At 44.0% G+C, this 67,255-nt stretch overlaps 2 protein-coding genes across 3 annotated transcripts; one reads left to right on the forward strand and one right to left on the reverse strand.

Moving 5' to 3' along the window:
- Window positions 1-50,501: 50,501 nt before the first annotated feature.
- LOC124688982 (protein LYK5-like) lies at window positions 50,502-52,198 on the forward strand. The gene has a single exon (XM_047222593.1). The coding sequence runs from the start codon at window positions 50,502-50,504 to the stop codon at window positions 51,726-51,728; it is 1,227 nt and encodes a 408-aa protein (XP_047078549.1). The 3' UTR covers window positions 51,729-52,198.
- A 2,857-nt stretch (window positions 52,199-55,055) lies between these two features.
- Window positions 55,056-60,313, reverse strand: LOC124693583 (serine/threonine-protein phosphatase PP1). 2 transcript variants are annotated; one of them, XM_047227065.1, is made up of 5 exons: window positions 60,067-60,313; window positions 59,676-59,885; window positions 58,126-58,685; window positions 57,844-58,038; window positions 55,056-55,407 (listed from the first exon to the last, which is right to left on the reverse strand). In XM_047227065.1, exons 2-5 carry the CDS (start codon window positions 59,863-59,865, stop codon window positions 55,390-55,392), a joined length of 963 nt encoding a protein of 320 aa, XP_047083021.1. In that variant the 5' UTR covers window positions 59,866-59,885; window positions 60,067-60,313; the 3' UTR covers window positions 55,056-55,389. The 2 variants fall into 2 exon arrangements, with proteins under 2 accessions (XP_047083021.1, XP_047083020.1); XM_047227064.1 differs by having other exon boundaries at window positions 59,676-59,882; window positions 60,063-60,313.
- Between the last annotated feature and the right edge of the window lie 6,942 nt (window positions 60,314-67,255).

A 67,255-nucleotide genomic window follows, 5' to 3' on the forward strand; every position in this document is an offset into this window, starting at 1 on the left:
GCCGCGAAGTCAACGAGCTTCGGCGGGACGTACGCGGCGCCGGCGTACCTGCGAGCCGAACGCCGGCTCCCGGCGGCGGATCTCTTGCATTGGCGCCGCCACGCATCCTCCACGTTGTCCGGCGAGCGGGATCGCTTCGATTCGCTCGCCGGCGAGGCGGTACTGCGGCGGCGGGCGTCCATGCCGGATCTGGGGTGGAATGCGGGGCGGGGGAGCGACTAATTGCTTGCCGGAGCAGGAGGAGGAGGCGGCGGCGCACGGCGGAGCTAGGTTTGCGACGCACCTGCGCCCACTATATGTACGGGGCGACGGGGCCGATTTCCTGGGTCCCGTATTCCGCCGAAACGGGGCGGCCCGAATACGGGGCCTGCTAGACGGCCCAAACCGCGCCTGCCCCGTATGTCGCCGGAATTTTACGGGGTGGGCGGGTTATAAGGGGCCTGTTAGACATGCTCTAACGACTTTGACCTCGAAGTCAGTCAATCAGTCAACATGTAATCCCATATATATATCGTACATTTGTGAGGGGGAGGGGGGAGACTTGTCTACGATCGCCAATAACCAAGGAAATGGCCTTACTTTTATGAAGGAACAAAAACTGAGGTCTCAACACTGGAATATATCATGACCTGGGAATGCGATCAACCGAAACAATACAACTAGGGGAGAACCTTGTACGAATCAGTCTTCTTTTCCAACGAATAGTTGTGTACGAAAAAAAAAAACATGTCGGACTCAGGATTGCCACAACCTAACCAGCTTCATCCATGCATATATACCTGGCGGAAACGCTCCGGCCTTGCCGTTGATCATGGACGCGATCGACTCACAACGGTATTAACCGCTCATTCTCCCGTCAGTCCAACTAAGGAACTGGACCACCCTTTGTGAATTTGGTTTTCTTGTCTCCTCGTTCTATTCGTATGTCTTCTTCCGGTGACAGTAGGTACACTAGTACAGAACAAGCATTCACATACGTTTAAAATTAGGGCTATCAAAAAAGTTCGGCCTTGTCAAACCGTTCGAGCTTGACTCGCTAAACGTTAGGCTAGTCTTGGCTCAAAGACATAACAGGCAGAGCTCAAACCTGGATTGAAGCTCGCAAGCTCTTAATTTCGAGCTTGAACAGTTTGTCAGAACTCAGAAACTCCGCACAAGGGCGCACATAGTGACATCATAGCATGGAGTCTAGCTAACGCGTTAGCAAGCATGGAACATGCTAAGCCCAACTAGCTTAAGGGGACAAAAGGACCACGACATGTCATGCATTGGGCACATCAGGCGGCCCATCACAGCTAGCATTCTGGCAGAGCACAACTAACCCTTTCAGTACTTCTAAAAAAAAAAAAAACTAACCCTTTCAGTACCATCTCAGTGCATAATAAGAGATAACAATACCGCACGGGAAATCTAATTCAGCTAATATGAACCTATTAGGTAAAAACACATTTTAAAATATCAAAACACATTTTACTTAACAAGAGATAAGCCCACCGTACCTCCGCCTTTCCTAGATTTCACCAGACACACGACATAACCTAGCTGGAGACGCCACCGGTGCGAATGATGACGATGAGTCATGACAACCGGCATAATACCATGGCGGCCACCGTCGGGCCTGTTACCCATGACAACTCTCTAGCATCTCTATAGCCCCACAAATTAGTATTAGTCTTTTATGTGCACTTTGTCCTCATCATGTGTACAAGGGATCGACTTTCTGGTCGCTTACCCATCCTCAAATTGCTCTATGTATTTGGAGATGAGATTCAGGAAAAAGATTGCAACTTATTGGTATGAGCATTCTATTAACCATATTCAGCCCTTGCCCACGATGTCTCAACCAGCCAGACGGTTATCACCCACTAGATTAGAGGTCATACGGGCAGGATGGCCCTACGATAAAATCGCAACATGCCTTCTTAAGGATATAAATATGTGCACTAGCACATGAAACAAGTACTACAGTTCAAGAAGTACATCACTTACAGGCTTATAGACAGTACTATCGTCCTTCAATATTAGGGCAACCCGGTAAGGGAGATTTGTAGATATCTCCTCCGACACAGCCTTATCTATGAAGGCCCTTTTCACAGAAAGATGATTCACAACTCCTATCATAAATGTGGGTTAGTGGCACGCGATATATTTGATTGTTCCGCTCTTTGGCGGTATTCAGCATGTCAACGCCTATAATAAGAGGCCAAAATTTACATCTTGGAAAATTAAATTCTTGGGAGACCTGCAAACAATTTGTTACCATCTCAAGCCATCCAAAGTTGAGAATCTGAAAGCTTGGATAACTTCCGTAGTCTAGTTCTTTTTCTCCAACTATTGGTTTTTCTTTTGGTTGTTGTTTCGGCTTAGGTTGATTCTCTCAACCTTTTCATGTAATTATGGCCTTGTAAGACTCTGGCACTCTTTTTCTTTAATTAATTAAAAAATTACCGTGGGGGCGTCCCCTACGGTTTGCTGGTAAAAAAAACAGCTGATGACATTAAGAGATCCTAATAAAGAAGTCGACGGTCTAGTATTCGGACTTGTGAAGAAGCTTCCACTTTTAACATAAATGACCAGACACAAAAATATATCCGTGATATCAAAAATCTATGTGATCAGATAGATATTTCCGTTAACCATTTCAGATTCATATTAATTATTAAACCTTTCATACAAAAGAAAATCTCACAATTAAACTAAAGGGCTGATACGTCTCCGACGTATCGATAATTTCTTGTGTTCCATGCCACATTATTGATGATTTCTACATGTTATATGCACACTTTATGTCATATTCGTGCATTTTCTGGAACTAACCTATTAACAAGATGCCGAAGTGTCAGTTCCTGTTTTCTGCTGTTTTTGGTTTCAGAAATCCTAGTAAGGAAATATTCTCGGAATCGGACGAAATCAACGCCAAAGATCTTAGAATCCCCGGAAGCATCCGGAACACCCGAGAGTCGCGCAGGGGGGCCACAGGGCCCCTGGATGATAGGGTGGCGCAGCCCACCCCCTGGCCGCGCGGCCCTATGGTGTCGTCGCCCCTTCGACCTTCTCACGCCGCCTCTTCGCCTATATAAAGGTCCCAGACCTAAAACCTCGATACGAAAGAGCCACGGTACGAGAAACCTTCCAGAGCCACCGCCATCGCGAAGCCAAGATCTGGGGGACAGGAGTCTCTGTTCCGGCACGCCGCCGGGACGGGGAAGTGCCCCCGGAAGGCTCCTCCATCAACACCACCGCCATCTCCATCAACGCTGCTGTCTCCCATGAGGAGGGAGTAGTTCTCCATCGAGGCTCGGGGCTGTACCGGTAGCTATGTGGTTAATCTCTCTCCTATGTACTTCAATACAACGAACTCATGAGCTGCTTTACATGATTAAGATCCATATGATGAGCTTTGTATCGCTACTAGTTGTGTGCTACTCATATGATGTTATTAAAGTAGTCTATTCCTCCTGCATGGTGTAAAGGTGACTAGTGTGTGCACCGTGTGGTTCTTGTCGTAGGCTATGATCATGATCTCTTGTAGATTGTGGAGTTAATTATCATTATGATAGTATTGATGTGATCTATTCCTCCTTCATAGTGTAATGTGGACAGTGTGTGCGCTATGTTAGTTCTTGGTTTATTTTGCAATGATCTATTATGCTCTAAGGTTATTTAAATATGAACATCGAATGTTGTGGAGCTTGTTAACTCCGGCATTGAGGTGCTCTTGTAGCCCTACACAACGACCGGTGTTTGTCATCCAACAAAAGAGTGTATGTAGCATATATGAGAAAGAGTTATTTATTATGCGATCAATGTTGAGAGTGTCCACTAGTGAAAGTGTAATCCCTAGGCCTTGTTCCTAAATATTGCTATCGCTGCTTGTTTACTCGTTTCTATCGCGTTACTACCGCTGCGTTACTACCGCTTGTTTACTCGTCCCGGGCAAAGCACTTTTCCGGTGCCGTTGCCACTGCTCATACTTATTTATACCACCCGTATTTCACTATCTCTTCGCCGAAATAGTGCACCTATTAGGTGTGTTGGGGACACAAGAGACTTCTTGCTTTGTGGTTGCGGTGGTTGCATGAGAGGGATATCTTTGACCTCTTCCTCCCCGAGTTCGATAAACCTTGGGTGATCCACTTAAGGGAAACTTGCTGCTGTTCTACAAACCTCTCGCTCTTGGAGGCCCAACACCGTCTACAAGAATAGAAGCTCCCGTAGACATCAAGCTATTTTCTGGCGCCGTTGCCGGGGAGGAAAGGTAAAAGGTACTCACACTCCGGATCTCGGCTACTAAGCTATTTTCGCTGTTGTAAGTACTCGAAGCTATTTCCTTTAGATCCTGCAATTGCATCTTTTTGTTTCTTGTTTACACTAGTTTGGCATAATGGACGACAATGAGCTTCTTATTCTATTTCCTGATTTAAAACATGGATGGTTTGATGCGAAAATTAAAAACCTATGAAATCTTATTTGCATGCTGGTAGTAATATTAGTATGAACGCTTTGAACACCATTGTTGATAATGATATAGAAAATTCTAAGCTTGGGGAAGCTGGTTTTCATGATCTTTTTAGTCCCCCAAGCATGGAGGAGAAAATTTACTTTGATGATACTTTACCTCCTATTTATGATGATTATAATGATAGTAGTCTTTTGTTACCGCCTGTTATGGAGGATAAATTTGATTATGATTACAATATGCCTCCTATATTTGATAGCTACTTTGTTGAATTTGCTCCCACTACTACTAATAAAATTGATTATGCCTATGTGGAGAGTAATAATTTTATGCATGAGACTCATGATAAGAATGTTTTATGTGATAGTTATATTGTTGAGTTTGCTCATGATGCTACTGAAAGTTATTATGAGAGAGGAAAATATGGTTGTAGAAATTTTCATGTTACTAAAATGCCTCTCTATGTGCTGAAATTTTTGAAGCTACACTTGTTTTATCTTCCTATGCTTGTTACTTTGCTCTTCATGAACTTGTTTATTTACAAGATTCCTATGCATAGGAAGCATGTTAGGCTTAAATGTGTTTTGAATTTGCCTCTTGATGCTCTCTTTTGCTTCAACTACTATTTCTTGCGAGTGCATCATTAAAACTGCTGAGCCCATCTTAATGGCTATAAAGAAAGAACTTCTTGGGAGATAACCCATGTGTTTATTTTGCTACAGTAATTTTATTTTATATTTGAGTCTTGGAAGTTTTTACTACTGTACCAACCTCTCCTTATCTTAGTTTTGTTGCATTGTTGTGCCAAGTAAAGTCTTTGATAGTAAACTTCATACTAGATTTGGATTACTGCGCAGTTTCAGATTTCTTTGTTGTCACGAATTTCGACCTGCCTCTCTGTAGGTAGCTCAGAAAATTAAGCCAATTTACGTGCGTGATCCTCAGATATGTACGCAACTTTCATTCAATTTGGGCATTTTCATTTGAGCAAGTCTGGTGCCTCAATAAAATCCATCTTTACGGACTGTTCTGTTTTGACAGATTCTGCCTTTTATTTCGCATTGCCTCTTTTGCTATGTTGGATGAATTTCTTTGATCCATTAATGTCCAGTAGCTTTATGCAATGTCCAGAAGTGTTAAGAATGATTGTGTCACCTCTGAAGATGTTAATTTTTATTGTGCACTAACCCTCTAATGAGTTGTTTCGAGTTTGGTGTGGAGGAAGTTTTCAAGGGTCAAGAGAGGAGGATGATATACTATGATCAAGAAGAGTGAAGAGTCTAAGCTTGGGGATGCCCCCGTGGTTCATCCCCGCATATTTCAAGAAGACTCAAGCATCTAAGCTTGGGGATGCCCAAGGCATCCCCTTCTTCATCGACAACTTATCGGGTTTCGTCTCTTGAAACTATATTTTTATTCAGTCACATCTTATGTACTTTGCTTGGAGCGTCTGTTTGTTTTTGTTTTTGTTTTTGTTTGAATAAATGCTTGTGTGGGAGAGAGACACGCTCCGCTGGTTCATATGAACACATGTGTTCTTAGCTTTTATTTTTCATGGCGAAGGTTGAATCTTCTTCGTTAAATTGTTATATGGTTGGAATTGGGAAATGCTACATGTAGTAATTCTAAAATGTCTTGAATAATTTGATACTTGGCAATTTTTGTGCTCATGTTTAAGCTCTTGCATCATATACTTTGCACCTATTAATGAAGAAACACCTAGAGCTTGCTAAAATTTGGTTTGCATATTTGGTCTCTCTAAAGTCTAGATAATTTCTAGTATTGAGTTTTGAACAACAAGGAAGACGGTGTAGAGTCTTATAATGTTTACAATATGTCTTTTATGTGAGCTTTGCTGCACCGGTTCATCCTTGTGTTTGTTTCAAATAACCTTGCTAGCCTAAACCTTGTATCGAGAGGGAATACTTCTCATGCATCCAAAATCCTTGAGCCAACCACTATGCCATTTGTGTCCACCATACCTACCTACTACATGGTATTTCTCCGCCATTCCAAAGTAAATTGCTTGAGTGCTACCTTTAAATAATTCAAAATTTATCACCTCTTATTTGTGTCAATGTTTTATAGCTCATGAGGAAGTATGTGGTGTTTTATCTTTCGATCTTGTCATTTACTTTTGACAGACTTTCACAATGGACTAGTGGCACATCCGCTTATCCAATAATTTTGCAAAAAGAGCCGGCAATGGGGTTCCCAGCCCTGATTAATTAACTTGCATTAATAATTCTCTTCACATGTTTTGCTCGATTCATCGGTAAGTAACTTAATTTTGCAAATAGACACTCCTTCATGGTATGTGATTGTTGGAAGGCACCCGAGGATTCGGTTAGCCATGGCTTGTGTAAGCAAAAGGTTGGGAGGAGTGTCATCCATAAATAAAGAAAAACAAAACTAAAGTACATGTGTAAACAAAAGAGAAGAGGGATGATCTACCTTGCTGGTAAAGATAACGTCCTTCATGGGAGCCGCTCTTGAAAGTCTGGTTGATAAGGTAGTTAGAGTGCCCACTACCATTCGTTGACAACAACAAACACCTCTCAAAATTTTACTTTTATGCTCTCTTTATGTTTTCAAAACCAAAGCTCTAGCACAAATATAGCAATCGATGCTTTCCTCTGCGAAGGACCTTTCTTTTACTTTTATGTTGAGTCAGTTCACCTATTTCTCTCCATCCCAAGAAGCAAACACTTGTGTGAACTGTGCATTGATTCTTACATACTTGCTTATTGCACTTGTTATATTGCTTTGCATTGACAATTATCCATGAGATATACATGTTACAAGTTGAAAGCAACCGCTGAAACTTAATCTTCCATTGTGTTGCCTCAATGTCTTTACTTTAAATTATTGCTTTATGAGTTAACTCTTATGCAAGACTTATTGATGCCTGTCTTGAAAGTGATATTCATGAAAAGTCATTGCTTTATGATTCAGTTGTTTACTCATGTCATTACCATTGTTTTGATCGCTGCATTCATTACATATGTTTACAATATGATCAAGGTTATGATGGCATGTCACTCCAGAAATTATCTTTGTTATCGTTTACCTGCTCGGGACGAGCAGAAACTAGGCTTGGGGATGCTGATACGTCTCCGACGTATTGATAATTTCTTGTGTTCCATGGCACATTATTGATGATTTCTACATGTTATACGCACACTTTATGTCATATTCGTGCATTTTCTGGAACTAACCTATTAACAAGATGCCGAAGTGCCAGTTGCTGTTTTCTGCTGTTTTTGGTTTCAGAAATCCTAGTAAGGAAATATTCTCGGAATCGGACGAAATCAACGCCAAAGATCTTAGAATCCCCGGAAGCATCCAGAACACCCGAGAGTCGCGCAGGGGGGCCACAGGGCCCCCAGATGATAGGGTGGCGCGGCCCACCCCCTGGCCGCGCGCCCCTATGGTGTCGTCGCCCCTTCGACCTTCTGACGCCGCCTCTTCGCCTATATAAAGGTCCCAGACCTAAAACCTCTATACGAAAGAGCCACGGTACGAGAAACCTTCCAGAGCCGCCGCCATCGCGAAGCCAAGATCCGGGGGACAGGAGTCTCCGTTCCGGCACGCCGCCGGACGGGGAAGTGCCCCCGGAAGGCTCCTCCATCGACACCACCGCCATCTCCATCAACGCTGCTGTCTCCCATGAGGAGGGAGTAGTTCTCCATCGAGGCTCGGGGCTGTACCGGTAGCTATGTGGTTAATCTCTCTCCTATGTACTTCAATACAACGATCTCATGAGCTGCTTTACATGATTGAGATCCATATGATGAGCTTTGTATCGCTACTAGTTGTGTGCTACTCATATGATGCTATTAAAGTAGTCTATTCCTCCTGGATGGTATAAAGGTGACTAGTGTGTGCACCGTGTGGTTCTTGTCGTAGGCTATGATCATGATCTCTTGTAGATTGTGGAGTTAATTATCATTATGATAGTATTGATGTGATCTATTCCTCCTTCATAGTGTAATGTGGACGAGTGTGTGCGCTATGTTAGTTCTTGGTTTATTTTGCAATGATCTATTATGCTCTAAGGTTATTTAAATATGAACATCGAATGTTGTGGAGCTTGTTAACTCCGGCATTGAGGTGCTCTTGTAGCCCTACACAACGACGGGTGTTTGTCATCCAACAAAAGAGTGTATGTAGCATATATGAGAAAGAGTTATTTATTATGCGATCAATGTTGAGAGTGTCCACTAGTGAAAGTGTAATCCCTAGGCCTTGTTCCTAAATATCGCTATCGCTGCTTGTTTACTCGTTTCTATCGCGTTACTACTGCTGCGTTACTACTGCTTGTTTACTCGTCCCGGGCAAAACACTTTTCCGGTGCCGTTGCCACTGCTCATACTTATTTATACCACCTGTATTTCACTATCTCTTCGCCGAACTAGTGCACCTATTAGGTGTGTTGGGGACACAAGAGACTTCTTGCTTTGTGGTTGCGGGGTTGCATGAGAGGGATATCTTTGACCTCTTCCTCCCTGAGTTCGATAAACCTTGGGTGATCCACTTAAGGGAAACTTGTTGTTGTTCTACAAACCTCTGCTCTTGGAGGCCCAACACTGTCTACAAGAATAGAAGCTCCCGTAGACATCAAGGGCATCGTCTGTGAACAAAAAAAAAACGACTTTGTGAGCGACGCATGCCTAAAGAATGTGCACCAGGGACAATGTGGAGCCACTAGGTATGTTGGATGGGCTATGGCATACCCTCGGTCCACCATCGTCCCTCCTTAGTTGCATCTTCCACTTTTTCCTCGCCATCCTCGATAGGAGTCACTATAGTACGCTTGTCATGGGACCAGGACCCGCCTCACTAGATGTTTATCCTCTATGTGGGAGCCTTTGGCCCCGCATCATGTCCTAAGTCTTGAAGACTCGCCCTCACACAAGGATACAATTTCATTCCCAACCGACTACCGGGACAAGGTTAAGCCTCATCTTTATTCTTCGTATGAACTTAGAGGCGAGGGAGATCACATCGAAATGGATGTTGTTAGCAACACCACTCGGATGGGAAAACACATTGTCTTTCCTACCGATGACCCACAAGTATAGGGGATCGCAACGGTCTTCGAGGGAAGTATTACCCAATTTATTGATTCGACACAAGGGGAGACAAAGAATACTTGAAAGCCTTAACAACGGAGTTGTCAATTCGATTGCACCTGAAAACGGACTTGCTCGCAAGAGTTTATCGAGTAGTAACAGCTTTATAGCGATTGCGGTAGTGAAATAACGATAGCGAGTAACGTAGACAGCAGTAGTAATTTTAGTAAACAGCAGGATTAAAATATCGTAGGCACGGGGACGGATTAACGGGCGTTGCATGGATGAGAGAAACTCATGTAACAATCATAGCGAGGGCATTTGCGAGATAATAATAAAACGGTGTCCAAGTACTAATCAATCAATAGGCATGTGTTCCAATTATAGTCGTACGTGCTCGCAATGAGAAACTTGCACAACATCTTTTGTCCTACCAGCCGGTGGCAGCCGGGCCTCAAGGGAAACTATCGGATATTAAGGTACTCCTTTTAATAGAGTACCGGAGCAAAGCATTAACACTCCGTGAACACATGTGATCCTCACATCACTACCATCCCCTCCGGTTGTCCCGATTTCGTCACTTCGGGGCCATTGGTTCCGGACAGCGACATGTGTATACAACTTGCGGGTAAGATCATAAACAACGAATATCTTCATGAATCAATAACATGTTCAGATCTGAGATCATGGCACTCGGGCCCTAGTGACAAGCATTAAGCATAACAAGTTGCAACAATATCATAAAAGTACCATCTACGGACACTAGGCACTATGCCCTAACAATCTTATGCTATTACATGACCAATCTCATCCAATCCCTACCATCCCCTTCGGCCTACAGCGGGGGAATTACTCACACATGGATGGGGGAAACATTGCTGGTTGATGTAGAGGCGTTGGCGGTGATGGCGGTGATGATCTCCTCCAATTCCCCGTCCCGGCGGAGTGCCAGAACGGAGACTTCTGGCTCCCGCGACGGAGTTTCGCGATGTGGCGGCGTTCTGGAGGGTTTCTGGCGACTTCGACTTCCCTCCGTGCGTTTTTAGGTCGAGGCGAATAAGTAGTCCGAAGGGGGCGTCGGAGGCCGGCCGAGGGGCCACACCACCTGGCCGCGCGGGCCCCCCCGGGCCGCGCCGCCGGGTGGTGTGGGGCCCTCGGGCCTCCACTTCAATTGCCCTTCCGGCTCCGTTAGTTTCCTCGGGAAAATAGGGCCTTCGCATAAATTCCGAGGTTTTTCCCGAAAGTTGGATTTCTGCACAAAAACGAGACACCAGAGCAGTTCTGCTGAAAATAGCGTTAGTCCGTGTTAGTTGCATCCAAAATACACAAATTAGAGGCCAAACAATAGAAAAAGTGTTCGGGAAAGTAGATACGTTTTGGACGTATCAACTCCCCCCAAGCTTAGCTTATTGCTTGTCCTCAAGCAATTCAGTTAACAACTGAGCGATAAAAGAACTTTCACGAACACATTTGCTCATATGATGTATATATTCTCATGATATGGCTAATACTTGAGCGAGTTCATAATGAGACACATGCAAATAAGATCATCTAACAGCTATGTCAATCATGGAGAGGTACCAACAATTAATAATAAGCATCATGAATCATGTATATAAGCAGGATTGCAATGTTCATAAGAGAGCATGATAAAGTGGTATCTCGCTTGCCTGTAACCTATTAACAAGATGCCGAAGTGCCAGTTGCTGTTTTCTGCTGTTTTTGGTTTCAGAAATCCTAGTAAGGAAATATTCTCGGAATCGGACGAAATCAACGCCAAAGATCTTAGAATCCCGGAAGCATCCAGAACACCCGAGAGCCGCCGGAGGGGGCCACGGGGCCCCGGATGATAGGGTGGCGCGGCCCACCCCCTGGCCGCGCGGCCCTATGGTGTCGTCGCCCCTTCGACCTTCTGACGCCGCCTCTTCGCCTATATAAAGGTCCCAGACCTAAAACCTCTATACGAAAGAGCCACGGTACGAGAAACCTTCCAGAGCCGCCGCCATCGCGAAGCCAAGATCCGGGGGACAGGAGTCTCCGTTCCGGCACGCCGCCGGGACGGGGAAGTGCCCCGAAGGCTCCTCCATCGACACCACCGCCATCTCCATCAACGCTGCTCGTCTCCCATGAGGAGGGAGTAGTTCTCCATCGAGGCTCGGGGCTGTACCGGTAGCTATGTGGTTAATCTCTCTCCTATGTACTTCAATACAACGATCTCATGAGCTGCTTTACATGATTGAGATCCATATGATGAGCTTTGTATCGCTACTAGTTGTGTGCTACTCATATGATGCTATTAAAGTAGTCTATTCCTCCCGGATGGTATAAAGGTGACTAGTGTGTGCACCGTGTGGTTCTTGTCGTAGGCTATGATCATGATCTCTTGTAGATTGTGGAGTTAATTATCATTATGATAGTATTGATGTGATCTATTCCTCCTTCATAGTGTAATGTGGACGGTGTGTGCGCTATGTTAGTTCTTGGTTTATTTTGCAATGATCTATTATGCTCTAAGGTTATTTAAATATGAACATCGAATGTTGTGGAGCTTGTTAACTCCGGCATTGAGGTGCTCTTGTAGCCCTACACAACGACCGGTGTTTGTCATCCAACAAAAGAGTGTATGTAGCATATATGAGAAAGAGTTATTTATTATGCGATCAATGTTGAGAGTGTCCACTAGTGAAAGTGTAATCCCTAGGCCTTGTTCCTAAATATCGCTATCGTCTGCTTGTTTACTCGTTTCTATTGCGTTACTACTCGCTGCGTTACTCACCGCTTGTTTACTTGTCCTGGGCAAAACACTTTTTCCGGTGCCGTTGCCACTCGCTCATACTTATTTATACCACCCGTATTTCACTATCTCTTCGCCGAACTAGTGCACCTATTAGGTGTGTTGGGGACACAAGAGACTTCTTGCTTTGTGGTTGCAGGGTTGCATGAGAGGGATATCTTTGACCTCTTCCTCCCTGAGTTCGATAAACCTTGGGTGATCCACTTAAGGGAAACTTGCTGTTGTTCTACAAACCTCTGCTCTTGGAGGCCCAACACTGTCTACAAGAATAGAAGCTCCCGTAGACATCAAGGGCATCGTCTGTGAACAAAAAAAAAACGACTTTGTGAGCGACGCATGCCTAAAGAATGTGCACCAGGGACAATGTGGAGCCACTAGGTATGTTGGATGGGCTATGGCATACCCTCGGTCCACCATCGTCCCTCCTTAGTTGCATCTTCCACTTTTTCCTCGCCATCCTCGATAGGAGTCACTATAGTACGCTTGTCATGGGACCAGGACCCGCCTCACTAGATGTTTATCCTCTATGTGGGAGCCTTTGGCCCCGCATCATGTCCTAAGTCTTGAAGACTCGCCCTCACACAAGGATACAATTTCATTCCCAACCGACTACCAGGACAAGGTTAAGCCTCATCTTTATTCTTCGTATGAACTTAGAGGCGAGGGAGATCACATCGAAATGGATGTTGTTAGCAACACCACTCAGATGGGAAAACACATTGTCTTTCCTACTGATGACCCACAAGTATAGGGGATCGCAACAGTCTTCGAGGGAAGTATTACCCAATTTATTGATTCGACACAAGGGGAGACAAAGAATACTTGAAAGCCTTAACAACGGAGTTGTCAATTCAGCTTGCACTCGAAAACGGACTTGCTCGCAAGAGTTTATCGATAGTAACAGTTTTATAGCGATAGCGAGTAGTGAAATAACAATGAGCGAGTAACGAGAGACAGCGAGTAGTAATTTTAGTAAACAAGCAGGATTAAAATACCGTAGGCACGGGGACGGATTAACGGGCGTTGCATGGATGAGAGAAACTCATGTAACAATCATAGCGGGGCATTTGCAGATAATAATAAAACGGTGTCCAAGTACTAATCAATCAATAGGCATGTGTTCCAATTATAGTCGTACGTGCTCGCAATGAGAAACTTGCACAACATCTTTTGTCCTACCAGCCGGTGGCAGCCGGGCCTCAAGGGAAACTACTTGGATATTAAGGTACTCCTTTTAATAGAGTACCGGAGCAAAGCATTAACACTCCATGAACACATGTGATCCTCACATCACTACCATCCCCTCCGGTTGTCCCGATTTCGTCACTTCGGGGCCATTGGTTCCGGACAGCGACATGTGTATACAACTTGCGGGTAAGATCATAAACAACGAATATCTTCATGAATCAATAACATGTTCAGATCTGAGATCATGGCACTCGGGCCCTAGTGACAAGCATTAAGCATAACAAGTTGCAACAATATCATAAAAGTACCATCTACGGACACTAGGCACTATGCCCTAACAATCTTATGCTATTACATGACCAATCTCATCCAATCCCTACCATCCCCTTCGGCCTACAGCGGGGGAATTACTCACACATGGATGGGGGAAACATTGCTGGTTGATGTAGAGGCGTTGGCGGTGATGGCGGTGATGATCTCCTCCAATTCCCCGTCCCGGCGGAGTGCCAGAACGGAGACTTCTGGCTCCCGCGACGGAGTTTCGCGATGTGGCGGCGTTCCGGAGGGTTTCGGCGACTTCGACTTCCCTCCGTGCGTTTTTAGGTCGAGGCGAATAAGTAGTCCGAAGGGGGCGTCGGAGGCCGGCCGAGGGGGCCACACCACCTGGCCGCGCGGGCCCCCCCTGGGCCGCGCCGCCGGGTGGTGTGGGGCCCTCGGGCCTCCACTTCAATTGCCCTTCTGGCTCCGTTAGTTTCCTGGGAAAATAGGGCCTTCTGCATAAATTCCGAGGTTTTTCCCGAAAGTTGGATTTCTGCACAAAAACGAGACACCAGAGCAGCTTCTGCTGAAAACAGCGTTAGTCCGTGTTAGTTGCATCCAAAATACACAAATTAGAGGCCAAACAATAGAAAAAGTGTTCGGGAAAGTAGATACGTTTTGGACGTATCAACTCCCCCAAGCTTAGCTTATTGCTTGTCCTCAAGCAATTCGATTAACAACTGAGCGATAAAAGAACTTTCACGAACACATTTGCTCATATGATGTATATATTCTCATGATATGGCTAATACTTGAGCAGTTCATAATGAGACACATGCAAATAAGATCATCTAACAGCTATGTCAATCATGGAGAGGTACCAACAATTAATAATAAGCATCATGAATCATGTATATAAGCAGGATTGCAATGTTCATAAGAGAGCATGATAAAGTGGTATCTCGCTTGCTCGTATTTGATTGGCAAAACATAAATGCCCGGGCACCTTTGAAGTTCATAGAAAGACTAGAAGTAGTGATTGTCAAAAGATAAATGCATCAAAGTTATACCACAATCAATCATATTTTGAGACAAGCATATTGTACTAAGAATGACAATTGTGCTCTCAAGAAAGTGCTCAAAGAAATAATGGAGACACAACATAAAAGTAAAAGATTGACCCTTCGCAGAGGGAAGTAGGGATTAACATGCGCTAGAGCTTTTCATTTTTATAAATCAGGAGTAAAATTATTTTGAGAGGTGTTTGTTGTTGTCAACGAATGGTAATGGGTACACTAACTACCTCGCCAACCGGACTTTCAAGAGCGGCTCCCATGAATTATTGCATATTTATGTGGCACTCCTTCCAACCTTTCTTACACAAACCATGGCTAACCGAATCCTCGGGTGCCCGCCAACAATCTCATACCATGAAGGAGTGCCTTTTTATTTTAGTTTTATTATGATGATGACACTCCCCCCAACCTTTGCTTACACAAGCCATGGCTAACCGAATCCTTCGGGTGCCGTCCAACAATCACAAACCATGGAGGAGTGTCTATTTAAGTTTAATTAATTCGGGACTGGGAATCCCATTGCCAGCTCTTTTTGCAAAATTATTGGATAAGCGGATGTGCCACTATTCCATATGAGAGTCCGTCAAAAGTAAATGACAAGGTTGAAAGCTAAACACCACATACTTCCTAGTGAGCTATGAAACATTAACACAAATTAAGAAGCATTTTGAAGGTTTTAAAGGTAGCGCATGAGAATTTACTTGGAATGGTTTGAAATGCCATGCATAGGTATTTATGGTGGACACTCTGGAATAACTTGGTTTTCATGTGTTTGGATGCACGAGCAGCGTTCCCGCTCAGTACAAGTGAAGGCTAGCAAAAAGACTAGGGAGCGACAAATCAAGAGAGCAAGAATCGTCATAATCATGCTTGCGGCAAAATAAATTAACCGAGGCATAAAAGTGATACAAGAACTCTGAAGCAATGTAAATCATTGAGGCTTAATTGACTCTTGTTCAGTCATATGCATGCGTGAGCATGTGCCAAGTCGATATAAATGAATTATTCAGAGGAGGATACCACAATGCCATACTTACTTATGAATAAAACAATGCAAGCAAACATTCATGACATGCTACTCATATTAATAAATTGGAGCTAATCATGAGAGATCATGAACTACTAGACTTTCTTAAATGACATATACCTCACATGAACCAACTAAGCATGCTCACATGGATGAGTATATGTACAAAAATGAAAACAAATAGAGTTCATACCAGCCTCTCACCACAATCGGATTGTCGTAGATCGTCATTATTGCCTTTTCACTTGTGTAGCTTGGATAATATGAAATGAAAACCACACTCCAGCCACCGAAGACCATTGAACTCATAAAGAATTTTACAAACCAAAGAAGAACAACAAATATTTTTGGTGTTTTCAAATTGCAAATAAGAACAAGAGGAAACAAGCAAACAAAGCAAAATCTTTTTGGGTTTTCTTATAGCAAACTAGCAATAGCAAATAAAGCGAAACAAATGCAAGAAACCAAAGCAAACAAATGGTGAAGAGAAACAACAGAAATATTTTTGGTCTTTTTGTGTTTTGGAAAGGAACAAAGCAAAAACAAGAAATAGCAAACTAAAAGAAACACAGAAAAGCGAGATGGTAGAAATCTGCCAAAACTTGACAGCAGTACAGAAATCGATTTTTATAAAAATCTTACGTTACTCAGTTCGAAAAGTGTTCAACTAATGAAAGTTAGATAACAACCTGGGGAACATGCACAAAAAATTTCAACTTAAAATAACGTTCTGGCTGTGCACACGAATTTTTACGGTAACAGCCCAGAATCTGTTTTCAGGCAGCACTTCCCCAAATATCATCTTCCTCTCATTAGAAAACCACTCAAAGAGACTAAACAAGTATATACAAGTATCCAGCAATCATAATATGCAAAGAATGAGTGATGCCGGTATACCTCCCCCAAGCTTAGGCTCTTGGCCTAAGTGGAGTTCAATCCCATCGATCCCATGAAGTAGTATCTCCGTAATATGAAGATGGGTCGTATTCCGGGTATGTGCTAGAAGAAGCACCCGGATATGTGACGGTGTGGTCGTAGGAGGTCCCGACGTCCTCGGAGTCATGTTGCTGGTGGAACTCTTGTATCTTCATATGTTCATCCACCTCCTCCTTAGTGCACGACCATGATTGCCTGTCAATACTTAACAAACCAGGTTGGGGAAGAGGGATTTCCTTCTCCTCCCCGTCAGAAAACAACATTCTATATACCATATTATCTAAAGTAGAGTCAGTTGTAAAAAAATGATGACTCTTCATAGCAGTAATATCGAGTCTCCTAGGGGCCAATGGCACATCATTAGGATCAATAGGAAGATTAAGAAATGTTAAAACACGCAGTGCAATGGTTCCTCCAAAAATAGGCCCCACGGTAGACAGAGCGGCGAGCAATAAGAGCACCAAGATGATAGGATGTTTGTCCAAGTAAGTGCAATGTTCAAGAAAGCAAGATGGTAGCTAGAGATATTACTAGTGTTCTCCCTACCAAGAATGCTAGTAGCAATGTAGTATGCAAAATATTTAATGGCGGGGAGTTGAATGTTCCTTATCTTGCCCCGCCGAATGGTGCGACAATCATCATCGGTAATCCCTCGGTAGAGCTCCAGCAAGTCCCGGGGTTGTCATCAATCCTACTTGCTGTACCTACGAGGGCGATATCCAAGGCACAACAAAAATCCTTCAATGGCATAGTCACAGTATTACCATAGATCCTGAACGCAACCGTTGGCTCATATTGTTTGTTGTTGAACTGGAAACTCTCGACGAAAGTCTTGGTGAGCAAGTAGTATTGCTCCCTTTCATCGCCCATATAGGTGGTTAACCCTGCCCTGTTGACAAGTGTTAAGAAGTCCTCCAATATTCCTGCATTCCTTAGAAAATCAAAGCATGAAAAAGTAGAAGCATTAGGAGGCCCGTTGTCCTCTTCGGGCGCGAAGCTAGGCGCGAGGATGTCCTCGTTGTACGACCGCCTAATTTGGGTGGAGGACCTAGAAGGCCTCCCGGTGCTGGTTGTTCCCTTCTTGAACAATTCTCCAAATTTGAACTTCTTCATTTTCTGAAATTTTTAACAAACAATATAAAACTTGATTTGGTGACATATAATTGAGGGAAACTACCATAGGAACTTGCTAGAGTACTAATCATGCATCAAAACTAATTTCTACCAATTAGAACAAGCATGCAAGCTCACCAAACATGTTACCTACAGCAGCAAAATATTCAAGATATACTCAACCAAACAAAATTCTACTTGGATGGGTGGAGGAGTCACATACCGAAGAGCAAATGTGCCAAATTTCGGACGAAATGCGGGCTGAGCAAAGAGATCGAGAAATCTGGAGCTCTGGAGCAAAAACGCGAGAGAGATGAACTTGGTACGAGTTTTTTTGGGAGAGAGAAGGTGCTTGGGAGAAAGAGATGGCAAAGTGGGGCAAGGAGGGGCCCACACCACATGGTGGCGCGGCCACCTCCTTGGCCGCACCGGCTCGTGGTTTGGCGCCCTCCGGTTCCCCACAGGTCATCCTCTGGTGCTCTCAGGTGCCTCGTCGAAAAATAGGACCAACGGTATAATTTTCGCGAATTTTTGAAAACTTTGAAAAATGCACATTTTCTGGGTATTAAGTTTATTATTACTGGCCAGGAAAATTTTTGAAATCTCTAATCAACTAAGAAACTTTGCAAATTAAAAGAGCTACAGCAACTAAAGCAAGTGGAGAAAGAAAGAGATGTTGTTTACCTCCTCTATGCATATAAAAGGTATTTGTTAACAAGGTTGATCAAGTCTTGCCACCAAATAAATTTTACATAGCACATGAAGAAATAAACCTCAAATCAATCATGTTACCTTGAATTGTATTGATATGGATCCAATAAAAAGAGTTTGATATTCTTCTTTAGGCTCATATATAGGACAATCGATGGTTCCCACTTTGATAGTTCTCACATTAGAAATAGTATTAACTCCACACGCTTTCTCAATCCTCTTGGGGAAATAGACGGTGTGTTCCTTATCATCAACATTGAAAGTAACTTTTCCTTTGTTGCAATCAATAACAGCCCCTGCGGTGTTAAGAAAAGGTCTCCCAAGAATAATAGACATATTATCATCTTCAGGCATTTCCAATACAACAAAATCAGTTAATATCAAGCGGTTAGTAGTAACTTGAACAGGAACATTCTCACATATACCAACAGGAATAGCAAGTAGATTTATCAGCCATTTGCAAAGATATATCAGTAGGTATCAACTTATCTAAGTAAAGTCTCTTATAAAGAGAAAAAGGCATAACACTAACACCGGCTCCCAAGTCACATAGAGCAGTTTTAACATAATTATTCTTAATAGAACAAGGAATAGTAGGTATACCGGGTCGCCCAACTTCTTTGGAATTTTGCCATTGAAAGAGTAATTAGCAAGCATAGTGGAAATTTCCTCATTGGGGATTTTCCTTTTGTTAGTAACAATATCTTTCATATACTTTGAATAAGGAGGCAATTTAATAGCATCGATCAAAGGGATTTGCAAGAATAAAGGTTTCATCCAATCACAGAATTTATTATAGTGTTCCTCTTCCTTTGATTTTAGTTTCTTAGCAGGAAAAGGCATTGGCTTTTGCACCCAAGGTTCTCTTTCATTACCATGTTTCTCAGTAATAAAATCTTCTTTAGTATACTTTTTATTTTTAGCATGCTTTTCGGGTTCTTCTTCAACCTCTTCTTTATCAGGAGTATCAATCTTATCATTATCTTTATCATTATCATGTTCATTACCACTTTCGGTTTCAGCATCGAAATAGAAATACTATTAGGATCATTAACGAGGTTCGAGAGGATTCTACAACATTTTTATGTTTCTTTTTCTTTTTCTTAGAATGAGCTCTAGGTTCAATGCGTTGAGAATCTTGTTCAATTCTTTTGGGATGCCCTTCGGGATATAGAGGATCCTGGGTAGAGACACCACCTCTAGTTGTTACTTCATAAGCATGTTTCTCTTTAGAATTATTCCCTAACAAGTCATTTTGCACTTTAGTGAGTTGATCAATTTGAGTCTGAATCATTTGAAAATGTTTGACAAGCATCTTAACATCATTGGAGGTTCTCTCCACAATATCATGCAATTGACTAATAGCTTGAGAATTTTCCATTAGATGATTCTCTACTCTCATATTAAAATTTTCTTGCTTAACAATATAATTATCAAACTCATCTAAGCATTGTGCAGGAGGTTTCGAATACGGAATATCTTCCCTAGTAAAGCGTTGAAGGGAATTTACCTCAATCATGGATGAAGGGGGAATTATCTCACATATATCTTCTATAGGAGGTAGATTCTTCACATCTTCAGATTTAATACCTTTCTCCTTGAGAGACTTCTTGGCTTCCCTCATATCTTCATCATTCAATTTAATTAAACCCCTCTTCTTCACTATTGGCGTTGGAGTTGGTTCAGGTGTATTCCAATCATCATAATTCCGGCCTATTTTAGCCAATAATTCTTCGGCGTCGTCCGGAGTTCTTTTCCGAAAACACAACCAGCACAACTATCCGGGTATGCCCTAGACTCAATGGTTAGTCCACTATAAAATATATCAAGTAAATCATGCTTTTCTAAATCATGGTCGAGCAAAGCTCTAATAAGAGAGCAAAATCTCGCCCAAGCCTCAGGCAATTTCTCCTCATCTCCCTGATCAAAATTATAAACTCTCTGCAAAGCAGCATGTTGAGCACTAGCAGGAAAGTATTTGCGGAAGAAAACATCAAGCAATTCTTTTGGACTTTTAATAGAGCTAGGTGGCAAACTATTATACCAAATTTTAGCGTCATCCTTTAATGAGAATGGAAAGATTTTAGCAACAAAGTAAGTACGCTTCTTAACATCATCGAGAAAACAAGCTACTCAAAGTAGATAACTCAGTCATGTGTTCAACGAGCACTTTCTTTTTCAGTACCACAAAATGGTGTTTTCTCAACAATAGCTATATGAGATAGATCAAGAGAAAAATCATAATCTTTATCCCTAATGTTTATAGGAGATGTGGCAAATTTAGGATCGAGAGACAGTTTATATCTAACGAGTATGTTACGCAAGCAACTTTTTAATTTTTCTTGCATCAGTAGTAGCATTGCATTTTTCAATAAAATCATCATCAAGTTCCACATAATCTTCATCAAGATCATCACTAGAGTATTCAAGTTCGGGTGAATTAACGAGTGTAGTAGCATCGGGAATTTCAGCATTTTCGGTTTGTCTAGACTTAGCAATGGAAGCATCTAGAAAAGTTCCCAATGAACCACTATCATCAAGCACGAGCAGAAACATTATCAATATTATGAGAGTGTTCAGATTCAGCAGATGTACCCGCATGCGAAGCATGTGGCGGTGAAACAAGTTTATCAATCACGGATGGTGAATCAAGTGTAGCGGAGGTACTCAGAATTGTACCTTTTCTTGTAGTGGATGGTAATATGGCGATCTTAGTATCGCGAGGTTTACCCATGATGGAGAATTTGCAGCGAACAATATTAATCCAAGTGAACTTCCAAATAAAGCTATGCGCCCCGGCAACGGCGCCGGAAAATAGTCTTGATGACCCACAAGTATAGGGGATCGCAACAGTCTTCGAGGGAAGTATTACCCAATTTATTGATTCGACACAAGGGGAGACAAAGAATACTTGAAAGCCTTAACAACGGAGTTGTCAATTCGGTTGCACTGGAAACGGACTTGCTCGCAAGAGTTTATCGATAGTAACGAGTTTTATAGCGATAGCGAGTAGTGAAATAACGAGTAGCAGAGTAACGAGAGACAGCAGTAGTAATTTTAGTAAACAGCAGGATTAAAATACGTAGGCACGGGGACGGATTAACGGGCGTTGCATGGATGAGAGAAACTCATGTAACAATCATAGCGAGGGCATTTGCGAGATAATAATAAAACGGTGTCCAAGTACTAATCAATCAATAGGCATGTGTTCCAATTATAGTCGTACGTGCTCGCAATGAGAAACTTGCACAACATCTTTTGTCCTACCAGCCGGTGGCAGCCGGGCCTCAAGGGAAACTACTTGGATATTAAGGTACTCCTTTTAATAGAGTACCGGAGCAAAGCATTAACACTCCGTGAACACATGTGATCCTCACATCACTACCATCCCCTCCGGTTGTCCCGATTTCGTCACTTCGGGGCCATTGGTTCCGGACAGCGACATGTGTATACAACTTGCGGGTAAGATCATAAACAACGAATATCTTCATGAATCAATAACATGTTCAGATCTGAGATCATGGCACTCGGGCCCTAGTGACAAGCATTAAGCATAACAAGTTGCAACAATATCATAAAAGTACCATCTACGGACACTAGGCACTATGCCCTAACAATCTTATGCTATTACATGACCAATCTCATCCAATCCCTACCATCCCCTTCGGCCTACAGCGGGGGAATTACTCACACATGGATGGGGGAAACATTGCTGGTTGATGTAGAGGCGTTGGCGGTGATGGCGGTGATGATCTCCTCCAATTCCCCGTCCCGGCGGAGTGCCAGAACGGAGACTTCGGCTCCCGCGACGGAGTTTCGCGATGTGGCGGCGTTCGGAGGGTTTACGGCGACTTCGACTTCCCTCCGTGCGTTTTTAGGTCGAGGCGAATAAGTAGTCCGAAGGGGGCGTCGGAGGCCGGCCGAGGGGGCCACACCACCTGGCCGCGCGGGCCCCCCGGGCCGCGCCGCCAGGTGGTGTGGGGCCCTCGGGCCTCCACTTCAATTGCCCTTCTGGCTCCGTTAGTTTCCTGGGAAAATAGGGCCTTCTGCATAAATTCCGAGGTTTTTCCCGAAAGTTGGATTTCTGCACAAAAACGACACCAGAGCAGTTCTGCTGAAAACAGCGTTAGTCCGTGTTAGTTGCATCCAAAATACACAAATTAGAGGCCAAACAATAGCAAAAGTGTTCGGGAAAGTAGATACGTTTTGGACGTATCAACTCCTACCTATAGAGGACAGGTACGAGATGAAGCTAACGACCACATCTAGTGGATGGTGGAATGTCCATTCTCCGGTATGCTGATGATATGGTTCTCTTCATGGAACACGACTTGGAGAAGGCTGTGATCATGAAATTGATTCTACATATCTTTGAGTAACAATAAGCCATCAAAATATATTTTCAAAAGAGCGAGATCTTATATTTTGGACAAGCAAAAGAGATGGATAACAAAAATAAGAAAATCTTTGGATACAAAGCTGGAGCTCTGCTTTTTCGGTACCTAGGGGTACCTACACAGTACAGAAGAGTACTAAACAAAGAATGGAATCAGCGTTAAATAGCTTTTTCAGAAAATTTGGGGTATTGGCAAACCAAGTTGCACGATATTAATTATGTTCCTTACTGGTGTTCATGTTCTTTTCTAGAAATACCAAAATGGGTAAGGAAAAGACTAGACTTTTAGTGGACTCTTTTTTTTTTGCAAAATGATGAGCACGAAAGAAAAAAATAGATTGATGAGATGGGATACCATTTGTTGACCAAAGACAAGGGGGGGGGGGAGGTTGAAGTAATTGATAGAAAAAACAAATATATGCTTAGAAAATGGATTTTCAACTTTTTAAATGAAGATGGGATATGTCAATATTTGTTGCATAATAAATACCTCTATCATAAAACGTTGTCAAAAGTGACCGCAAAACTAACCAAGTCACAATTCTGGAAAGGACTAATGAGAGTTAAAGAAGATTTCTTCATCGGATGATCTATCCAAGTATATATCGTACATGAAGACAACTCGCTTTTGGGAAGATAATTGATTAGGAGATTGCCACTTGCAAGACATTATCCATCTCTATATAACTTCATGCGATGAAAAAATGTTTTAGTTCCTAAGGTACTTTCAGAATCTCATCTAAGTATTGAATTTAGGATAACTCCCACCAGAAAATAAATGGGAGACTTGGCTGCAACTAGTCTACAGCCTTATGAAAGTCAAATTATTGAATATGATGATAAATTTGTGTGGAACCACACAATCTCTGGCATCTTCACAATTAAGTCTATGTACGGTGATATGATGAACGGACACATAATTTTTTAGAGAAAATATATATGGAAATTAAAAGTACCACTCAAGATAAATATCTATATATGAGGTTTCTTCATAAGGAAGTTCCTTCCGAAAAGAAAAAAAAACCACACATAAAGATAACCTCGTACAGTGAAATTACAATAGTTGTAAAAGGTGCATCTTTTGTGACTCGGGGGATTCTAATAACCATTTATTTTTCACTTGTCTCTTTGCTCATCTAGTTTGGAGAGTAGTATTCATTCGACATTCCTCCACCTATTAATGTCATGAATATGATCGGAAATTGGCTAAATGGTGTTGAGAAACACACTAAAGCTCAAATTCGTCTAGATGATATGTGATTTAGTTTGGGCCCATTAAAACTGTAGAAATGATACTATTTTTAATAAAATTTGATCTGCTCACCTTTTTACGGGTTATCTGTATGGTTACCCACTGAACCTGAGTGGTCCTATCTTCTCTCAGAGGCACAACGAGTGCATATGGATACTCGATGCATCCGTCTGGAGATTGTTTCCCATGCCATCTATAAAACCTTGGTGGTTGGAGGCATTCTGGAAGACTACATGATGCTTAAGTGCACTTTCTTTAAATTCCACTCGGTGATCATTATGTTTACAATGTGTGATCCATGATCTATAAAAATGAATTTATAAACTTATGAGTAATGCAATAAATTGATGTGTGTGTCATTTCGATTCATAGGTCGGGGCGTTGCTCCCCATTTCGAAAAAATGAGATGATATGTCTAACTGCCACGCTTCGCTAGGCTTAAGAAGGGTAGCATAAAGAATTTTCATAGATGTTTGGCTCCTGCAATATTCTAAAAGAAATTGTCCATCTATTAAAAAGAAACTATTTCCATCGGTCAAATTTCGTCTTGTTGTTCTTGTTTTCTTTACTATTGCAAATTATGAGCCTTTTCGAGAGAAATAGGAGTGACGTGACTTCTGTATCGAAACATTGCATAAGGTTTTAATTTATTTCATTTATTGAACAAATACTAGTAATAAGCCTTATACCAATCATACAAACCGAAGCAAAGAAACAAGGTAACACACACCACCAACTACCATAATGATAGAGGACAAACATAACCTAGTTCTCCGGACAAAACCACTGTAAGCTAGGAAAGCTATCTGTCACGCCCAATCAAAAGTATTTTCTTGTTTTGGCTAACAAATATCATGTCAATTAAACCAAATATTCCATGTTTTCCTTAGCAGATATCATGACAATCACGGATGGTCGCCCTTCTCTTTCCTCCGTAAAAAAAAACCGGCGAGATTGGAAGCCTTCGCACATCGTTCGATCTCTACCAAAAACTGGATCAGAGCGGCCCACAAAAAATTAGATCATGTGTTCGTACGCGAGTAAAAGTCGAGTGTCGTTTCGCTGAACGAAATGCTTTGTGGGCTTCGCCCGTTTAGCTCGCTTGTACGCCTCGCTCCGTGATGCTGGTTGGCTGCCCACGATTCTTCGTTCGTGTACGTCGTGTGAATGTGTGATCGGAGATGCGAAACTGCCGGAGACCCTGTGCATGCATGATATCTGCTGTGCTGTGCTATGGAGCCCATTCGGGATGTATTTTTCTCTCACTCTTTCGTTTTACTTCACTAGTATAAATGTCCGTGCGTTGCTACGGGACTCAAATTTTATTTCTAAATACACATACATAAGAGATTTTTTTTTACTGGAAGAAACATTCCTTCTATCAAAGAACTTCAATGGAATCATCTTTCTCCACACTATGGTTCAACTATATTCACCTACTCATTGTAGGTACATGTGTTCATAAATAAATTGAGCATCCAACGATAAAGCGAAAATATTATTATATTGTTTAACCAAGTAGTCACATAAATCTCGTTATGTGCACAAATCTATCAATTAAAAAGCAACACTAACAACACACATGTACTAAACAGCTAGACCTTTAATTTAGGCTGCGAGGTCTATACTTCAGCTTCATTTTGTCTTGCAATGAATGCCCACTTGTTTCTTACCACTTCACGCAGCACCAAGTACCCACTTGATTCTCTCCCTTGTTGTGCAGCACATCTCTTTCCACACCACCACACTGCTTTCTTCATCCTATCAATGTTCTACACCATTATCTTGCAAACTGCTTTTGGGAGATTAGAATAATTTAATCTCATCATGATTATTAATCAAGAAAAATTCATTACCTTTTTCCAATTACATTCCAAGTATTAAGAAATATATCATAGCTCATACAGGCTTGAAATATACTACTCGGTGAAATTATATAAGTATATCATACTATATAGTAGCCTTAAAAAACCCATTGAGATTCCCTAACACACCAAACTGATTACTTCACAATGTGACTCGCTCCATAGTACATATTAGATTCAAATAAACAAAAACTTATATGAGGAAAACAAAAAAGAATAAACAAAATTTATCTGAAATACAAATTGTAATCAAAGGAGAGATAAGTTCAGGTGTGTTTTTCTTTCTGTCTTATGTTATATCGTCAGTAGCTAAAAAGGCACATATTGTGTCAGCTTCATGAAATCTATTTGGCCATGATACTTTGATGGGATTGCAGAAAACCAAGCGAACCAAAAAAAAACTGCCAGTTGATGTTATGCCATTCCAGTTGGCTCGTCTCTTCAATCCCATTACTTTCTTTATCAGCTTCTTAAATGCTTGAAAGAATCAGTGACTCAATAATTCACATCTGATAATCATTACATATCACAGGTTACAACAATAAGTTACAATATATTGATCGATTGCAAAATATGAAAGAATACAGAACAACATGCCTTATAAGCTTCGGTCATTATGCACATAATGTATCATAGTAGTGGAAAATGTTTAATAACAGAACAGTGAGGTGGCTACACTATAAGATGGAGCATGTGCGCATCGCTTTTGTTTAAATGAAATGCGATGGCCGCATGGGAGGGGAGCTCCAGCGGCGGAGCGCCGCGAGCTGCCGATGAGGAAGAGGAGGCGCCGGGGGAGGACCCCCTCTTCTTGGAGGCGGTGGCCGCGTCCAAGAAGGAGGCCACCGACAAGGCTCGAACGGAGGCGGAGGAGGCGGCGGCGGCCATCGCCGCTGTCGAGGAGATGAAGGCGCGGGAGGTCGCCGCCACTGCCAAGATCGTCATCCTCGACGACTAGGTGGCATTGTAGAAGTCGCGATCCAGTAGAATCGCGCAATTTTGTAAATCCCTATCTATGATCAATGTGATGAATTATGTACGAATTCTCCCGGGTTTTGCAAATCTTAAAAATACGGGGTGAAGTAAGGGGTCTGTTAGACGGAATGGTTCGTGCGTGATGAACTATGATTAATTTTTTTGATATAGGCCCTGTACTCGCTCGATTATACAGGGCAAGCAAATCATTTTTCACTCACTCATATCATCATGTACGACCTCTAATGCATACTATTCCTGGCATATAAATGATTGATATTGCAGTTTCATGTTGAGAAAATGACTTCCTAAAGAGTGGCAAAACCAGCGGTTTCACACATTTACAAATAGAAACGAGTGTCAAATAACATAATCATCATTGTTTACACCATGAGGACATAAGTTGGTAAACAGCTAATTTCCCCCAAAAAAAAGTTGGTAAACAGCTAAGCATGCTGCTATCAGGAAGATTGTTCTTGTTATTTTTTTTTCCCATAAAACCTTCTTCCATACGATTACTTTTAGATAGCAGGGACAGTGCTCGTTTCCCGTTCTCTCTTAACCATTGAGGCGCACGAGCTCAGAACCCAGTGCATCGACATGTAGAATATGACAACTACAAACACCACAATTGCGTAAGTTGCTCTTCTGACGCTGACGAACGAGCCGGTTATGTAACTAGTCCCCAAGCTCACAAAGCAAATTCCTACAAGGACTATGAACAACCTGTCTCTGACGCCGGTGTTTTTTGCCAGCATTCCAATGACCATCAAGGACGAGAAGAAGGCTGTGGTGTTGCTGTAGTGGAAGAGCGTATACCTGACGGGAAACTTGTCACTCATAACTGCGGTACCAGCAACATACCCGTTTACCTTGTCATCAGCGGCCCAGAAACCACCGGGTGGGGCGAGGCCGGCGGTGTAGGTGATGGTGGCAACCAACGATGTCAGGAGCAACAACCAAGAACGGAAATCAGCATGCTGTTTATTTCCAGCAGGCGATCCATTGTCGTCTTGACCCGTGCGCTCCATATTATGAAGGCCGTCACTGCCGCAAGCAAGCCGCTTGTCGCTGGAGGGAAAGAAGAATACAGTATGTGGTAAATATGTTCGTAACTTCAGTTTCATCCTTCTAGCACTACGGCAACTATAGAGTTCAATTCTTTAATACTCTCTTCTATTCATAATATGTGTTGTGATTTTACATCAAATTTAAACTAAAACCAAGACACTTATTATGGATCAGAGAACCTACTATAAGGTTCCACATAATTATGGGAGATGTTTTCCAACTTAAGTGTATCAAATGGGTTGAAAGAAGTTTGAATACAACCAAGTCAATATGGTTCTGTACTATATATGTATCAGGAAAATAATAACAAGAATATCTATTTTATTTGCATAACAAGAATATATTACCTATGAATGGTCAATAAAACTATGGATAACCCTGTGTGGCCCACTGATTTAATCGCTTTCTGTTTGCTTACGAACAAAAAAAAATTTGGGGACTTCTACGAATGTATATGACTATCTATTTATGCCTCCACAAGTACAAATTCATTCAAAAAACAAGGATATACGGTGCTTGACGACTGCATACCTCTTATTGCAGTGCAAAGAGTGGTCAGGCCACTGTTCTTTAGCAAACACTACTCGAAAGGGCTACCTCCATGCCAGATCTGCTGCAACTCAACAAAACATGGATCATCAACTACATGTTGCATCGAAAGCCAGAGTGAGTAAGAGCTTGACTGCATACCTATTACCATTACAGTACTAGAAGAGGTCAGGGCGCCACGCTTTGGCGAACACAACTCGAAAGCTCTATGCCAGATCTGCTGCAACTCAACAAGATAGGTTAGTGTTGTGTATATAGAGCTGGAGAAGGCAGTAAGGGGGTAGTAGTAGGTCTTATGGCATACATTACCGTTTCAAATTAACAACCTAATCTAGATCTAAAATTGGTATCCGTGCATTGCAGATTCAATAAGACGGTAGGATTAGGAAATTTAAATAACGGGCGCGTTCCGACTAGCTAGGCCACTTTGTGACCACTACCATCACGTGCTATTTGAACACAGCAGGAACAAGATGGTAAGAGCATCTTCACTCGTACTTCCTATATCTCAAAACAAAAATAAAAGCGTCGGCGCCAAAATACTCGCCCAACCGCGCATTCTAAAATTATTTTCTGCGCCGGCGCGGCGCCCCAGGCCGAACCCAATTGGACGGGAGGCAATTGGGAGTGCCGGATAGCACTAAAAGCAAGCCCGGGCCATGCATTGTCGCCTTGACCCGTGTGCTCCATATTACACTACTAGGAAAAGGCTTATAGCCGCACTTCTTACCGCCGGCGAGTACGATTTAAAGATGCCGGTGGTAAGACCTTTTAGGACCGCCTCGCATTACCGCCGGCGAGTTCAAACAGGGTTGCCGGGGGTAGGACACTTACCGCCGGCGAAATGGAATCGAAAATGCCGGCGGTAAGGTGGGCCGAGACCACCCGGACGGGCCTCCAATTACCGCCGGCGATTTGGACTCGTAAATGCCGGGGATAATATAATTACCGCCGGCGAGATGGATTTGCAAGCGCTGGGGGTAACTTAGTTTGTTGTGGGTCAATTTGGGCCAAAATTACCGCCGGCATCCCTGTTTCATTTTCGCCGGCCGTGGAGAGGCCCCCGCGAGCGAGCGACCAACGCGGTGCCGGCCCAACCCCCTCCCCACAAAAAAAAATTCCTCCTCACGCAGATATCCCCTCCTCTCCCCCTCCCCACCAAGCGGTGCCGCCGCCACCTCGCGCAGCGGTGCGTCTCCGGCGATCTCGGGCCATGGCGACCCGCAGGGCGCTCTCCTCCCTCCTCCGATCGGCCTCCCGGGTCCGCGGGGCCTCCCCCTCGCCGCGGCCCCGCTGCACCGCCCGTCCCCCGCCCTCGACGAGTTCACCGCCAGGTCTGCCAGGTCATCGGCGTTGTCGTCGACGTGCGGTTGGATGAGGGCCTCCCGTCCATCCTCACCGCCGCCAGAAGGTCCTCAACACCGGCTCGCCCATCACTGTAAGGATACATCCTGCTCTTTTTGCTCCCCATTCCTGATGGTACATTTCCTACTGTGCTCGATCTGACGAAATATAGATCTGGCTGTGCTAGAAGTAAGGTTGTTTTGGCCGGACGGGGTTCTAGGGTTGGATTGAAATCTGAAATTAGCCTAGGTTTTGGTTAAGCTGCAGCGTTGATAATGTGGGTGGTTGATTTATTTCATGTTAGCCTGGATGAGACCGTTCTACCTGCTAGAGTGACAATAAACGCTTCTGCTGTCCCACCAATTTTGGGCGAACTATTCCTCCTTCACGATAGTTGCTCGTCTGCCTGTAACCAGACTGGCATGCTTAGTAGATTTAGTTCCTTTTATATGATTATAAAGCATCACTAAGTAGTTTTGAACAACATATGAGTTGCTTTATTCCTTCAAGTTGTACCTGTGTGGTGTCTTACCGTAGTGGTTTGTTCTGCCGTTATGTGACGATTACTATCTAAAGCGATAGTTAGTGGGACACAGCTTAAAATTGCTAGGATGCATGCCAATGTTCTGTGATTTATGTTCGTGTGTTTGGCATGTTTACAGCACCTGTAGGTTTGCATTCAGCTAGGTCATTACAGAATCCTCTCGACCGATGTTAATAGTATTTGTGCAACCTAGTTCTGCAAGTGTATCCTTGGATACTTCTTGTTATTGGTAATGCATGCATCTACTTATTCTCGGATTGTACTTTGTGATGTGCTCCTGTCCACAACATGTGAATATGGATTGGATTTCTATGCTTCTAGTCAATGACATGTGATTGGAAACACTTGGTGGAGAACAATTTATTGACAGTTATTCATCCGCCTGTAACCAGATTGGCATGCTTAGCTGGTTTACTTTTTTGATATGATTATGAAGCATGACTAACTAGTTCTGAACAACATATGAGTTGCTTTATTCTTTCTAGTTGTATCTGTGTGGTGTCATGTTTAATTGTTGTTACTGAGGTGATTTATCTGGAGCTTATATGGTCTGAAGTGTGATTCAGCGGGACAACCAAGGCTCCCCATTTCTGATGGTACATTTCCTACTGGGCCGACTAAGGTTGTTTGGAGCAGAGAACATCCTTTTGCGTCCAGAACTAACTTTTATTGCAGTTGTTTTGCCGACTTCATGAGGATCTCTACTAATCTGTACATGTTTATGGCATTTTTTAGTTGTTTGTAATGATGATTTATTCATGTCTTTGAATTCCTCTCATGATACCCTATGATTCTTTTTGCTTGCTCTCTTAGGCTGCATACTACCTCAACGTGATGGATTGCTGGTCCTTAGCCATACTACCTCGTCTACTTCCCCGAGCGCGCGCGTCTCCGACATGAACAAAATCAAGGCGCCGGCGGGGGCTGGCGCCATGGTCAAGCTGGCGCTGGCGGGCGGCACGCTCTGATTCGGCGCCTTGAAGACGCTCTACAACGTCGAGGGAGGCCACCGGGCCATCGTCTTCAACCTCTTCGAGGGGATCAAGGACAAGGTGACTAGTCCTCATACCGACCCGTCCCTCCCCGATCTCCTGGTTGCTCCGCTCCGCCCAATTCGGTGGATCTCGCGGTGGTCTCATCTCCGTTCCCTTGCAGGTCTACCCCGAGAGAACTCGGTGGTGCGACCAGGAGGCGACCTTGGCGTCACCGGTGGCGGCAGTGACGGCGCCTCCGCAACTCCATCGTCCCTCGCCCATTACAGAATCCTCTCGACGGTAAGCTACTCTTCCTCCCACCTCCCCTATTCCCCTCTCTAGGTTTAGGGTTCTTGCTCTGCATCTAGGAGATTGAGCCGGGTGGCAGTGATTAAACGTGCGGCGTGAATTGGGGACTCGGGTGTGATGCTTGCCTGTGATGCAAATTGTAGATGCCCGCTTGTGGTCGATAGTGATTTGTAGATTGGTTCTGGGTGGGAGTTGTTCGTGTATGGGGCTTCTTGGGTGTCATGGAAATTGGAATGGCTCGAGTTCTTCGTGTACCTCTTCCCTGTATGTCTGTCTAGGGTTTTGTTGTAGATTGTTTCTTAACTTGAAAATTCTGCAGGTTTCAGAATCAGGACACCTCATTTAAATAATTTTGTAGCTTTTTACTTGGGAGGCAAAAATCTGAATTAGTATATGCATAGTAGTAATATCCTTTTCCATCCTAAGTATTGTACTACTAGCTCTTTGGTGTTTGTTTATGGCATGCTCCTGACACTCCTTGTGATTGGAATGGCACCCGATTATCACAGTTTTGTGTGTGATTATAGCTCAGTACCATCAGAGTAGTTAGTTTAGTAATGCAACAGCCATCTTGTTTACTAATCAGTATTGGTGACTCCTAATTTTGGTTGTGCTATTATATTATCATAGCCAGGCAATTTTCCATTTGATTGTTTTGTTATTTGCAAATTCTACAAGATCTTCTTGTTACCTGCAGTGATAGAAATATTGGCTTGGGAACGGAGGCGTATGTCGAGCTGTCTCGTACGTTCAAGCGGGTGAGAACGGGGAAGGCGCCGCTGTAGTGGCCTTCGCCTGCACGGCCCGCCTCACCGCCTCCCTCCCATCGTCAGCCTTGACGGAGAGGAGATTCCACCACAGCCTTGCATCCATGCGCAGCTTACTTCTCCGCCTCAGGTATACACACACAGCGAGCACTACCTAGAGTGGTGGATGTGCTTGCTTCTGTCAAATGAAGCTTGAATTTATGGATATAGTGGTGGATGTGCTTGCTTCTGTCAAATGAAGCTTGAATTTATGGATATATGTGTGGAGTTTGAATTGCTTTCTTGGATATAGTGGTGGATGTGCTTGCTTCTGTCAAATGAAGCTTGAATTTATGTCAGATTCTCTTGATCTGTGTATATTTGGATGTCAAATGGGTTTGTCTTGTGTGACTTGCTCGCTGTATTTGCTGTTGTGTTATCAATGTGGATGTCCCAGAATTTAGAGGTGTATGAGAATTGTAATATGAGCAAAATTGTAATTGTTGTTCAGTTTAAATACAATTATGTAGAGAAACTTTGGATCTCTATAGAATAGAGAGTGAATTTGTTTTTATTTCTGAAGGTTTTGTGATTTCACGTCAGTTTTTTTTTTAAATCCTAAAATACATACCGCCGGCGCATAGGGCTGTTTGCCGGTGGTAACTTGAAATACCGCTGGCGAGTTGGGAGACGCCGGTGGTACCTATTACCGCCGGCAAGTTGGGAAAACTGCCGGGGGTATTTCCACCTTACCGCTGGCACTTACGAATACGCCGGCGGTAGCACTTTACCACCGGCGAGGTGATCGCCGGCGAATGCGAAAGTGCCGGCGGTAAGCCATTTCAGGTCGCCGGCGGTAAGCCTTTTCTTAGTAGTGTTATGAAGGCCGTCACAGCTACTATCGCAAGCAAGCCGCTTGTTGCTGAGATTGCGCTTCGATCTGCCGACATGTTTCCTGCAACAAACATCACCTGGTGCTCGTTAGGTACAAGTTTCGGGACAACATTTAGGTAAATTAGAGCGGCGCTTAATTGCGAGATGTAAATCCACTTTCCGCGCGCACATATGATCTATGTGTCGGGTTGCATGAAGTGATGGTATGTGTATCTCGCCAGCTGAGTGAGGGCACCTGAAAAAAACTTTGTAAGAGCATGTCTAACAAATCTCCTATTTTTCTGCTCCGTACGGGATGGGGATACGGGATCTGCTAGCTCGAACGAGTTTTCAACCCCTCAAAACAGGGTTTTTGATAAATTGGATATTACAACCAATACAACATTCACATTGAATAAAAGTTTTAAATCACAAAATAATCATCATAATTATTACAATAATATTTTTCGGAACTGCCAACAAATGTTCTAATGGAAGAATTAAACAAATAACAAATGTTCCCGCAACCAAACAATCAAGATAACTGTTTCACATGAATGTAAAAACTCATTGTCCATGCAACTACCAGTGGTGATCAATCAGATCTTAGGTGAGCTGGTGATGAGTCTCGGAATCTTCAATGCTGCGATGCGCTGCAAGAAAAGCTTCAATCCGGTCAGGGTTCCGCTAGGGCTGCACTCGGGTGCCAATATTGTCATAGAAACATGGCAAGTTCAACCCTCTCTCATCTTCAATGATCATGTTGTGAAGAACACACAACATGTCATGATTTCAACAAGAGTTTCCTTGTTCCAAAACCTTGCAGGACCCCGGACAATGGAAAACTTTGCTTGCAAAACACCAAAAGCTCTCTCAGTGTCCTTGCGGTATGCCTCTTAATTTTTGGTGAAGCAAACTTCTTTTTTTGTCAAAGCCTTGCCTTTTTTCTCTTTAATAGACTTGACAAGAGTTGCATAGTTAGGGTAAATACCATCCGTGAGATAGTACCCCATGGTGTACCCATTGTTCATAACTTTGTAGTTACAAGTTGGACCTTCACCCTTAACTAGTCTTGGAAACAAAGGGGTCTATTCAAGACGTTGATGTCGTTGAGTATCCCCGGTAATCCAAAAAAAAGCATGCCAAATTCATAAGTCTTGCGAGGCCACAGCTTCAAGAACAATGGTAGCATTACGGCTTTTGCCACAAACATACGCACGCAATCCGTGGTTGTTTGTACACCAATGCGAAGGTCCTCATCGGTATAGTCTGCTGGGATACCGTATGCAATCACCCTCATGGCGGCTGATATTTTCTGGAATGGGCTAAATCTCATGACTTCGGCAGTGTTCCTCATTTGCTTAAAGTAATTGCAATTCACCTCGCAATTTCTGACGATTCTCTCGAACAAACTCCTACGCATTCGATGCCTTCTACGGAAGAGGCGTTGAGGATAGGTCGGTACCTCGGCAAAATAATCTTGCATGAGCTGTTCGGAATCCGATGAGGACCAATCGGTCGACGAATTCACCAAATCCTCCATATGCACATCCTCCGAAGTCATCTACCATCGTGAAGCATAGATCAACCTCCAAACACGGCGATTGTACCGGCGAAAATGAAGAGGAACGCGGCAGGAGTACTCACCGTGGGTTTGACGGCGGAGGAGACCGCGGTGGGGGTGCGGCGGCGCACGCGGAGGGGCGCGGATCTCCGGCGGGGGTGTGGCGGGCGTGGACGCAGCGCGGCGCGGCTCGGCGGGCGGCGGAGGGGGCCGGATCTGAAGGTTTCCGGCGGCGGCGCGCGGGTGGCTACGGCGGCGGCGCGGGGAAAACGGGTGCGACATCTGAAATGTCCGCGCGCCCTAGCTGAAATGAGATGCTGTGCTTGCCATGTATTTTCTCTCCTGTCCCGCACAAGTAGGGGGGCAGAAGTCACCCCTTAGCCGAAACTAAAAAAAATTGATGCGGGAGCATGTTTTACGGGGTCTGCTAGACGGCCGGGTAGAGCCCTACCGCGTATTTCGGCGGTTATTTTACGGGTTTGGCCCTTTTAAGGGATCTATTAGACATGCTCCAAGCCGACCAATGGTACGCAAAGGCGGAAAATTAATGACATCAGCTTAAAGCCCTCTATGGCGCACCAATTTAACCACTTTCTGTCGGATTTCCACATAACATATGGCTGGTTGCTTCGCAATCGATGGCCCGACCTACTAATAACTACTATATTAAAGGTGAACAAACATCTTTTTTTTAGAGAATTTTGGGAGAGGTTAAGAATTAACTGTATGTTGACACGTCTGGTTAGCTTCCAACTAGCATTTTCCTGGGTACGTTTTGGGGTTTTGCAGCATTTTGTTGCTCCACTGTGTTTTGCTGTGGAGTTGCCACCTGGGGTCTATTACATGTTCTTTTCGTGCTGCTTTGTTGGTGGTGTTATTTGGTGCATTTTTGATGTGGTTGTAGCTGTGACGATCATCACACCGCTTTGACTGAAATTTAGTATGCCTTGGACCGCCCTGTGGCTTCTTCTCGAAGAGTTCTCTCCATGTTTCTCTCAGTTCTCTCCTCATCCCCTCTCTCCAAACCTGCACGCACCAGCTGATCTCGGCGGGCGGCGCCCTGCCCCCATCTTCCACCGCCGCATCGCCCCTCGACGTTGGTGCGCCGCCGCAGCCCTCGACGGCCCGTACCCGCTTGATTCCCTCTCGGCCACGGCTTCCCCTTGCCTCCATCCGAGACTCACCTGCCGGCAACACATCCAGGACGACGAGGCTCCGGCGGTGCTGTGGAGGTTGAGGTGGGGCGACTCTCAATTTGGCGACTCGGCGCGACCTGGACGACCAGCGACCAACACCCCCCGAGGATGGTCGGCCACGGCTGCTCCACCCCATGTTTCTGAGCGTCGCCCCGGCAGTTCCGCCGCCGCCGCCGTTCGCGGGAGACGGGCCACGCCCGTGCGACGCCGACGACCTGGCGGCTCTGGACCTTTGCCGATAGTTCCCCATCCGGTTCCAACTAACCGACATTCATCGGTGCTTTCGACGTGGCCAGGTCGCCACACTTGCCATCTTCGCCGGTCAGCGTGCCGCCTCTCTGAAGGTACACGACCATGCACAGAACCGTCGATACTCTGAAGCAGCGAGTGCGCAGGCCGCGGTGAACTCCTGAACGGCAGACACAATCTGGATCGCGCTGAACCAGGCCATAGAAGCCCAACGCCAAGCCGCTGACGGGGAGGAGGAGTCCAGTCTCGGGCAACATGGATGCGCGCGGGTTGCTTCCTGACCGCGGACCTGAGGATGGCCCCCTCCGTGTTCAGCAATAGCTGGTCCTCTAGGTGAGCGCGCGACCACGCTGGAGGTGGCCATTCGCGTTCTGCTCTGCTTCGATGTACGGTTGTTCTGCTTGACTGAATCACTGTCCTCTACTTTGTATCAGGTCAATCTTGCTGATTTCATTGCGCTTTTCGCTGGTTTTGATTGTATAGCGTTCTGCCCTCTTCCTTGCCATATTATGTGCATACCTTATTTCTGTAGATTCCCTATGAGTGTGTGGCGCCACCGTCCGGCGTGGCCGGCCTCCTTCTTCATCGTCACCCCCAGTTCCGTGTCGGCGTCGTGGTCTGCAAGATGTCACTATTGTGATGTCTCCTTGCCGTGGTGGTTGCTTCCCTGATGCATGTTTATGCAGTTGTTTGAACCAGTTGAAAGCACAAAGTCACTGACTCAAATAAGTCAAGATAGCTACGCCATTTTCATACATTGCATATTCCTGAATAAAGGTACAGTACCATATATTTCTGGCATGCATATGGTCCCTAGATTGTACCTGCAGACTGTAGTTTCATTACCATTTTGTTTTCCCAGTTACATAATATTTTGTCCACAATATATTTTGATTTCAACATGGTAATTGTTCCCATATGGATAAAGCATCTAGAAAATGAAAAACTGCAAACTGCATGTCTAAAAGAAACTAGAATTTTCAGACCGTCTAAGCTTAAAGATGGATCCAAATATTTTGTTCAATTCCAATCATAATAATGATTGTTAGGTAATTTAACTGTAGTCAAAAGATAATGTACTCTGGCTCCCAAGAGAAAACTGTGTTAATAGCTGCAACAATTTAGAATAGACAAGTTGCTGGCAGTATAGTTAAATAATTTACATTAGTAGTCAGTATCTGATTACAGATAGACAAACCTGTGCACTTTTTTTTGTATTGCACACCTGGAGAGCTTGCCTTTTTTGTTGTGCAGATAACACTTCATGCTTGGGCTTGGGGACATGCTTTAGTCAAATTTGGAGGAAGATGTAGAGACACCTTGCTTATCCAAATTTCATAGTTATGTTAATAAATCGAGAATTCCAAGAGTAATATGTCACATATATATTAACAGAAAATATCTCAATAAGTTTATGAGTCGGTGAGAAGGAAGAGTATGGCCACAATTTAAACAGAAGGCTCCACGAGCCCGACTTTGAATTAACAAAGCCATCAACCGGCCAGGCGTACAACGATACAACGAAACACCCGAAGAAAAGAAAAAGAAAACAAAACTGGGGTTACCAGCTAACGATACAAGCACAAGTGATGCAAAGCTATAGCCTAAACCAAGATACAAGGGCGCCCAAGACTACAGCTAAACATCGGCAGCTCGGCTAGAACTTCAAGCAACGAGCCGCCACTCCATGGAGCCGCACCAAACTGAATCGGCACAAGGCCGCCATGCAGAGGACCACCATCACCGAGGGAGCTGGCTAACGGCGCAAGTGAGCATACGATCCTCCAGAGTTCAAAGGGGGGAAGAACTTCACGACAACGCCTCCATGAAGGGGAACGGCGCTCACGAGCGTCGCCGTTGTCGGCACAGGGGAGCCGTGCAATGCTTTCGCGGAAGTCTTAACCCCACCCCAAGGAAGACCAAAGGCTTTGCACCTGCCATCAGGACAGCCACCGGCTGTTTAGAACCACCGTTGTCCTCCGGTGCCACGACTCACTCTCCGACACCCACCCTAGGCACGAGAGAGGCCGCGCAAGCCGGAGGAACACCGTATATATGAAGCCGATAACAGCAAGACGCAGGGCATCGACTAGAGGTATCCCGAGGAGGACCTCGGAGAGAACGCAAGTCGGCAAGGCCGTAGACGGTGCCCCGGGGAGGCAACCAGCGGCGGGACGTGTGTCATGGCCACCCTCCAACAAGGTGAACGACCTCCAAAGACGTCGCCGTGGCCGGCAAAGGCCGTAGCCTTGCGGTGCTTTCGCGGACACACCGTCGCGCACGCTAGCGTCCCTGCAGGCCAAACCTCGCGGACCAACCAGTCCTTCAGGCGCAACTCCGAACGCATCGTCCCCACGAGCGTCACGACCGGCCGGGAAATCAAGCAACTTGTGGCGACGAGAATCGACGCCACTCCGATGAAGCGCCGCCCACACAGCCATCGAACCCGGATTCTATCAAGCGGAGCAATCTCGAGAGAACCGTGCAAGATATCCCAGCCCCTGCCAATGGACATCTGCAGCTAGAACAGGGCTTCGGGCCGCGCCGGACGCCGAAGCAGCCCCAGCGCCGGCCACCAGCACAGCTAGCCAGGGAGGAGACCGCACCCTGCAGCTCCGGCCGCATCTAGCCCTCCAACCCGCGAAGGCCCAGATGGGGCCCAGACCTAGGCCCGCCGGCCCAGATCTGGGCCCGCCGCCGCCACCCATGGCCACGGCCGCCCCGGTGTCAAGGTCGCGCCAGCACCGGCTGGGCCGCCGTGCCGCGCCGCCACCAAGCCGGGATCCGGTGGCACGCCCCGCGCCGACCGGAGGAGGAGGCGCCGACGCCGTTGCAGACCGCCCCGCGAGGCCCGCAGCAGCTCGCACCGAGAAGAGCCACCGCCGCCGGCACCGCGCGGGCTTTGCCCGGCGGCTCACGCCGGCGGCGGCAGCGGGGAGGGGCAGGGGAGGAGGGCTGAGGCGGGGAGGAGGAGGGGTCGCCCCTGTCGCCGCGGGGGCGACGCGGAGCGACTCGGGTCTCGTCGTCTGTCCTCTAGTGTATCGTCATCGTATGGCCACAATTAGAACATTATCCAAATAAATATCCCCCTATAGTGTGTTAAAGCCAACAGTACGTATAGCTCCTGAGCGTTTTCTTATTCCCATGTGATATAAATAGCAACTAGCATCAGCTCGCTCTCCGCCGCGCAGGGCTGCAGCAAAAACAGAGGAGCGGCCTTCCTCGCTGCGACTAGCAGGGAAGACGAGGTCGCATCACAAACTTCGATCAAGGTCACTCCGAATCACAGGGAAACACGCCAGATATATCCCGCTCTGATACCATCTTGATTTCTGAATTATTTAGAAGAGATTTGGGAAGAGAGGGAAGAACACACGGGAGGCTGAGAAAATTTCCTGCATACTTTCATTCAATTGGTCCTCGGCACCTTCAGCTAAGGTACTTTTGCAACTTAAGCCCTAAAGCTTACTAAGATTACAAAGAGGTCCTCCAACAAAACATAGTGGATCGGTATTAGAAATATGTAGATTAAGGATTTAATACTTGAGTGGATTCTTCTACTTTGAATCTTTGAAGCAGCTTACATATGTGTTCTAAAATTGTTGCAGATTTGATTAGTATATGGCATTCATGATAAAGAACAAACTATGGTGTCTAAAGGAACATCATCATTCATGTTACATTTCCTTCGGTGCAGCTACCTAATTCTTTGTACCCTCCACCAGAAGGAATGATCTGCAGTTGCAGATGTAAGTTTTTACCATATATTGAAGCTCTCAGGTTAGATTTATCCATGGTAAGTCATGATGATGGTAACTCTGTTCATAATCATTAATCAGGGCACTGTTCTGCTTTCGATGTTTACTGCAAAATAGCCGTCTGAACCAGTGTTCCAGTAGAAGAACAAATTTATCCAACAGGAAACGACTCACATAACTAATCAATCAAAAGCACCATGGGGAGCAACAGTTAACACATTGTAAAAAATTACCATCTCTTTGAGCTAGATTGGGCGGAGCAGGTCAGATGTGATTTTTATTGATCCAAGCTGGTTGTGCCAAAGTTTCTTTTCAAATAAAAAAGGGTAGAAACCTTTCTGACTTCTCTAAACATTTTTGTTCCCTTCAGAACTTATCTAACTTCTCAGTGCCAAAGAGTAAGCTTTCCTATAATAACAAGTTTACATATGCATTGTGCCAATAATGCAGATGACTGGATGTGCAAGTACCTGGTGATAATAATTTGCAAATTGCATCCAAACTTCGGTAGGTATTTCATAGTATCTTAATGGAGTAGACATGGATCATGTGAAACGATCCATAGTACCATATGATCTCTGTGGTTAGCTGACATGGGCACCAGGGCGTTGCTAGAAAGGTCTAGAAAAATCTTGAAGAGAGCAATACTATCTGAACTCTACTTGCTAGCCAGCACTTAAGCATGTGCATTTTGGCCTCTTAAAAATTCGTAGAGGAAAGTTTGCATTTTTTTATACATGCTGCTAATTCAAGAAAATGAATTACTGTTAAGCCAAAGAAGCGAGTAGCCTATATTTCAGTGGCTCTTGTGTAGTTGTTGATTTTATCTATTTGCTTACCTGCACAATATGTAATTTACTATATCTTTGCATTGCACAGTGGAACTTGCCCGAGTAGAGCTGAAATATATCCTACATTGCACGGTGGAAGTTTCCAGGGTAGTGCTGAAATATATCCCCTAATAGGTTAATCTGCCAATTATGGGCATATCAACCCCACAAGGAATTAGGAACAAGTTTTTTTTGCTAATTGAAAAAATCTACACAACTATTCCGCTGTAAGTTGGCATTATATTGTTGAAGCTGTGGTGTATATGTCCGTTACTCATATTTTTGTATTTCTTTGAAGTCAACCACATAAATATATTGACATAATTGGTAGATGGTATTTGATTATGCTCACTGGTAGGCCTTAGCTCTACCTTAGTTTATCAGTACTTCAATTTTTTTTTGCCAAAACACTTCTGATTGTTGTTCTTCTTCTGTTGTTTATAGAATAATGATACCAATTATATTTATTGTTCCGATCTATATCGACAAAGATTTAGCCATGGACATGGGTGCGTGGAAGTTAGCTATCCACGTTCTGGAACCATGACTTGGCTTCGAGATCTTATGGGTTTCAACTCTAGCCTACCCAATTTGTTTGGGACTGAAAGGCTTGGTTGTTGTTGTTGTTGTTGTTGTTGTTGTTGTTGTTGTTGTTGTTGTTGTTGTTGTTCCGATCTATGTTGTGCAAACCTCAATGTAGAACAGAGTCGTGCACTGGTTGTTGATTTATCTTCTTCATGGTAGCAGAGCGGGAGAAGACTAAATCATAATATTGCTGAAGTGACGTGTTGCCCTGAGCACCAAAATCAGCTAAACATGTTAGTCCATGCTTCCTCTATATGAACTGGATATATTGTTATTGACCGCGAGGTACATTATTCAGTACATGACTCCCTGTCGAACACTTAATAGTTATACTTTATTGTTAAGACAAAAACTATATGCCCTTGAAATATATAGACGTTTTATTTCCTAAAGTTGTTTAACACTTCGAAGTTATTCTCACAAAAAAACTTGTATGTGTAGCTGGCACTTTTAAATGGCTATTTTTTCATCGGAGGCCCAGTCTGTTGGCAAAAAATGATCTCTATCTCTTCAAAAGGGACCTGGGATTATAGGCAGACTGTGTTTTCTGTTATTGCCATGTATCCATCTCTCTTAATCCTAGCCTAATTTTTACCGCCCTTTTATTGTCATGGCAAAGTTTTGTCCCCACAGCATTGTCATGGCATACCAAGGATAAGTATACAAGTAATAAACATCTATATAGCAGAACGATCCGCTCATGTAGAAACACACTGTTCAGTAAGCCATTTACACAAAGAAATCAAACAATATAAAGGAATGTCCTGTATACATGCTGAAACTTTGATTTAAATTCGAGACATATGCATAATTTGTGATTGCGACTTTCACAGCTTTTTCTATGGACTGAAATTCGAAATTTGATCAATATTACAGGAAGGTACATTGGAATGCTATGTTGCATGCATTTACATAGACCAATTTAGAGAATAACTAAAGGAAAGATTGATCTACACATTTGAGTTGTTCATTGTGGTTAAAGCAAAAAAAAGAGCATTAAAAGAATCCAGGATATCACTCCTCATCTAGACAATTTTCCCATAATTTAATGCACAGTTGTTTGGTGTCTTAACAATGCTTAAGGGAAGCAATACTCTTCTATCAAGTCTCTCACAACTGATATGTTTGTCTCATTCATATTTTGTCTTAACCACACAAACTCCCTTGGACAAAAAACGATGATGTGCTTCTGTGATACGTGATACAGTGGAATTGGTGAATGTAACATCATCCCGTCGAAGAGAAACCAACAACCTATGATATATATCTACTTAACTAACATCAAGGTACGCCTTCTAAAACAGATAACAGCTGCTTGCAAATTTTGTATAATGCCATGTTCTTCGATACTAACTTAAGCAATTTTGTATAATCCGTTCTTCACTTACGTCGTGGATTCGTCAATGAAGGTGGTCATTCGAGAGCAATGGCTGCGAAAATTGCTCCGGCGCACCGAGGAATACATCACCTAGATACCAGACCTAGAACACCTTTTGATTCCCAGAACTTATAAGTACCAGTGGTTCGATCCTGTTATGCAACTATTTATATATGACCCATCAATAAAATTTCTGAATTACGTCTGCTCTTTATTGCTGTGTTAAATTATAATTAGTGCAATCCCGTGTATATACAATCAAGAGGCACCCATATTCCACCTATTACTAGCACTCCCAAATGTGCGACACCGTCTAATATCCCCAGTAAATTGTTATCCGAACTACATTAGAACTGTCATAACCAATCATGTCACGTGTTATTATGGTCTTAAGATAATTACCACCATCATACTATAGCGTAGGCGCGGCGTGCCGCCGCGCCAGTTGAGGCTAGTGAGTATATAAGCTGGAACTCATTCCTGAAAGGAGAATCGGTAGCATCTTATGCAAAAGAGGGAGAAGTATTTGCAGCTGCATACCTCTCGGAGCTGCTAGAGATCGAGGTCAGTGCGCGTCCTTGAGCAAACGTAACTCGAAGGGAACATGTAACTAGCTGTCAACACAAGACAAGCAAGCTGCAACTCAGCAAGACATTGTTTATTTTTTGTGAAATGCAGCAAGACATTGTTAGTATATATAGAACCCGAGATGGCACTGGACCCTAACAGGGTATCTGTGTTTTAGTCCATCCACTAATTATGGTTTCGGATTACAATTTACAAAGCATCGGGCAAAGCCTATCCTAGCATATGGGCCTGGCCCAGTTAGAGCTTTTTTCTGCCTTTTTTTTCTTTCTCTTTTTTTATTTTTCTTTTCCTTTTTCTTTTTCTTTTCCTTTTTCTTTTCCATTTTTATTTTATGTATTCATTTTTTGATTTTTCTGTTTCTATAATAAAAAGTTGTTTTCATGCGGGGGATTTTTTTTCATGGTATTTCAAAAAAGTACTAGTTCATGGTAAAAACAAATCTACATCACGTTGAAATAAAGTTTCACGGAGTTCAAAAAAATATTAACGGGTTCAAAACATGTTCATGGTGCTAGGAAAAAAGTTCACATGGTTAAACAATTACGTACGTGTACAATATATAACTGTTTTAACACCAAATGTTCTCAATGTCTCAAAAATAATTTGTTCCGGGTTATAAAAGGGAAATACATTTGTACACCCAAGCATGGGTGTGGGTGTTGCCCCAACCGTTTGATTCTTTGAGATTCGGAAAGGAAAACAGGTGAGAGAAACATTTGTTAGCCAATTTCCAATTTTACACAACGCGTGGGTCCGAACAGCTCAAATATATATTTTCTTCTGGATATTTTGTATTCCGAGTCAAATGGTTATCCTTGTGGAGATTTCATTTCATATTATGGGTCAAATGATTTGGAGTTGAAGAATTCTCCGGATTTGTCACATTATATTATAAAAAAAGATCAGCTTCCAAGAGTTAGCTCGGGCCGTACCCTGGACGCATCAGAAGGTATTATATTGCGCGGATAGCAGAGAAGACCAGAGCATTACTACATTATCGCAAAGCTATTACTAGTTTATGCACAAGTTAGTGATGTACATTTCAGTCCAGACAATTCAGCCATCTAAATTTGACTCGCTGGTTCAATTCAACGGCAGCAAAACCTACCGGAATAAGTAAGCAGGTGGACGACGTTCGCAGTCACGTCGCTCTCTTGCGGCTCGCGCGCGCGTAGAATTCGTGTCTTTGTGTCGCATTCGGCGTTCGTGCAGGTCGGCCAACCGCACGTGCATCTGATATTCTGATTCAGCGAAACAAACTTTTCATGTGCAGTACGTGGCACCTGTCTGATCCACTTAGAATTCAGTTTGCTGCTTCCAGAGTAAATTTTCATAGTAATTTACACCGGAAATGGCAAAATGAACTGGAGTATAAGAGGATTTAGGCGGTGCAGTTAGGGGAACTAAATAATGCTCAATCCACAGTGATGGCCAACTAGTAATCGATTTAGAGGAGAGGAAAGAAGATACATCGAGGATCCGTCGACAGAAGGTTGGCGCATCCATTCAAACCTATAGGTCTTTGACTCGATCGACAAATTAAGCCACCGTTGATCGTCGTCTCCAGGGCAGGCAAGACAAGTAGGCAACCGTCAGTATGCGATGTCGTTGTTTCTACTTGTGCGGTTGTGCCCGATCCAAGTGTATGCATTAATTTCGTCTGCTTGGACTCAGTTCTATCCTTAGAATGCAAGAGTTTTCTCATTTTCAGAAATCCAAACTTTCGCCACCTCCACTACTGCCATTGCAAAAAAGAAACCCTGCTTAATTTGGGTGGTGGGTTGACGCGCGCGGCTGGTTTGATTTGCCGGCCGAGTCAAATTCCAAGCTTGAAGAGTCGTTCAGCATAAAAACAACAAACAATTGCATGCTTTTTTTGGTTGGCGTCGTCAACTTCGTTTTGGTTGTGACATACCACTCCAGCCTACGGTACAGTACTATATATATAATTCGAACGTTGGCAGTCACGTCGCTCTCCCTACAGGTATTAGCAGCCACGCGATATGATTTTCTCCTCGATCTTTGTGGCATTCACACCGGCAATTCAGAGGTCAACCAACAGCTAGCCACTTCTCCTTTCTTCCCCGGGCCGGCACTCCATCTTAATTAATTTGTTAACGCCGACACCCACCGTGCATGCATTCGTTCATGTACTCTATGTTACTACCTTCATAGAGTAGTAACACGGAACACGCAAGCCAGACCATCACTCATCATCGTCATTGTTGCCACGCAAGCCACCACACGGAACACACAAATCGCCAACCTAGGACCTGCCAGTCGCGACGTCGTGCATGTCCAGCCCAAGGAAAGCGTGAAAAGGCCAACGATATTCAAGGCGGCGCCCTAAAGCGGGTTGCATCGTGGAGCTGCCGCCGCCCAACCTCTCGCCGGGTTCTAGACTTTCGCTCGACAAGCATGGCCCGAGGATTGTGGGTGTCGAAGAGCTCCACGATGGCGCCTCCACAGAGGACTACGACGTCCACGAACGCTGCCACCGCCGACCGACAAGCCAGGCAGACCTTCCATTTGGGCGGGTAGGATGTCGGTCTGAGACCGCACAGCCGGTCGCCGGTGCTACACCTCACTGAATAGCCGATACCGGAAGACAACGGGTCGCCAACGAGCTCAGCATTGCTGATCGGAGGAGAGCCGAGCCTCCCATCCTCCAGAGCCAGCACGCGGAACCGATTCTGCCGCCGTCGACTGCCTGCGGGCTTTGCCCGCCGATGAGAGCCGTCGGCGGCAGGAGGGGGAGGAGGATTTTGGGACGGCGACGGTTTAGGGTTCCGCCCGAGTCGCCCTGTCCAGGATGACGCGGGGGAGTTGCGTTGAGTGTGATATTTATGGAATCTTGTTTCTACATGAACATCCTAGGACTATTTCACTTTGGAGTGTGTTAAAAAGGTGTTAATTACCATCTGCCAAGAGTTCCTACGCATAAATGTGAAAATGGAAATTCCTATTTATGTGAATAGTACAAAACAAATCATTATAGTGTCATTTATATATTTTGTCATTTTCGTGTAGGCCACATACAATCATATTTTTCTGTGAGAAATTACACAAGTAAGGTACAAGCAAAAAATAATTTAATTTTAAAAAATTAATAGCATTTTTTCAATATTAGAGAAAACGGGTGCATGTGCATCATAGTTCATCCTGGTACCTAGAAACCTTCTTACACTCCAAGTCACCTCCCTCATTTAATTGTACACTACACATACCCCATGAGGGTCGTCACAGTAAAACCAAAACAACAAAATATTAGGGATTCATCTACTTTGACACAACCAAGAGACGGAAACGAAAATTAAAGGGTACAAGGTTACACTTCCTTAAAGGACAGTTCTTTGTCCCGAATCGGGTAAATGCGGGACTTGATATTTGTTGAAGTATATAAGTAGATTGCCTATCCCTTTCCATCAGTTCGGACTTTTGGTTCAAGTAGCTAGTGCATGAAGCTTAACATGGTATCAGAGCCCCAGGTATCGAGTTTAAATCCTGCCATTCACAATTTATTCTAAATTCCCCGCAGCCTCCCGCTGCCTCTTTGCCTCTCTACACGTGTTGACTTGTGTTCTCGTCTCCCCGTCACACATGAGAGGGGGTGTTGAAGTGTATAAGTAGATTGCCTAGCTCTTTCCATCAGTTCAGACTTTTGGTTCAAGTGGCTGTCCATGAAAGTATCAAGTCCTAGGTCCACCTCTTAAAAAGTGAGAATATTTAGAAAAAGGCTACAGTATATTTGTGGAGTGGCAAGATATACCATGTTTTAGAAAAGGCTAGAGATATTCAGAAAATCTAGAGGCACCTTTCTTGCTGATCCTTTGATTGATAAAATTAGGTCGATGGCCAAAACATTTACCGGTCGGGGCAGTTTGAGTTATTCGCTCTCCTTCTTGAAAGTTTCGGTGACGAATCCATAGGAACCATACAACCGACATTAGTATGTCAAGGTGTTTGAGTTTTAGCGGATAAAGGAACACTGCTTGGCTAGCGTTTGTGTGGCGTTCGTCGAGCTCTCAAAAGTGTAGTAGTGTGGAGCTTCACCCCTCAACTGCCAGTTAGGAAGATTGATGTCATATATGATTCTTGATATCTGTCGTTACATTTTAACTCCCTTACAAACTGACATCAATATATGTCCTCCTGTTTGTTCAGATCATAATAAACGGATATGCACACTTGAGAGCTGGTCTGGTCTTCTGGCTGTTATGAGTCAAATGACCAATCGAGGGATTCGAGTTGAATATTTGGTGTTCGTGCCCTGAGTACATCAGAGTGTATTGCGTCGTTCGTAGTAGAAGACCACACGTATACTAGATTATTGCTTGTATTGTATACTTGTCGCCCTCAAAGAAATTATTAAGCCATCGAAATTTGATTTTATTTGATTTGTCAGCTCATCGACATCATGGTCAGCAAGCTGCAACGAACGGTTGACCACAATCGTACGCAAGGTTGAAAAAAGCGCTAGGCGTAAGCGAGGCGGTTGACATTGGCCTAGTGCCTAGGCGATGCTTAAGTGGCCTAGACGCAGCCTAGGTGGGCATAGTTTATACCATCAAGTGTGTATATTTGTTATTATAATGAATAAACATTAATTTATACCATGTAAATGAGTAAATTTATAATAACTACCTTTATAATAATACGCATCTAGCTCGATCATGAAGTATGACATGATTTCTTATTGTGGAATATAATTTTTTGGTTACACTGCCTAGACTTCCGCTTATGCTCTAGGTGAGGCGTTTGTCCATCGCTTAGTACCTAAGCGTGCTTAAGCGGTGCCTAGGCGTCGCCTTGTCCAACAGAGATCGTACGAACAATTAAGCATTCAATTTTTTAGAAACAAAAACAATTAACCCTGAATATATCAGAATATATTGCGCCGTCAGTAGCACAAGTCAGAAGCCCACGGAATTGCTAGATTATCACAACTCGTAGTCACACTCTCAAAGTATTTCGCATGACCAGTTGACCAAAACCCTCTACGGATAATTAAGCGTGCGGTTTAGTTGGACCGCTACGCTACTACGGTTCGTCGTCATGCTCGCGTCCAACATGTACAGTATTCCTTCATAGTGGCTGCTTAATTAGGAGACGAGATCAAACAAGCGAATAGATCAACAGAAGAAGAAGAACGCAAACGTTTTGGTTGTGGGTGTGGGCTGTATGTTTTGCCAGGTCTCACGCATGCGCGTACACAATTGGATATTTGGATGGAACGGAAACTTGCAGTAACGTCGATCTCACTGATTCGAGATGTGGCGTTTCACACACACGGGCCATCGGGCAGATCGGTAGTCACCATCACGGAGCTTGAGCTTGGGCGTGGCTCGATCGTGTGGCCATCATGGGATTTTCTGCTCAAGTTTTGGACGAACATCAAGATATAAAACCTACGTTTGATTTAAAGGATTAGCTAAACAATTTTGTAGGATTCTTCCTCGTAAGAACTTTTCCTATAGAGACCATTTGATTTATAGGATTCAATCATATTTGATTGCTTTCCTATACTACAATCCAATATGATTTCTAACGAGAGGTTAGACCTCTTAGGAATTTTCTTATTTGTTTACAACAACTATGACATGTCATCAATCTGTATAGAACTTTCCCATGATTTTCTATGGTGCAACCAAATGACTTCTGCAACTAATTCTGTGTTTTTTCATTCCCGTTGAATTTCACATGCCATGACATATTGTCCATGCATGCGCTATAAATGACAGACTCTAAAGGTTTTCGATATAACTTTTAGTTTCATTAACATCATTTTGTTAATTGTTATATGTGTTCTTCCCTGGTCTGATGTAGTTTGGCTGTTTTATTTAAAAACAGAGATTGTTTACTTTTTTTGGTCGTGGATTTTTGTTATACTTCCTATATGATGGTTGCTAATACTTTTAGTATGTCTTAATTTGCGCTTGTATCCATCGTACAGTACTCATTTTCCCAAAAAAATAATAATTTATGACCAATTAAAAACAAAAGCAAGCTACTCCAGACAAGGATGGAGCCAAGAAAGTGATATAAGGGAGGCTAACTACATGCAAAATTTCTTGGAGGGGGGCATATAGCTAAATTTAGGTGAAATTGCAGGTAAAATCAACATATTAGCAAGGGGTTTTCACAAAAAATTCCATCATGATGGGGGCCATGGCCCCAGCCAGCATTACAACGGTGTTGCAGAGGAACCCTTGCCAGTGCTACGAAGGAACAATAATTGTGCTGCGAGAGGTATGTGGCGATGTTGTCATCATTTGGGGCGGTGTTGCCATTTGGAGGCCGTAGTGCTCCAATAAGCGAGCATAGTTATTACAATTGAATATTATGGGTGCTACCATAAGGGAATCGGGTGGTACCATCGGTCAACACTAGTGCCGCAAAGAGCAAGCGACAATGCTGCAAGAACTTCATCGGGAAAATAAATGCTACAACGATGCTAGAATTGCACTTTTTTTTTGCTGCGAGGTCTCTGGTGAGATCACACCGGGCTTCATTTGCCCTGCAGGGATTTTTATTTTGGTGTGATCGCACCGCTTTTTTTTCCTTTAAGGAAGTGTAAATGTGGGGCATTTTGGCTTGAGTGAAGCATTTATTTTGCTCTGAAGAAACGTTTGAAGCAATTACTTTGCTCGATGGAGACATGTCAGGCTGTTGAGGCCTAGAGGGGAGTGATCTTGGGGAAATATACCGGGGACGCGCAGCACTAGCTTTTTAAAATTTTCGAGCGCAACCTTTATTACGGCCGCAGTTTGAGAGAGAGCAAGCAGCTGAAGCAAGAGGACGACTCCTCTCGGTGGCCAATGGTTGGCGTTCGCAGGCCGATGTGCAAGTCCAAGAGCTCCGGCGCCACCGCAACCGCCGCCTCCGTCGTCCCGTCGACGTCCCGCTCCTCCAGCACCCACCACCGCCGCAACCACACCAACTCCTACAACTCCTCCGCATCCTCCCTCTCCACCGCCTCCTCCTCCGCCGCCTCCTCCCTGCAGGCGCTCAAGCAGGGCTCCCTCCCGAACCTCCCGCTCCTGCTCACCTTCGCCGAGCTCGCCGCCGCCACCTCCAACTTCGCCCCCTCCCACCGCCTCGCCCCGTCCTCCTCCAACTCCTTCCGCTGCGCGCTCCGGGGCCACCCGGCCGCCGTCTTCCGCCGCGCGCTGCGGCGCGACCCGGCCGAGGTCTCCGCCCGCCTCGCCGTCCTCGGCCACTGCCACCACGCCGCCATCGCGCGCCTCTACGGCGCCGCCACCTCCCCCGACGGCTCCCTCTTCCTCGCCTACGAGCTCGTCCCGGACGCCGCCCCGCTCTCCGCCCTCCTCCGCGGCAGCAACCGCGCCTTCACGCCGCTGGCCACCTGGGCCGCCCGCCTCCGCGTCGCCGCCAACGCCTGCGACGCGCTCAGCTACGTCCACCTCCAGGCCGGCACCGTCCACAACCGCCTCTCCTCCTCCACCGTCCTCGTCTGCGGCGACGGCGCCCGCCTCCGCGCCAAGATCGCCCATTTCGGCGCCGCCGACCTCGCCGGCGAGCTCCCCCCGTCCGACTCCGACTCCCTGCCCCACCCCGCCAGCGCCAGGCACCGCCGCACGGGGAGCCGGCGGATCGAGGGCACGCGCGGGTACATGGCGCCGGAGATCATCGCGGGGGGCGCGCCCTCGCGGCGCTCCGACGTGTTCGCGCTCGGCGTGCTGCTGCTGGAGCTGCTGTCCGGGGAAGAACCCGTGCGGTACGAGCACAACAAGGAGACCGGGGAGTACGAGCGGACGTCGCTGATCGAGACCGCCGGGGCCGCGGCGGGAGGCGGGGAGGGGATGCGGCAGTGGGTGGACCGGAGGCTGAAAGATTCATTCCCCGTCGACGCGGCCGAGACGCTCACGGCGGTGGCGCTGCGGTGCGTCGCCAAGGACACCGAGGCCCGGCCGGAGATGTCCTGGGTCGCGGCCAAGGTCTCCAAGCTCTTCCTGGAGGCGCAGGACTGGGCCGACAAGTTCCGCGTCCCCACCGACATCTCCGTCTCATTCGCTCCCAGGTGAACTCGCCTAGCAGCTGCCCTCGAGGGCCATCGCCGATTGCTCAATTGCTCGCTCGAGAGGTACCAATTGCTCGCCGGAGCTTTTTCGACCGTTTGGTTGATGAATGCTGATTGTTGCCGAGTAACTGAATCGGAATTGCTGATAGGTAGGTGATTGTTCTTCCCATGGCTAACAATAGATGAGTGCAGTACTACTAATGTGGACATGTACATAGTAAATCAGCCTCGGTCTTGTCATTTTGTTCTTGGTTCTTACTGCTGATGTGCACAGGAGTGGTATGTTATGTAATATAATACACTCAGATGTGAACAGGAGTTGTCTAATGCTATTATCGTTGACAAAAAAATAACATGATAGGGAAATGTTAGGCCAGTTCATCTACACCTCTGTAGCACAGAGAAAAAGCAAGGGACATTTGCCTCGTTGACTCGTAAGGGTTTTTGAGAATTGTAGTCCCTGCCATTTTTCCTTATGTGGATAGTTCGATTGTGCTATTTTCGTTGGAAAATTACAATTTAAACCCCATTGGAATCAAAGAGTTCAAGAAAAAATGATGTTTGAGTTGATGAATTTGTTGATCTTGGATGTAAGTAGAAAATCATTCTTGCGCCTTCTTCCTACGATGTGGATGTGCCCTTTTACTTGGTTTGGTAAAGTCCCATTGGACATTGAATCATGTCTTTCTTGAATCTGAGTGAGACTTGTGGTAATGGAGAATCCGATTCTTCTTGTCCAACATTTGTGTGCCTCTGTTTGCAAGATAAAGACTGACAGATCAAATCCGTTGATAATGATCATCTTTTTTGATGGAATCTATTCGGATGCGTTGTCCTCTCCTTTCATCTCCAACCTATCGACCTCGACTCACAAAGAACAAAATGTGTGCTCTCAATAAACCTTAACATGTAAAAGGGTACACGGTGTCGTCTAGTAGATAAAACATAATTCTAGCCACTAATCTGCTAGATATATTCAGACTTACTAGGTATTACATTCTAGTGTAGTATACGCGGACTCCGATTTGTCACTGTCAGAAAAAATAGAGATTGATGCAAAACACTCCTGGATCTGGAAAAGGTTCAGCTTTTGTTGACAATAACATGACTAGAAAATGTTGGGCGCCTCCATCTACTGCTCCAGCTCATAGACAAAGCAATGTCCTCCAAGTCACGAAGTATTTTTTTAGAATTGTAAACCCCGCCATTCTGTCTTGTGTGGATTGTTCCATTGTGCTATATTTTGTAGGGAAAATTTAATCTGCTGGAAGGAATACAAAAATTTAATCTGCTAGAATTGTGCTATATGTCTTTTTTTTCATTTCCATTATTTCAAAGTCCTGCGAGACAACAAGTTTCCTTTTTTAGATGGTCATTCCATTAAACTTGCACGGCATAATCCCGAAGGTGGAACTAGTTATGGAAAATGGATAGTATTCGACCCACACATTGTGGTGGCTCTGCGGCTCAACCGCACCGAGCGCCGCCAGCTCGTGAGCTGGTTTATTACAAGACCGATGCACATACATCACACGGTGTACCCGATAAAGTTCGGCCGAAGATCAAACTTTACTTCCCTAAAACAGGGCTCCAAGTGGTGCATCATCATAAGCATTCGAGCTAATTGTTTGCTTCAAGTCTTGACAATCCGTAGCAAACACATGCCTTCCAACCAAACTGATCCGCAAGGGAGATTGCTTGCAGCAGTGCACGAGTTTCAGTTTCAAGAGGTTCACCAACATTTGTCACACTCCCCGCAACAGCAAAAATTGGCCCCTGGCGAGGCTGCCCCAGCCTCCATTCCCAGTAGCAGCTTCATAAGATCCACCAGTGTTTCAGACGTCCAGGTGCTTCGTTTGCCTCTGGGAGGAAGACACTGCTGAGCATATTCTGATTCAGGGCGTGTATGCTAGAGAGGTCTGGTACACATGCAGCCAAGTCTGCCGAGAGTATCCTGAAGAGTTTTTTTTTTATAAAGGGCACTTTATTACTTTTGTAGCAAAAGAACCCGGTATCTGTATAGTTAGGATGCATACAGCCGTATCAGTACAGTTATTACAACCATAAACTAGTAAGAGTATACGAAAATAAAACTGTGTATCATATGTCACGCACTTTGGAAGCACATAAATGCTTGGGTATTTGGCAACACTCAAAGGTAACATCCGGCTCATAGGTTTGCCTTGATGAACATGGACGTTTACAAGTTGTTGCTTAAAGCGAAGAGGGTAGGAGTAGGGGATGGAGCACGACTGATGCCGCGAGAGAGTAGCCTAGAGGCTCTGGAGTTTTTCGTTTTTCCTTCTTTGTTTCAGCTTCTCTAGCTGGCATGTATGCAGGTTATGCTAGTTCTTGCAATTAATATCAAGGTGCGCGTTGACGTGCTCTCGAAAAAAAAAGATTCATCACTGTTATCATGATCCAGTGCCTTTCGTTGTGCTGCCATATATGCTCATTTTGTTGGATGTTCATGGACTTCGATTTAAAATATTCAGTCCATTCTCCTGATGTCTCCTAATTGTAAATTGAAATTCAGCAGGCGACACACGTTCTAAGAAACTCTGTTGTTTGAGTTGGTGAAGTTATGGTTTCTTGGAAGGTTTAGACAATTTTGAACGTGTTGAATTCCAGGTGACATGACATTGTAAATCTACGTTTTATTTTTTCCATTTTCATTATTTCAAAGTCCCACGAATCAAGAAGTTTTAAGAAACTCTATTGTTTTAAGAAACAAGTTATGGTTTCTTCAATGTGAGTAGCAGAAAATCGTTACGGTTTCTGCTTACTGTGATGTGGATGTGTCTCTACTCTTTGCCCGGTTTGGTATTTGACATTGCGTCATATCCTTTTTAACATCTGAGTGAGGCTGAGGCCTGTGGTAAGCGCAAGTCAGATTCTTTTCCCCAACATTTATTTGCCTCTATTTGCAAGAAAGAGACTTGACACAAGAAACTCTTCAGGCAGATTGAATCCATCGGACACGTTTTCTTTTGACAGAACCTATCTCTTATCCATCAGTCTCGGCTCTTGAAGAACAGAAGATATGCTCTCAGGAAAACGTCAACTTAAGTAAGGATCAGCACTCTAGCCACCACTATTTAGCCTATGCTGGACATGTTCAGACCAACGCTGTTAAATCAAAGTACCAAAAAATCATGAGCAGAATACAATGTACACAGATTATTGCGCAAAGCTCAAATCACACAAACCATAGAGCAGACCAATCTCGAATCCAGCCAAGCAGGTTCTCAAAACCACAGGTAATTTTGCTCCCTGCCATGATACCCCCACCAGCCTGTTCTCAAACCACATGTAATTTTGCTCCCTGCCATGATCCTTCACCAGCACTCAGGGCTCTATTAGCTATTTTATTGGCGTATACCTGTATGAACTGAATCCTTCTCTTAGAGGGGGAAGAGGGAACAGTTTCATTCACATCATCTTCTTGTACGATAAGAGATCCGCACAGTAGGGAAAAAACAATAATACATTACAAGTGTTAATCCGACATGAACGATGTACAGTTCCATCGACGAGAGAGTTGTACACATCTGCGTTCTTGTTCTGGGACGAGGTACAGGCTAAAATGCCAGTTAGTCGCAGCCGCTCGAGGTATGTGCCCTGCAGATCCGATCACAGCTAGCTCACCAATCACCACGCCACCATCACCATCCCCTCAATGACTAGTCAAAGATGGAAGAAAGCAATATAGAAGGTTAGTTGCATTTCGTCAGAATATATACTATGTGAAGAAAGATTAATTCATCATAATTCACTCATGATTAGTTCATCACCATTCACTCATGATTTACACCTGACAACTATTTGGGTACAACCAGCAGTACGTTCAAATTATTATTTTCAGTTAGTATATGATATTTAGTCCACCACAGTTCCATAGCTAGATCCCCAGCGCAAGCACCGCCGGCGGGTGCCAAGGATGTTTCTTGATCTTATGTGAAAATCATGAACATATGGATGTGTTCGTCGTTCCAGCACATAAAGATCTATTCCCTCCGTTCCAAATTAAATGTCGCAGATTTGTCTAGATTTGCATGTATCTACACACTAGAACACACCTAGATACATGCGTATCTAGAGAAATATGCGTCAATTAATTTGGAATGGAGGAAGTATTATTACTAGAACTTTTATATCTGATTCATCATCAAGAAATTGATTGCCCCTTCCACTTGATCTGCCCTATCTTGCATCTAAAACCTCCACACTCACTTAGTGAGGAATAAAACAAGGAAGGTCAAACACAATAGTGTCACTGTAACAGAAAAGAGGGCAATAGAGTGTAAGGTAACACCCGATACATGTTGAACTGTCATGCACTGCCATGGCATAGAACACGAAATTGAAATATGCCTGTCAGTATTCTAAACAAATTTGACAGATTATACATTCCAGCATGTTCTTTCACATGATCACAATTAATACACTAAAAGAATCCCAAAAGATAAATAAGACAAAACTGTGTCGCAGCAGAATGTTCTATGGATGAATTTCAGTAGTCAAAGCTAAGAACAAATTGTAATCATTAAGTCAATGCATGCCCATGTTAATATCATAACAATGGGGTTGCAATCATGACTTTTGCTGATAATGTATGCAGCTGCCCCAGCAGCGCAGCCTTCAGGTGACAAATCTCATAAGCATAACTAACACATTCGGTTGAGCGAGAAAACTTTGCATCACTATTATTAAGCATAATTCTATTCTTAGTATGGGAACTCGAAAAGCCTTCACGTGCACAAGAAAAACAGAAACAAGGTCTGGGATTTTTTTTAACTGAATGTGTTCTGGGAATTGCAGGCAAAACAGAAACAAGGTCAAAGGCAGCAGTGATGTAGTAACACAAAAGAGCGCAATAGGTAGCATACCACCAGATATATGTTAAACTGTAACGTATTGATTATGGCATAGAACACGGAACTGAAATATGCTTCTAAGCATTCTAAACCAATTTCACGGATTATGCAATAAAGCATGCCCTTTCGCATGACCATAATCCATACATTACATAAATTCCCAAAAATCAACCAAGACATAATTAATTGTGTAAAAGCATAATGGTGTATGAATGAATTTCAATGGTCAAAGCTAAGAACAAATTGTAATCGGTGAGTCAATGCATGCCTATGTCAATATCATACTCCCTCCGATCCATACTAATTGATGTTAAAATGGGTGTATCTATAACTAAAATGTGTCTAGATACATCTATATTAGCGTCAAGTAATATGAATCGGAGGGAGTAACAAGGTTGTAATCATGGCTCATTACTGATAAAGTAGGTAGCAGCAGCCTGCAGGTGATAAGCTCATAAGCATAACTAGCACCTTCGGTTGAGTGGACAACTTGAAATTAATATTTAAGCATTATAGTGTTAGCATGAGAGAACTCAGAGAAGCATTCAAGTGCACAAGAAGAACAGCAACAGGAGTTCTGTGATTTATTTATTTTTACTTCAAGTGTTCTGGGAATTGCAGGCAAAACTTTTGAGTCTATCCATACAATTGCATATACTGACAGAAACAAAATCTATCAAGTTCCGGATTCTCATGGTCAAATAAGTGGTTTACTCCCTCTGTTCCTCTTTACCTTGCGCATAACTTTTTTTTCCTTTTATCCAGATTACCTTGTGCTGTTGATGTTTTACCATTTGGACTGCCTAATTGCCCCCCTGCTTAATTACTCCCTAGGCCAATGCATGCAAGGAATTTCAAACCAGCGCATCATGAGAGTGGAGAGTGTAGAGAAAGGCCAATGCGTGCATGGCCATTTAATTCCGTTTAGCCCTCCTTAGTATGCCCAGTTTATCTAAAACACAAGCTAATATGGAACAAAGGGAGTACTAATCATGGAAAGAAAGCAGGTGAAAAATACGTAGTGAATAGCTCCATTAACAGCTCATGTTATCACCTTCAGAACATTTTTGCAGGTTAAGAGACAATGGAATGATATAATTGTACTGAATAACGATGTCGATTTAGCAGGGGTGCTCAACACATTTTTTAGAAGGGAAACAGTAGGGAAGCAGCATGATGTACAAATGTATATATACTTGCATAAGGCAAAATAACAACTGTTCCTTTGATAAGCATGCATACCTTGAAGCCAGATTTGGTATTAGTTGAACCAACTAACATTTTCCTTGCAGGTTTGAGTATTTGGAAGGAGCACATCAGTGTCTCATCTACACTCATCATGGCACCGGCATTATCAAATTCTCCACAATAATTAGGCGCCGAAAATATTGTTACAAGCTGACGATCAGCAAAGAACTCATATCCATCCTCAACAACCTGAATTCCAACAAGGAGAAATAACCAATTAAGCAAGTCGCTTTGACAAGAAAAAAAAAATGATGGTACTTTCTGAACATAGAGCACCTGATGCGCTCGGCATATGAGGTCTAAATCATGCTTCTCAAGAAATTCAGTCACTTTATCAGGCCCAAATGTATATGAAACACCACGATCATTCATAGCCCACCCTTGCGCTTCATTGGAAGGATCGGACCAAAGAAGATCACAAAGTAACCCAGTATCAGGCACATCTGTGGGGCGATTGAGGTTGAGTATTTGATCCAGCTTGTTCAACTCTGGAGAAAGGCCCCCATGCATACATAGAATCTTTTCATCTATCAATGCTGATACTGGTAAGCAGTTAAAACAGTCTGTAAACGTTTTCCAGAGTTTTACACTGAATCTGCGCTTGCACTCATCATAAAATCCATAGATGCGGTTTACTGATGCACATTCATGGTTGCCTCTTAGAAGAAAGAAGTTCTCAGGGTACTTGACCTTATAAGCCAAAAGAAGGCATATTGTCTCAAGGCTTTGCTTTCCCCGGTCCACATAATCACCCAAGAAAAGATAATTGGACTGAGGAGGATATCCACCATATTCAAAGAGCCTCAGGAGATCAGAATATTGACCATGAACATCACCTGATCATAAGAATTTATGCAAGATTGGCATCTTAGTATGGAGCTTTGTAAAAGCTGCTCAAGATTCTCTGAAGTAAAACTCAGATTCAGAAGGAAAAAAATTTACAGAAGTTGTTGATGTATTTTTTATTTAAAAATGATATACCTGGAATACTTCAGTCGAGTATGAAATATAGTGGCATATCACTATATAAAGCTAACTAAATATGACATATAGAACTGCACTAGACAACCATTGCCTGAAGTGTAACCATGAGAAATATGGAAGACATTTAGAGAACTAAACCATTGTGATTTTTTAGCACACTGAAACTCTAATTATCAGTTGTTTCATCTTAAATTGAACTCTTCCATAATAAGTAGGGTGATGGGTGCCAGTTCTCCAGCCTACAAGGTAGTTACCAAAGCAAGCTTTTTTCTTTGAATATACTACTTTACAGCTTTGCACAATGATAAGTTTCTATAATATATGGTTTTTCTAAAAGTGAATCCATCGAACCCAGAATGGTGTCATCAGCTTTGGAAACTTTGCACTATGAACACCCCCACTGGTGCGCTTAAGACTTAACAGGCATGGCTAATTCATCATAAACCCCACTGGTGCTACAACGACCCACCAAAAATTACTCGGCATCTCAGTACACATTCCTTGAAAACCTTGCACATTACTCGACAAATAAAGAGCATGACCATGGCTTTAAGAACTAGCACCTTTCTATCAGCCCATACAGCCAAAGATTCAGAGAGAGTCTCATCCTGATTATACTCAAATTAAGTAAATATGTATTACAGTCCGCAACCGGCCCATCAAGCGATGGAATACCGCAGGAACCGGGCAATCGACCAAAAGATGGGGTGTAGGACCACCCAAAAAATCCACAAACCAGCCACCTACTACGCGTTGACCAGCGAAACCGATCCCTCGAGATTGCATTTCTAGGGGCGGCCGACATCCATCGAGAAACAAACGGAGGAATCGGGGAAGCTTACCGCAGATTTTGATGGGGGCCTCGAGCTCCAGGAGGTTGGGCTGCGAGAGGAAGATCTCCTTGGAGGCGGCGCAGAGCTGCTTGATCTCCGACTCCGACAGCTGCGCGTTCTTGCCCGGCTTGAGAGTCTTCACCTCCAGCAGCCGGCCGATGATGCTGTCGAGCAGCACCGGATCCATCCCCTTCTCCATGCTCTTGCTCCTCGGAACTTCTCGACAACGCAGAGAGCAGCGGTAACAGTTAAAAAAGAAAAGGCTTTGCGGAAAAAAACGAAAAGGGGAGAATCAAGCACGGGTAGATCGAATAAATCTTGTTCTGATTTCGCTCTTTTGAGGCAGCTCTCGGGGGAGTCTGCGATCAGCGCAACGGGAGGGTCTTCCAAAGGTACCTTTTTTTTCCGCGGTCTTTCTGAGCTCCCTTTATTCCCTTGTGGTCGCCTCTAGTCCTCGGAGGATGCTCTCTTGTTCTTGTTCTTGTTCTCGGAGTTGGAGATGGAGATTGGGGAGCTCGACCGGTGGGTTTTTGGAGGGGATTCGGTTTAGGATTCTTGCCCGGCCTCTCTCATCTCTCTTGTTCTTGGCACTGGTCAGGGTCTTCCCCCTCTCTCTCTTTCACTTTCTCTCTCTACCACTCGCTTTCACACCTTTGAGCCAATTCCACAAGGACTAGTATTGGACTTTGGAATAATAAAGCATGTACATTGTGATGCCGGACCCCTGTATATTGATTTATCACGTCTGGGTCCTTTGTTGGAGATCATAAGGACAGTCTTGGGCAGTATTTCTTCTTTTGGCCCCATCTCCTTTTCATTTCCTAGTCAGATTTTTTGTTGGTTTGCATGCAAGTGATGTCTTTGGAGTGATGGAAGATGCTCAGAGCCCCCAAGTGAATTGCAGATGTTCCTAGAGAAATGGTAGGAGGTATTTATGAGCTCAGGAGACCTTTTCTTCGGCATGGTGTGGCATTCAATTGTCCATTGCAAACTGTAAGCCCATTTGCATCATAAAAAATTAATCAATTTAATATTTTTGTGCCAAATGACCAATGCATCTAGTAATGTTACATGTGCGCATTTCTAGATCATCAATTTGACTAACATTACATAACATTACATAACATAAAAATTATATCATTGGAAAGTAAAACATCTGAACTTTCTAATGATATATATTTGTAATGTATATCTTGTGTTACATTATTCAAATTTACGACCTATGGATATGCATAGAACCTATAAACCGGGATGGAGATAGTATTGATTAACATAAGACTAAATATTGCACAATTTTTAGTTTGTGGAAAAATATGTTAATGAGGTTGACTTTTTGTGTATTTTTTGCACCATTTTGACAAAACATGATTTTATTTCATTGCATATTTCTTTATGCTTTTCTAGGAAGATTAAGAATAAATAATATTTACAGCATCAGAGTCACACTTCAAATATCGATGCATCCAACATGAGACAACTAGAGAAGTACCAGAGAACTTCTTCTCCTTACTCCTGACATTTACTATAGAAAAATCCTCTTCTATAGCTGCTAAGTCTTTCATCCGCCTTTTTACCTAGAGTTGATCTTGTGACGAAGTCTACGCCACAAAAAAAATATTGCTACCTTTTGTCCTTTGGAGCTTGTTTTTCTCAAACCAACAATGTAGATTCATGTACCATGATGATATGACACTGACTGGACCAACAGGTCTGGCTCCAATTCATTGGCAGGTAACCACACTCCGACAGAATTGACACGATTACATAGAAGTTGACAAGGTTAGATGAAATCTTGACACAATTTGGCACTCTATTAATGTATATACATCCAAGTTGTGTTTTGCCTAGTCAGCTGCCATGTCATCGCAACAAGTGGATCTAAACTCTAGTCTTCGGGAAATAATATAATGAGATAAAGGTGTCGCAATGCCACAACTAACGGTGAAATATGACAATATATATTGTAAATGATAAAATATGCCGCAAGCTAGGTCACGGTTGGGGAATACAAATGTGGCAATATTTTTAAGCAATGATGGATAGTTGCAGCATAAGATACACAAGGCAAGCACCACCACTATGTGACGATTAGCTAGTAAGTAACATCTACCTAGTCGTAAACTAGGCAGCCATTTCATTTCATAACCACTAGCACTAGTAGAGGTAGACGACATGGAGATTGTAGCGTCGTGTAATGATACTTTTCAGGATTTGGTTGGTGATGACTGATGAGTGGTCTTCCTCTGTCATTCTTCTCTGTGCCTGGAATCTTTGGACACGAGGCTGCATGCAAATCCATAATGTTTTGCCACTAATAGCGCACTAATCCCTCTCTAGGCTTTGAGATTGGCGACATCCTGTCCTCGAATCCGTCAAATGCAAGAAGCTAGCTAGGTCGCTTTTGGCAAATCATCGCCTGTCCGTCTTCGCTTGGAATGAACGATTGGTGGTATCTGCGAGACGTATTAGTTTAGCATATCGAACTCCCTAGTTTAAGCAAGACACTGCATACGCATTCAACTGTTTGTGACCTTATGGGATTCTCTTTGCATACTTTAATTGCTGTGCGTTAAGGTTGCTTAATTAGTTTTTACCGTTTCCATGAAGAGAAATGAAATTCCGTCTCCTTAAACCAACAAGAGTGGTAATCGCCGTTTGTCAAGATTGCGGAATGTTAGCTTGTTCTGTTTTCAAGAAGTAAGAGAGAAGTATTCTATGGTATATTTTTTGAGAGAAACAAGAAATAGGTAGCACGCTGATGTGCTCGCCAACATGGGACCAAGCAAACTATTTTGATGGAAACAACGAAATCGTAGCCATCATAGGAGGATATGAGAGGGGAAGTCGACCAATAAGAAGTAAGAACCGGGCATCAAGAACACACTCTTGTGATAGTGATGTTTTAGCTTGCAATGCCATCAAGGCAAGCTAGCTAGTCGGCCATATAAACAAGAAGTTAGACGGGGCACACTCATACGAGGTAGTCAATGATTTTTTGATATAGTGAATTAGATGCTCGACTTTAAATTAATAAAGCCATGGGGTTCACAAAGATAGCGACACATGCTGCGGCCTATAGCTTAGCCAAATAATTTTAAATGCATGAGCGCCCCTACTCAAGCAAGACGAGAAATGACGCCCGCCTCCCCAAAATAGACCGTGGAAAGAAAACTAGACATCGTGCTAGAATGGAGACTTGATTTTTGTCGTTGCCTATTCGACGGTACCTGGAGGAGGAATCCTCATGAAGGGGGGAAGAAGTAGGGGCCATTGGGCGGAGAGCTACCGGGATGGTGGTACGTGATTTACCTAGCTTCGGAACACCTGCTCGAGGACAGGGCCTACTGTTGCTTGTATGCAATTATATGGGCGCTTTCGCGTTGTTACAATGAGTTGTGGTTCTGCCTCTAGGGCTCCCGGGATCCGGCTTATAAAGGCGCCATGATCTAGGGTTTCTACGAAGAGTCCTAACTAGAATACAAGATGCCTAACTACGGAACTTACATTGCCGTACACGTCAAGAATACACCTAGGTCTATCTTGCCGTCATGGATCCGGTCACTTCATGGGCCTTCATGGATCCGGCCACTAGCGTAGGTCGGTAAGGATCCGGCTCCTATTCCTAGGCTAGACTTCTTCCATCTTCTATCAACAATAATTGGGCCGTCCGGTGGGCCGTAAGCCACCACCACTATCTGTGGGCTATCCGGACTTGCTGGATCTAGACCATGGTGTTGGTATACACATGAAGTATACCCACAATAGTAGCCCCCGAAATTCTTCAAGATTCACCATTCCTCCACCTAGCTTCTTATTTGGATCCGGAGAGAATCTTGAAGAGCTTCCAAAAACTTCATCGTTTCCGACTTCAATCAACCGAAAATCATTCATTATTCTGTAACGGTAACTAAGCGGAATCTTTCCCCATCCTGCGCATAACTTCCTCTTTTCCCGCGCGAAATTTTCGGAAAAACGAATCTTCGTCGGGTAAATTGGATCCACGTTGTTAGGTCACCGCCACTTCAGTTTCACCGCTTTTGACCTAGGACACGTGACGGATATCCAACGGTGCGACCGCTCAGTTCCCACCGTAGGATCCAACGCACGTATCTCCGTGTGGAGTCTATAAATACCTCGCTCGGGCGGTCATTCTCACTTCTACTCCATCCTCACCACTTCATCTCCTTCCTCGCGCCAGCGCCGCCCGACGGATCTCATCGCCGACGAGGTTCTCCCGGAAAGCTTTGTGTGCCGCCCTTGCAAGGTCCGTCCTCACTCGAGCTCGTCGCCTTTGATCGAGAAATTTCCTCCGCCGCCGAATTTTGGTCTCGCCGGACACCAACGCCTCTTCCTCAAACCATTATTCTTCCCCGGCGACCATGGGGAACCGCCACGCCATTGAAGGTAAGTTTTGCCGGACTTGAGAGGGAAAGGGCGCAGTAGGATCCGGATCTTAAGTCTTTAACTGTTGCACTTGCAGCCGGAAGTATGTCGGAAAACACCCCAAAATCCACTGACAATTCTCCGAATGACCCTCCACCCATTCCATCGGAACCTTTATACGTCGAGCCTTTAGCATTTCTGCCACCCAATATTTCCGACACACGCTTAGCTCAACCTTATTCCACATCTTCCAGCAATCCGCTCGAAAGAATTCCGACTGGAGCGGAACTACGCGAAGAATTAGAAGGGCAAGCTCAGATGGCAGAAAAGGTTAAGGAGACTGAAATGAGGAAGGCCTCCAAAGCCAAGAACAGAGAGGCGGAGAAAGGCCAGTGGTGCAATGATGTCTACGTTCCCCCTCCTTTCCTGTAGACAGTGTTGGGCCTCCAAGAGTAGAGGTTTGTAGAACAGCAGCAAGTTTCCCTTAAGTGGATACCCAAGGTTTATCGAACTCAGGGAGGAAGAGGTCAAAGATATCCCTCTCATGCAACCCTGCAACCACAAAGCAAGAAGTCTCTTGTGTCCCCAACACACCTAATAGGTGCACTAGTTCGGCGAAGAGATAGTGAAATACGGGTGGTATGAATAAGTATGAGCAGTAGCAACGGTGCCGAGAAAAGTGCTTGGCGTGTAGTTGATGGTGGTGGTATTGCAGCGGTAGTAACGCGATAAAACGATGAAACAAGCAGTAGTAACTCAGCGGTATTTAGGAACAAGGCCTAGGGAATAGACTTTCACTAGTGGACACTCTCAACATCGATCACATAACAGAACGAGATAAATGCATACTCTACACTTTTGTTGGATGATGAACATATTGCGTAGGATTACACGAACCCTCAATGCCGGAGTTAACAAGCTCCACAATAATGCTCATGTTTAAGTAACCTTTAGTGTAAGATAGATCAACGCTACTAAACCAAGTACTAGCATAGCATGCACACCTTGTCACCTTCATGCATATGTAGGAGGAATAGATCACATCAATATTATCATAGCAATAGTTAACTCCATAATCTACAAGAGATCACGATCATAGCATAAACCAAGTACTAACACGGTGCACCCACTGTCGCCTTTACACACGTGCGGGAGGAATAGAACTACTTTAATAACATCACTAGAGTAGCACATAGATAGTAGTGATACAAACTCATATGAATCTCAATGAGATCATTGTATTGAAGTACATGGAAGAGAGATGAACCACATAGCTACCGGTACAGCCCCGAGCCTCGATGGAGAACTACTCCCTCCTCATGGGAGCAGACGGCGGTGATGAAGATGGCGGTGGAGATGGCAGCGGTGTTGATGGAGATGGCAGCGGTGTCGATGGAGAAGCCTTCGGGGGCACTTCCCGCTCCGGCAGGGTGCCGGAACAGAGTTCTGTCCCCCGGATTGGAGTTTCGCGATGGCGGCGGCGCCACGGTAACTTTTGCGGAGTTTCGTCAATTGGTGTCGAGATTTTAGGTCACGACGACTTAAATAGGCGAAGAGTCGGAGTCGGAGGGGCCTGGGCTGCCCGGACCATAGGGGGCGCGCCCCCTTGGGCCGCGCCGCCCACGAGTGTGGGGCCCCCACGGCACCCCTCGACCTTTCTTCGGTGCTCTGGAAGCTTCGCGTATTTCTAAGACTTTCGGCGTTGATTTCGTCCGATTCAGAAAATATTTCCTTACTAGGATTTACGAAACCAAAAACAGCGAGAAAACAGCAAGCTGTCCTTTCGGCATCTTGTTAATAGGTTAGTTCCGAGAAAATGCACGAATATGACATAAAGTGTACATAAAACATGTAGATAACATCAATAATGTGGCATGGAACACAAGAAATTATCGATACGTTGGAGACGTATCGGCATCCCCAAGCTTAGTTACTGCTCGTCCCGAGGCAGGTAAAACGATAACAAAGATAATTTCTGGAGTGACATGCCATCATAAACTTGATCATACTATTTGTAGAGCATATGTAGAGAATGCAGCGATCAAAACAATGTGTATGACATGAGTAAACAAGTGAATCATAAAGCAAAGACTTTTCATGAATAGCACTTCAAGACAAGCATCAATAAGTCTTGCATAAGAGTTAACTCATAAAGCAATAATTCAAAGTAAAGGCATTGAAGCAACACAAAAGAAGATTAAGTTTCAGCGGTTGCTTTCAACTTATAACATGTATATCTCATGGATAATTGTCAATGCAAAGCAATATAACAAATGCAATATGCAAATATGTAAGAATCAATGCACAGTTCACACAAGTGTTTGCTTCTTGAGATGGAGAGAAATAGGTGAACTGACTCAACAATAAAAGTAAAAGAATGGTCCTCATAGAGGAAAAGCATCGATTGCTATATTTGTGCTAGAGCTTTGATTTTGAAAACATAAAGAGAGCATAAAAATAAAGTTTTGAGAGGTGTATGTTGTTGTCAACGAATGGTAGCGGGTACTCTAACCCCCTTGCCAGACAAACCTTCAAAGAGCGGCTCCCATTTTATTTTATTTCTGGATGGCACTCCTTCCAACCTTTCTTTCACAAACCATGGCTAACCGAATCCTCGGGTGCCCGCCAACAATCTCATACCATGAAGGAGTACCTTTTTATTTTAGTTTTATTATGATGACACTCCTCCCAACCTTTGCTTACACAAGCCATGGCTAACCGAATCCTTCGGGTGCCGTCCAACAATCACATACCATGGAGGAGTGTCTATTTTTGTTAATTAATTTGGGACTCGGGAATCCCATTGCCAGCTCTTTTTGCAAAATTATTGGATAAGCGGATGTAGCCACTAGTCCATTGGTGAAAGTTGCCCAACAAGATTGAAAGATAAACACCACATACTTCCTCATGAGCTATAAAACATTGACACAAATAAGAGGTAATAAATTTTGAATTGTTTAAAGGTAGCACTCAAGCAATTTACTTTGGAATGGCGGGAAATACCATGTAGTAGGTAGGTATGGTGGACACAAATGGCATAGTGTTGGCTCAAGTATTTGGATGCATGAGAAGTATTCCCTCTCGATACAAGGTTTAGGCTAGCAAGGTTTGTTTGAGGCAAACACAAGGATGAACTAGTACAGCAAAACTCACATAAAAGACATATTACAAGTATTATAAGACTATACATCGTCTTCCTTGTTGTT

This window comes from Lolium rigidum, chromosome 2 (genome assembly GCF_022539505.1).
Source record: "Lolium rigidum isolate FL_2022 chromosome 2, APGP_CSIRO_Lrig_0.1, whole genome shotgun sequence".
Classification (NCBI taxonomy): domain Eukaryota; kingdom Viridiplantae; phylum Streptophyta; class Magnoliopsida; order Poales; family Poaceae; genus Lolium; species Lolium rigidum.

Coding starts and splice junctions, on each gene's coding strand:
- LOC124688982 (XM_047222593.1), top strand. CDS start 50,502: ATGGTTGGCGTTCGCAGGCCGATGTGCAAGTCCAAGAGCTCCGGCGCC.
- LOC124693583 (XM_047227065.1), bottom strand. CDS start 59,865: ATGGAGAAGGGGATGGATCCGGTGCTGCTCGACAGCATCATCGGCCGG. Junction 58,686..59,675: donor GGCCCCCATCAAAATCTGCG/GTAAGCTTCCCC, acceptor TCTTATGATCAG/GTGATGTTCATGGTCAATAT. Junction 58,039..58,125: donor TCATATGCCGAGCGCATCAG/GTGCTCTATGTT, acceptor GTTGGAATTCAG/GTTGTTGAGGATGGATATGA.